General features: G+C 42.7%; 2 protein-coding genes across 3 annotated transcripts in view; both read left to right on the top strand.

Annotated features, from left to right (window-relative positions):
• The window catches only part of LOC111960427 (shootin-1), a 34,789-nt gene extending 27,278 nt beyond the window's left edge, over positions 1 to 7,511 (top strand). For both annotated transcript variants that reach the window (XM_023982420.2, XM_023982419.1), the window contains exons 5-17: positions 1 to 160; positions 386 to 483; positions 572 to 653; positions 761 to 855; positions 3,486 to 3,632; positions 4,469 to 4,622; positions 4,966 to 5,125; positions 5,396 to 5,454; positions 5,819 to 5,916; positions 6,036 to 6,065; positions 6,158 to 6,211; positions 6,411 to 6,591; positions 6,884 to 7,511. In XM_023982420.2, coding sequence (XP_023838188.1) covers positions 1 to 160; positions 386 to 483; positions 572 to 653; positions 761 to 855; positions 3,486 to 3,632; positions 4,469 to 4,622; positions 4,966 to 5,125; positions 5,396 to 5,454; positions 5,819 to 5,916; positions 6,036 to 6,065; positions 6,158 to 6,211; positions 6,411 to 6,591; positions 6,884 to 7,035 — 1,470 coding nt within the window. In that variant the 3' untranslated portion in view covers positions 7,036 to 7,511. The remainder of the gene's footprint in view (positions 161 to 385; positions 484 to 571; positions 654 to 760; positions 856 to 3,485; positions 3,633 to 4,468; positions 4,623 to 4,965; positions 5,126 to 5,395; positions 5,455 to 5,818; positions 5,917 to 6,035; positions 6,066 to 6,157; positions 6,212 to 6,410; positions 6,592 to 6,883) is intronic.
• Positions 7,512 to 13,710: 6,199 nt separating this feature from the next.
• LOC111960322 (protein TEX261) lies at positions 13,711 to 44,336 on the top strand. The gene is made up of 6 exons (XM_023982287.2): positions 13,711 to 13,903; positions 23,194 to 23,273; positions 23,615 to 23,769; positions 24,159 to 24,225; positions 24,814 to 24,916; positions 43,130 to 44,336. Exons 1-6 carry the CDS (start codon positions 13,834 to 13,836, stop codon positions 43,243 to 43,245), a joined length of 591 nt encoding a protein of 196 aa, XP_023838055.1. The 5' UTR covers positions 13,711 to 13,833; the 3' UTR covers positions 43,246 to 44,336.
• The last annotated feature ends 27,753 nt before the right edge of the window (positions 44,337 to 72,089 follow it).

The following is a 72,089-nucleotide window of genomic DNA, read 5'->3' as shown; positions in this document are numbered from 1 at the left end:
GTGACCAAAGACAACAAGGTTCTGAAGAGGAGGAGCCAGGCTCTGCTGCCATTCATCCCAGAGCTTCCTGAAAACCTGGAGGCTGACCTTGGGGTCGATCCCGACCCTGATGGGGACAGCGGGGAGGATGCCGTGCTGCAAGGACAGGCCCAGATAAGAGGTACAGAGACTTACACAATAACCACACGGAACTCATACGGTGTCCTTTATGAACATGAGTGACAGATAAAAGTTATAGAATTGAGATTTGAGAGGATTGTTTTTGTACTTTTACTCGACCGATCGGGAAAATGTTATTAAGATACCTGCTCATCTTCCTGTCTCTCTCCTTCCCTCTCTTTCATCTCTCCTTTTGTTCCATCCTTCCCCCCCCCGTCCTGGCCAGAACTGCAGGCCTCGGTGGACCAGCTGCTGGGGGAGAAGCTGCGGCTGTGTGAGCAGGTGGAGGCCCTGAGGGCAGAGCAGATCCAGCTCAAAGAACAGGTATCTAGCACTGACGGACAGACTCTAGACGTGTGTGTACTGCGTTTGAGTATTTATGGTCTCCTACTCTTCTACATGTCCTATTCAGCTGGCCCTAGAGATTGATGAGAGAGAGGCCATACTGAAGAAACTGTCCAAACAGAACAAGACCATGAATAAGATGAAGAGAGGCGAGACCCCACTCTGACACATATCAGTGTTCCTCATAATATACACTCTATTCACCTCATACCAATGTCATATTCAATGTTTTACATGTGTGTGTGCATGTCCACAGTGTCCCAGCTTGTGACAGAGGAGTTCACAGAGGTTAGTCAGAAACTGGAGCTGGAGGAGGGCCTCAGACAGCACGCAGAAGTTTTCGCCCACCAGGTACACAACGCTGTGTGTGTTTGGTTGTGTACAAGTGATCCCTTCGCCCACTTCGCGGCTTCACTTCATCGGCGGATTGCGCTATTTCGCGAGATTTTCATAATGCATTTTTTTTTTTTTTTTTGGTGCATTGTGCTCTGGGCATTCTGATTTCGCTAAAAACTCACTCCGCCTTCTTGTATCAAAAATGCTACGAATTGGTGCTATCATTTTGTCGTCTCGTGCAGTTTATGTGTACGTAACATAAAACAGCTTGGCAATTTACATTCAAGTTGGCGCAAATTATCTTGTAATTTCGAAATCTCCTAACCCATAATACGCCATCGCAACGGCGGCAGTCAGGTGTGCAGCCGGCCCCAGTCTGAAGAGCAGTGAAACGGCCTACACGTGAGTCACTGTATTTGTATACATGTAATAGTTGCTAATTGAAAAAAAACAAAAAGTTTTCTATTCGCGGATTTACTTATCGCGGAGTCATTTTCGCCAACGTAACCCCCGCGATAAACGAGGGATATGTATATGCATGCGTTCGTAGGTGTTGTACATACAGTATGTGTGTGTTTATGTTTCTGAAAGTGTGTGTGTGTGTGTGTGGTGTGTGTGTGTGTGTGTGTGTGTGTGTGTGTGTGTGTGTGTGTGTGTGTGTGTGTTGTGTGTGTGTGTGTGTGTGTGTGTGTGTGTGTGTGTGCGTGCATTCGTCGGTGTTGTACATGTGTGTGTTTATGTTTCTGAAAGTGTGTGTGCTGCTCAAAGTAGAGGAGAGGTTGACTGCATCACTATATGTCTTTGTGAGAGGTATTGACAAGTTGTAAGCACTGAGCTGTCTGTCCAAACAACTAGCACACAGCTCATACCCCACAAKACTTCTTCACAGTCCCCAAGTCCAGAACACAGGCTAGGAGACGCACAGTACTATATACAGTAGAGCCATGACTACATGGAACTCTATTCCACATCAAGTAACTCAGTCAAGCAGTCAWATCGGGAAAAAAACAGATACAGCTACACCTTAAAGAACAACGTGGACTGTGAATAGACGCACACGTACTCTACACACAGGTACATTGTAATATTGTTGTATGGTGGTATTATACATGTTGTATTGTATATAGATTTGTAGTGGCATAATAATGTTATATGATGTACATTTTGTGTGTGCGTAATGTAAGTGCCTTAATGTGTTTGGACCCCAAGAAGAGTAGCTGCTGCCTTGGTAACAGCTAATGGGGACCCCTAATAAATACAAATACACAATTCCTAGGTGGCAGGGAAGGGTATTCACCCCTCTCTCTAGGTCGTAACACAAGGAGACAAGGAGCAGCAGTGGCTTCGACCAGGGCCCTGGGGCAGTTCTAGTGAATGGAGGAGTATTGGACAGGAGGGGGGGTGGTACTTCTTCACTTCCTCATTCAGACAGGGGCCATATTGTGGGACAGGAGAGGGTTGGGGAGAGAGGGGATCCCCATTCATTCTGCATTCATACCAAGAGGACAAATCGGGCAGTGAAAGACAAAGAGGCGTGAGAAGGGAGGGACGGGCAGGCTGATGATCACTTTGTAAAAGGAGAAATGCACACACTCACACACAGCTCCCGATTTCCCAGCTGGTCATGTTGTAACAAAGGTGGCGGTAGAAAATTAGCGTCTCAGAGGACAACAAAAGTAGCCTCCCCTCTCAGAGCACCCTCTGCTTCATAATTAGCACCCATCACGGCGGCAGTTTGAGAATGGGGACTATAGCTTTAAACACATCCCCGTCTTTAGCTTGACACTTTACATTGAATACGGTCAATTGTCGCCTTTGTGTGCACTGTTCGCTATTTACCAGATGGGCACATAATGGGACGCCTCGCATGGGTCCTTACCTGTGAAAAGGACCCCTACTGTTCTGACACAACCACACAACTCAGCCTCCTTTACTCTCAATGCTCTGCAAAGGCTCCTCTGTTTGATGCTGCTCCTGTGTGTGTGTGTACGTGTTGTGTGGACACCAGCAGCCCTTGGCTTGTCAAACATTAGCGTTTCCTAATTGATGCCCTGGCTGTGTGAAAATGCCTTGTGCTATGGGGACTTTAGAGTGCTTACACCAGGGTAATTTGGACTAAATGTAATGATGTGTAGCCTAACACACAGATGGCTGCTTTCACTACACCCTCGCTGTGTTTGAACTTATGGAAGCCAGAAGTGAAAGTGACTCACTGACTTTTCAGTTCCTAAACTCTCTTCCTGACTGTGACCCTTTTGTTAAAGCTAGTTTCACTATATATGTGACCATTCCCAGCTCTATATTACAGGTTTATAGAGATTCGCATGCATGAGCCTCCACACATTCAATGCATTTATGATAGTCACTGAAGTTATCAAATAGATTTGCTCCATTATCAGCAATGGATGAATAGCTTTTTTAAGGGGAGCTTACCATAACGGTTGTATAATATCAATTATAAACCAGTTGGTTTGAGCCTTGAATGCTGATTGGCTAAAATGGTGGTATATCAGACCGTATACCATGGGTATGAAAAACCATTTATTTTTACTCTTCTAATTATGTTGTTCCGATATTATTGATTGATTGAGTTGTTGATGGATTGATGTATTAATTTGTGGATTGATTGATTGACTGACTGGCAGGTGTTGGTGAAGCAGAAGCAAACCCAGAGACAGAGCATGGTGCAGCAGCAGAGTTCAGAGACAAGTATGCAGCTCCAACAGGCTCTGGAACAGGTGGCCCACATCAACAGTACCTTACAGGACATACAGCTCTACTACCAAAACCAGGTAGGGAGGGGGAGGTGTGTGTGAGAGAGAGTGACAAACAGAGAGAGAGTGAGTAAGAGAATAGTCGTCTCTCCCTAATAGACGGGTTAGTTGACAACGTTCTGAAAACAATGAGCGCGCGCGTCTATGGGCAGAAGTCAGTGTGTTGTGATTCTGGATGGTCAAATAGTTAGCAACAATGATAAGAAGCTACCATGTAGGGAATCGTTTCAGCTCGTTGTATCTTGTTATTGATACAATTTTGTTTTGAGCTGTTTTGACTTTGTCACGTCTATGCTAATATGGCTAGAATTTGCTAGCTAGCTAACCAATAACTGTAACAATGTATTTGAGAGACAACAAGTGCTCATTGTGCCAATGTATTTATGTTTTCAATAAATATGCTGGCCTATGTTGACTCTAATGCTTCCCACGGCTGTGTCAGTTCTTGATACAAACTGGTGCGCCTGGTACCTACTACCATACCCCGTTCAAAAGGCACTTCAATCTTTTGTCTTGCCCACCTGAATGGCCCACATACACAATCCACGTCTGAAGGCTTAAAAATCCTTTAAACAGTCTCCTCCCCTGATTGACGTGGATTTAACAAGTGACATCAATAAGGGATCATAGCTTTCGCCTGGTCAGTCTTTGTCATGGAAAGAGCAGGTGTTTTTAATGTTTTGTACACTCAGCTAACCCCACTTGGTTTGCTCCACAGCTGCGCATGCATCGGTTTTGTTGCTAAACAACCCGCCCGTCTAGAAGTTCGATTTAAATGTGGAAGTCTAATTTCGAGCGTATATTATGTCTCTCCTGTCTGTATCTATCCATATCTGTGTATATGACTATCACAGGTGAAGCAGACCCAGTGTGCTCTGGAGGAGAGCAGTGTTCTGTCTGAGCTGCAGATTGTCAGAGGCCAGCTGGAGAGCAGTGAGAAGGAGAGGAGGACCATGGAGACCCAGCTAAGGGAGGCGCAGATCACTGCCGCCCACCTCCAGGGAGAAGGTAGCTATCACATCTGCGATTTAATGGCTGCGTTTACACAGACAGCCCAATTCTGATCTGTCAAAAGACCAATTGGTGGAACAATTCTGAGAATTGGACTGCCTGTGTAAACGCAGCCTTACATATATATTTTGGGCTAAAATCTTAAGTCTAGATAATACGTGCTCATAGTGATCATAGTACCCTGATGTAAAATCAGTATAAATAATAATTTACTTTTTAATTGTTCTCTCTGGAGTTGAATATTTCTTTGCCCTATTTTCACTCTTCAAACAAATGCTGTTTTTAAAATAATAAAATATGACACACTGTTGTGGTTGGTGGTACTTTGTCTTCCTTTTAGTGAAACATCTCCAGGATAGGCTGAAAGACACAGAGAAAGACCAGGTTTCCAAAGCTGACCAACCAGTGGAGGACAACTCAACCACTGCTCCTCCTCCTCCTCCTCCTCCTCCTCCTCCTCCTCCTCCCCTGCCCCCAACTCCCCCCAGCACTGTTGTTGAGTAGGTTCTATACTATATCGTTCTCTATTCAAATATAAATACATGACTACATAATCACTATATTAGCGGTATCCATAATCACTATATTACCAGTTAGAGATAGAGGTATCCTATTCCAAACAATTTAAACTTATTGGCAACTTTACATTGAAAATGTGAGCTTTTTGACCTTTGTTAAATAAAAGTGATGGTGGTACCCAGAGGTAAGGCAGAATCTGGTAAATGTTAGTGAAAACTCCTTCTGTTCTACTTCCTGTTATTCCGGTCTAGTCAACTTGTCGTCCTGCGCAACAAGAGGAAGGAGTCAGTCAACAACACTGATAAGAATAGTGAGTGTTCTTACCGTGGTATGAATACACATGACTTACTAATTTATTCTATTTATTTAACCTTTATTTATTCAGGGAATCCCAATCGAGACCAGAGTCTTTATGTCCAATGCTGCCGTGTCACTTCAATCAACAATCCAGCATAAACAGATGAAATTACATACAGAGTAGAAATGATTACACGACTGATGCATTCTATGACTACTATTAAAATATACAGACAGTATGTGCTCAGGATATTCAAGGTTTCAACGTTTAGCAGGTCAACAAACAAAGACCCTAGTTCTGATATGAAAGTTTTATATTTGAACACACTACAGCTCAGGTTGAGTCTACTCACTGTGTTGTCTTCTCTCTCCACCAGAGCCAGATCCTTCTGTGGACATGAAGACCCGAGCGGTGGATGAGATGATGGAGAGGATAAAGAAAGGCATCGTCCTGAGACCCACCCTGAGACCACAGGTAAGGCGAGCTAGTGCATGTATCAATTGATTTATCAATCAATCAGTCATGCTATCTATCTACTTGTTAGAGAGACAATTACAGTGGTCCAACATCTGACTGCTTCTCTCCTATCTCAGCCTGGATCAGAAGATGACAGTGCCTGGAGGGTGAGAATTTTCACGCCTTTCCTATTATAATAGTGTTATAAAGATTATCTAGTATTAAAATGCTAATCCTGTATTAATTTATCAAATCACAGGACCATAGGAGTGAGAAGAGAAAGTCAGCCGTGCTGGATCTAAAAGGAATGCTGGTAAGATCAATACGAAATGTTTAAAATGACGCATTTGCTGTTCTACTAGTGAGTCTATAGGTCGATGAGATTAATATTGTACTATGGAGGCTTTGAGAAGTCAAACCCTGCTTGGTTTACTGTACTTTCTATTCTTTTCATTGACATGATTGGTTTACCCTCCTCACCTATCCTGATTGGTTGACCTATCCTATCCCAGGATACCATGAAACGCCCAGGCCACAGGAGGGCGGGGTCACGGAAGAGGATAAGCCGAAACATAGGGGAGGCGGAGCTACATCTGGTGCTACTGAGGAGGAGGCGGGCCATGGGGGATGGACAGGACACCCCCGGCCCCTCCCCAACCCCCTCCCCAGCCCCTCCCATCACCAAAATCCAAGGTGCAGCATCTCCATCCTTTGTTTTGGGGAATAGGGGACAGTCAGTCAGTTTCTTTTTTAAAGTTTTGCAGGGGTCCTCTCTGGTTCTTTTGCTCACTTGGACTAAATTGATGGTATTACATTGAAAGATGGTCTGGTGTTTAATGGCGCGAACAAGAAGAGGAAGATTGAAAGAGATGATAACAAACGAGGGGCCAGGAGGACACATCATTAACCCACATAGTGATATCTTTCACTTACCTACAGTATTATTTTAGCATACTTTTAATGTACCATATGTCGTGCCCCCCAGGTCCCCAGTCGGGTGGCCCAGCAGCAGGTGCCCTTCTCTTCACAGGAGATCGTGGCAGCACCCCCGTGCTCAGGAGGCTCCAGCAGAACAGAGAGAAGAGGAACTCTCGTATCAGAGCATCAGAACTGATCATCTGCCAGGAGGAGATCTGATACTTGGGAAAGGGATGATTAGTGTTAGGATACTGTCCCACAGTGTTTCCCAAACCTCTCCTGGAGTACCCCCAGCCAGTCAACTGATTTGATGTATTCCAAGCACAGCTGACGTAAATGTCATCTTACCTTTAATCATCAAACCCCTCATTAGTTAAATCAGCTGGTTAGTTTTGGAATACATCAAATGTGTGGACTGGCTAGGGGTACTGAAGGAGAGGTTTTGGGAACACTGTTGTAACACAATCATATTGATGCACTGTATATTTTAATGTATAGATTTATATGGTTAGTGCTGAGCGATTAGGGCTTTTTGAGGTCAGTTTGGTTTCTAAAAAAATAATCACATTTTCAATTTCGGTTTAGCATTAAAACATTTTTTTTACAATAAATGAATAATGTTGGTTGAATGCTGTAACAAAACAGAATAAATCAAATGATGGTAGTAACGTCCCATTACTATCACTTATAAGGCTCTAATCTCATTTATTCACATTACTTTAAATTAAAAATGTGTTATGTTTATTACATACTCGTTTTCAGTATGAGTGGCTTTGCTTTTATGGGTTCAAAGGATCCAAGGATTAACACAGTGGACTACATACACCGAGTGTACAAAACATTAGGAATACCTTCCAATAATGGGGTAACGGTTCAAGATTAACATATGGCATTAATTGGCATTGCTTCTGACTCATTCCAATTAATTTTGTAGCCTGACAAACTAGAATATGATGCAATACAATTAAATAATCGTTTTTTCCTCCTCCATGGACAACACTAATTTCTGGATCTGTTCTTATCACTGTCACAAGAGGCTCTAAAACTATGGCAAATAGGCGAGGGGAAAGTGAGCAGCCCTGCCTTGTGCCTCTAGAAAGACTAAAAAAAGGAGACATAATTCCATTCATAAGTACTGTTGCTTTAGGATTGGAATAAAGAACCCCTATCCATGTATAAAAGCACATTTTCATAGGCTAGAGTGGGCTTTTCTCTTAAGAACCCTATCAAATGCCTTCTCAGAATCTAAGGAGACAGCAGCGGTAGGAACCATATTTGAGCAGTTTAATCACATGAGGTTTAAGAGCCTCATATTAGTAGTTGAGGTCCTGTTCTTAATAAATCCTACTTGGTCACTATGATTTTAGGAAGTGTTCTCTCTAAGCATATCTCAAGGGTCTTAGTAAGAATCTTACAATCCACATTGAGGCTGTTAGCTCAGGTTCCCAGGCTCTGTCGTCTCTCTATCTGTTATAGTACAGTCTAGATCCTCTACCTGGCTATCTGGTAATCGACGTAATTCCATACCAGACAAAAAAAGTATCCATATCTATGGGACTCGCTGAACAGGAGGATGTATATAAGTCTTCATAAAAATGTTGAAACACACATCTTTGGATGAGGTCACCATCTTATCACCCTTCTTAATCGTTGGGATTAAGTTAGAAGTGTTCTGCATTTTTTGTTGTCTTGATTGTAACCTGCCTGTCTTCTCACCTCCCTTATAAAAACTGTTTCTAAGCCTAAACAATGCAAATTCTGCCTTTTTGTTATACATTTCGTGCAACTGAAATTTCAGCTTGTAGGCAGTTTGAAATGTGCTATCTGTGAAATGTCTTGCCAAATCCCTTTCTAAGACATATATCTCAGTTTCTAATCTTTTTACTGCTTCAGTCCCTTCTCTCTTATTTTTAGACGTATGTGCTATTATTTTCCCTCTAATATACAGTGCATTCGGAAAGTATTCAGACCCTTTCACTTTTTCCACATTTTACTACGTTATAGCCTTATTCTGGATGAAATGTTTTTTTCCCCTTATCAATCGACACACAATAACTCATAATGACAAAGCAAAAACAGGTTATAATTTTTTTTCAAATTTACAATTTAAAAAACCCTGAAATATCACATTTACATAAGTATTCAAACCCTTTAATCATTACTTTGTTGAAGCACCTTTGGCAGCGATTACAGCCTCGAGTCTTCTTGGGTATGCCACTACAAGCTTGGCACACCTTTATTTGGGGAGTTTATCTCATTCTTCTCTGCAGATCCTCCAGCTCTGTCAGATTGGATAGGGAGCGTCGCTGCACAGCTATTTTCAGGTCTCTCCAGAGATGTTCGATCAGGTTCAAGTCCGGGCTCTGGCTGGGCCACTCAAGGACATTCAGGGACGTGTCCTGTTGGAAGGTGAACCTTCGCCCCAGTCTGAGGTCCTGAGTGCTCTGGAGCAGGTTTTCATCAAGGATCTCTCTGTACTTTGCTCCGTTCATCTTTCCCTTGATCCTGACTAGTCTCCCACTCTTTGCCGCTGAAAAACATCCTCACAGGTTTCCATCTGGCCACTTTACCATAAGGCCTGATTGGTGGAGTGCTGCAGTGATAGTTGTTCTTCTGGAAGGTTCTCCCATCTCCACGGAGGAAATCTGAAGCTCTATCAGAGGTACCATCGGGCTCTTGGCCACCTCCCTGACCAAGGCCCTTCTCTCCCGATTGCTTAGTTTGGCCGGGCGGACAACTCTAGGAAGAGTCTTGGTGGTTCCAAAATTCTTCCATTTAAAAATGATGGATGCCACTGTGTTCTTGGGGACCTTTTTTTGGTAGCCTTCCCCAGATCTTTGCATCGACACAATCCTGTCTCGGCGCTCTACAGACAATTCCTTCGACCTCATGGCTTGGTTTTTGCTCTGACATGCACTGTCAACTGTKGGACCTTATATAGACATGTGTGTGCCTTTCCAAATAATGTCCAATCAATTGAATTTACCAGAGGTGGACTCCAATCAAGTTGTAGAAATATCTCAAGGATAATCGATGGAAACAGGATGCACTTGAGCTCAATTTCGAGTCTCATAGCAAAGCGTCTGAATACTTATGTAAATGTAATATTTCTGTTTTTTCTTTTTTCTAAATTGACAAACATTTCTAAAAACCTGTTTTCGCATTGTCATTATGGAGTATTGTATGTAGATTGATGAGGCAAATGTTTATTTAATCCATCTTAGAATAAGGCTGTAACATAACAAAATGTGGGGAAAAGTCAAGGGGTCTGAATACTTTCCGAATGCACTGTATGCTTTAGAGGTTTCCCATACTGTGGAAATCCTTTCAGTTGAGCCTATGTTAATTTCAAAAAAGGATCTAAGATCATCTGCAAGTGATTGTCTAAAAATCTCATCTTGAATAGCATGGTGTTGAATCTGAATCTACCCTTCCTCACAGTTAATATCAATATGTGACTACTATAGCATGATCTGTGGGGGTGATGGGTCTAATCTTGCAATCAATCACATTATTAACAATGAAATTAGATCAAGTATAAATCTATTCTGGAGTGTGTCTTATGACAGTGGGAGAAAAACGTATATTCTCTATCATCTGGATGGACTAATCTCCATATGTCTGTAAGGCCAATATCTTCTGCTATTGCAAATCTATCCTTTCGTGTGGAGTTACCTATAGATGTACTTCTATCATATTGTCCATGACCTTCCGTATTTCCCAGTTTAACGTTGACCTCATGAAAAACAAATCAGGATCCTCCTTGTTGGGAGCATAGATGTTGCATAACACTACCTTAATCCCATTTATAAGAGCCTCAATGCAGATAAACCTGCCAAAACTCATCAGTGTTGCTTCAACATTACAAAATTAAGTATTTTGCTTGTCAGAATAATCCCCCCATTTTGTTTGGAATTAAATGAGCTACGATAAACTTCAGCAACCCAGCCTCCTCTAAATTCCAGTGCCTCTGTATCTGTTAAATGTGACTCCTGTATGAACACAATATCCGCCTTAAATATATCCCCCCAAAAATACACTTCACTTGGTTACCACAACCATTTATGTTCCAAGAGATGATGTTTACATAACATTAGCCATATTTGCTCATAGTGATTATAGCCTGTGAGTGGTTATAGCCTGTGAGCGTGAAGTGTCCCATTTAACACGTGGCAACTATAATGAACATCATTATAACATTTCACAATATATGCTCCTGCTGTACAATGAAACAGTGTAAATAAACATAGAAAACCAACCCCAAGATAAAACAAAGCAACTAGGAATGTAACGTTGCTTCTCGATGAGTCAATTATCACAGAACTGTCTTTGATGCTGCAGAAGATAAGTTATAGTCTCAACTCAAAAATCCTTATGGTCTGTGTAGCGCTCAAAAGGCTAAATTGGCAAATCTCCCAGAGTCCCGCAAACACATTGGCTACCTTCATTTGTATTGTAAACGGCATATATTCAACATGTATTTTACCTTGTCCCGTCTTCTTTATCTAGGCTAAACACCTTGCTCTCGCAAGAATTCTCTTTCCCTTCCAAGTAAAGAGCAGGGTCGCTGGGAATGGCAGTGTGTGCCTGACGTTCTTCTTGTGTAGTTGTTTCTTCGCCATTGCAAACTTCTTCCTCTTCATTGCCAGTTGATGGGGGGGTCGGGAGGACTTGCTGTTTATTTGCTAGTTGATGTGGCCTTCTGTGAATACCTTGTGTAAGGCTTGAACACGTTTTTAGCGTGTGTCGACATTCCAATAACGCCACTTTAGCGAGATGTTTCAAAATGTGAATGATCCATATATTAAACTGTACTTCAAGTCAATATATTAAGACAAACATTTAAGTGTATGCCGTTGAATTTCAATATTTACAATACCAGTCAAAAGTTTGGACACACCTACTCTTTCAATGGCTTTTCTTTATTTTTATCTAGGCAAAGTGTGGCTACTTTGAAGAATCTCAAATATAAAATATATTTTGATTTGTTTAACACTTTTTTGGTTACTACATGATTCCATATGTGTTATTTCGTAGTTTTGATGTCTTCACTATTATTCTACAATGTAGAAAATAGTAAAAATAAAGAGAAACCCTGGAATGAGTAGGTGTGACCAAACTTTTGACTGGTACTGTACATGCAGGTATTAGGTGCTCTATAAAGTGCTGCCACCTTTTTCGGCAGTCCCATGTCAATCCAGTAAAAATTATTCAAGCTCTGTCAAGATTGTTGTTGATCATTGCTAGACAGCCATTTCCAAGTCTTGCCATAGATGTACTAGTTGATTAATGTCCAAACTGTAACTAGGCCACTCAGAAACATTCAATGTCATCTTGGCAAGCAACTCAGTGTATATTTGGCCTTGTGTTTTAAGTTATTGTTCTGCTGAAAGGTGCATTTGACTCCCAGTGTCTGTTGGAAAGCAGACTGAACCATGTTTTCCTCTAGGATTTTGCCTGCGCTTAGCTTTATTCCATTTATTTTTAKCCTAAATAACTCCCTAGTCCTTGCCAATGACAGACATACTCATAACATGATGCAGCCACCACCCTGCTTGCAAACAGGATGCATATTTTTTATTCTGTACAGGCTTCCTTCCTCTCTGGCAACTGAGTTAGGAAGGACACCTGTATCTTAGCAGTGACTGGGTGCATTGATATACCATATAAGGGGAATTGATAACTTCACTATGCCTAAAGGGATTTTCAGTGTCTGCTACCAATAGGTGCCCTTCTTTGCGAAGCATTCGAAAACCTCCCTGGTCTTTGTGCTTGAAATGCACTTCTCATCTGAGATACCTTACAGATAATTGTATGTGTGGGGTACAGAGATGAGGTAGTCATTCAAAAATCATGTTAACCACTATTATTGCACACAGAGTGCATGCAACTTATATGACTTTTTAAGGAAATGTGTACTCCTGTTCTTACAGTATTTAGGCTTGCCTTAACAAAGGAGTTGAATACTTGACTCAAGACTTTTAATTTTTCATTATTTTCCCCCAAAAAATTCTGAAAAAAATGATACTTTAACATTATGGGGTATTGTGTGTAGATCAGTGAAACAAAATTGCAATTGAATACATTTTAAGTCACCCTATAAGACAACAAAATGTGGAAAAAGTCAAAGGGTGTTAATACTTTCTGGAGGCACTGTAGCAGTGAATGAAAACTACACATACCATCACCAAATTATTTGTACTGTTTCTTTTAAAAGTGTGGAAATACATTTTCTCGTATTCTGCACTCTGGACTTCCTTATAGCTGGACATCAAGCCCCTTAGTTAGCTCACACAACAGAGGAACTTCATATACTTGGGTTGCTGAGGTGTTGTCGAGCTAAGAGCGCACAGGTGATTTTAACGGTCCTCCAGCTTTTGAAAACGTCCGAAATGGTGGCTGGATGCATGGCACCTTTTGAGTTCACACCTCCACACCCCCCTGCTCTTTGTTAAAAGCACTGAATGGGATAACTGTCACACTTCGACTCTGACACCATTTTAGTGTCTGCTGTGTGCAGTTCACTCATTATTTATTTATTTAATTTAGCTACTTTACTAGGTCTGCTTTTCACTTTCAACATACACGTTTTAAAGGTGTTGGTTTAAAAAAAATGCTGCTACCCCCCTTTGTGTAGGTGTGTGTGTGTGATGAAATTAAAATAAATAAAATAGCCCTATTATTCTACTATATTTCTACTACTGTCTCACTACTATTATTTCATAAATTACAGCATGCATGGAAAACCAACAGGTAATTGCAGCACATTCACTTCTGATAACAATGTATTTGATTAATTTATCTATCTCAGTCCCTCTCTGTGGGAAGCATAGCGGCACAAAAAGTTGCTGCAATTCCTCCTCCGAACAGAACTGGCGCTGTACCCTCAGCGGCACACTGGATCCTTGAGGGGTGGAACTTTGACCATCCATCAGTTAGCTAAATTATTTCCAAGCGTAGCACCCACTGTCACTTTTGTTTTTTCATATGTATGTGTTTTATTTTACATGAAACGAGATGTGGTTTATTTATTTACTAAGTTGGCTGTCGTTGGTGATACAAATATCTTTCGTCACACTAGCAATTGGTGAGTTTACTTGTAACGTTACGTGTTGAAGTTGTTAGCTTCGCCACATTGCCTTTATTTTCCCACCCGCCTTGTATTGATACCTGTCACTTTGACCTCGGCTCGGAGTGACAAACAATCGACAATGTAGCGGAAGAAAATGTATTCAACTGACTTGCTAGGATAATATTAACCTTGTAGCTAGCAATGCACACAGTGTGGCAAATTCCCATAGCTAGCTTGCTATCAAGCTAAAAGCCAACTCAATCAGGTAACTAGCTAACGTTAGCTATGGTACATGTTCAAGAGAGTTTAAGCGAATCGACTAATAGTTTTCACGTGAAACGTTAGTAACCAATCATTTGACATTAATGCCAACAAGTCGTTGCCTATGTAACATTAACCACTCATCTCGTCTTGCCTCAACCGTTTCATCCACCCTGCAACTTGTGAAAAAGCTAACTAGCTATTGTTAGCTTACTACCGAAATAGCTAACACCTGTACATTGTCATTGGGCCAGTTCGTTTTGCAAGGGCCGGTGCCCCGGGTGGGTGGAGATTACTTTAAAGACTAATGGATTAGTCTAAGATTTGAAACTCCGCCGACCTGGGGCACTGGGCCATGTAAAACAAACTAGTGCTAGTGGCCCCTGTTGTTGTTATGCAAGTGGCTAATTGTATTAGCTAACTATCTTTTACCACTGTTTACAAAAGTACGCAAAGTACTGTACCGTTACTGTATAGCCAATGAACTTAACAGAAAATCAATAGCTGGAGAGGAATATCTAGCACGCAACTGTTGCCCTGTCCTGTCCACGTTGGCACTTTCAGAAACTCATGATGTCATCTCACCTGGCAACGTTTAACCTCTGCCAGCTCGAGCATGCGTACCTGTGGAGGATGGGTTGCAACATTCCATTGCGTCTTGGGCCGAGTCATCAATGATTTATCTACTCAATAAAAAAAGCACATGCCGCCTATATCTCCACCAAATAAATTATAGACTACTGTACAATAAACTAAGGGAGATGCCTGGTTTATGCCCTTAAAAAAAGTCTAATACGCTATTAGGCTTAGCTTTGCAGATGGCTTTATACATTATTTCCCCCCTTGCGCTACATAAATGTGCGTCTGTAAGCATAGATGATAATACTAGTTTCAAAGTGATAGTCAGTGAACCTTGTTTTGTTACATAGGCATAAAAAAGATCCCCTAAAATCCAATCTTGTTTGACAGTTAATACGTATTATGACACTGTCTATTTAGCAACTCATCAGCATTAACTTAATATTTACTAATAACTAGTAAATTAAGATAGTCCATGTGGATGTAATGCTCTTTTTTGGTGGTCTCTGGTACATTCTAATAATGCCTTCGTTACATCTGAAATCCACAGCGATATTATTGAATACTTAGGGTATTTACCTCCCAGATTGGACAAATGTGTTCTGGAATTGGGTTACAATCTAAATTACTGAAAATGTATGAATTCAGAAAGAGAACATTCAACTTTTATTTTTTTTACATTTAACCTGTCTTCTCTTGAGATAAAATAATTTTACTGCAAGATATGAATAGACACAATTGTTTCTTCTTCAAATTATGTATTTTATTATCTTGAAAGAATACACTACCAGTCAAAAGAACAAACTATCAAATAACACATGGAATCATGTAGTAACCACACTCTTGGCACACTCTTGGCATTCTCTCAACCAGCTTCATTAGGTAGTTACCTGGAATGCATTTCAGTTAACAGGTGTGCCTTAAAAGTTAATTTGTGGAATTTCTTTCCTTCATAATGCGTTTGATGCAATCAGTTGTGTTGTGACACGGTCTGACAACAATTTTTAACGCCTTCCTCTGACACCGCCTGGTATAGCGGTCCTGGATGGCAGGAAGCTTGGCCCTAGTGATGTACTGGGCCGTTCGCACTACCCTCTGTAGTGCCTTGCGGTCGGAGGCCGAGCAGTTGCCATACCAGGCAGTGATGCAACCAGTCAGGATGTTCTCGATGGTGCAGCTGTAGAACCTTTTGAGGATCTGAGGACCCATGCGAAATCTTTTCAGTCTCCAGAGGGGTAATAGGTTTTGTAGTGCCCTTTTCAAGACTGTCTTGGTGTGCTTGAACCATGATACTTTGTTGGTGATGTGGACACCAAGGAACTTGAAGCTCTCAACCTGCTCTACTACAGCCCCGTCGATCAGAATGGGTGCTTGCTCGGTCATCTTTTTCCTGTCGTCCACAATCATCTCCTTTCTCTTGATCACGTTGAGGGAGAGGTTGTTGTCCTGTTACCACATGGCCAGGTCTCGGTCTATAGGGAGGAGGTCATTCTCATCGTTGTCTGTGATCAGGCTTTCCACTGTTGTGTCATCAGCAAACTTAATGATGGGGTTGGAGTCGTGCCTGCCCATGCAGTCATGAGTGAACAGGGAGTACAGGAGGGGACTGTTGAGGATCAGTGTTGAGGATCAGCATGGCGGATGTGTTATTACCTACCCTTACCACCTGGGGGCGGCCCGTCTGAAAGTCCAGCATCCAGTTGCAGAGAGAGGTGTTTAGTCCCAGGGTCCTTAGCATAGTGATGAGCTTTGAGGGCACAATGGTGTTGAACGCTGAGCTGTAGTCAATGAATAGCATTCTCACATAGGTGTTCCTTTTTTCCAGGTGGGAAAGGGCAGTGTGGAGTGCAATAGAGATTGCATCATCTGTGGATCTGTTGGGGCGGTATGCAAATTGGAGTGGGTCTASGGTCACTAGGATAATGGTGTTGTGGGCCATGACCAGCCTTTCAAATCACTTCGTGGCTACAGACGTGAGTGTTACGGGTCGGTAGTCATTTAGGCAGGTTACCTTAGTGTTCTTAGGCACAGGGACTATGGTGGTCTGCTTGAAACATGATGGTATTACAGACTCAGACAGGGAGAGGTTGAAAATGTCAGTGAAGACACTTGCCAGTTGGTCAGCGTATGCTCGGAGTACATGTTTAAAGGTCTTACAAACAAACATTGGCTGCGGAGAGCGTGATCACAGAGTCATCCGGAACAGCTGGTGCTCTCATGCATGTTTCAGTGTTACTTGGCTTGAAGCGAGCCTAGAAGTAAATTAGCTTGTCTGGTAGGCTCGGGTCACTGGGCAGCTCCTGGCTGTGCTTCCAGGTTAGTGTCCTGCGCCTTGAAAGTGGTAGCTCTACTCTTTTAGCTCAATGCGGATGTTGCCTGTAATCCTTGGCTTCAGGTTGGGGTATGTACGTACAGTCAATGTAGGGACGATGTCATTGATGCACTTATTGATGAAGCCAATGACTGATGTGGTGTTCTCCTCAATGCCATCAGAAGAATCCTGGAACATATTGCAGTTTGTGCTAGCAAAACAGTCCTGTAGCTTAGCATCTTCTTCATCTGACCACTTTTTTTATTGACAGAGTCACTGGCGCTTCCAGCTTTATTTTTTGCTTGTAAGCAGGAATCAAGAGGATAGAATTATGGTCAGATTTTCCAAATGGAGGGAGAGCTTTGCATGCTTGCGTCTTTGTGTGTGGAGTAAAGGTGGTCTGGAGTTTTTTTTCCCACTGGTTGCACATTTAACATGCTGGTAGAAATGAGGTTAAACAGATTTAAGTTTCCCTGCATTAAAGTCCCCTGCCACTAGGAGCGCCGCCTCTGGATGAGCGTTTTCCTGTTTGTTTATGGCCGTATATAGCTCATTGAGTGTGGCCTTAGTGCCAGCATTGGTTTGTGGTGGTAAATAGGCGGCTACGAAGAATATAGATGAAAACTCTTGGTAAATAGTGTGGTCTACAGCTTATCATGAGATACTCTACCTCAGGCGACCTCGAGACTTACTTTGATATCGTGCACCAGCTGTTGTTTACAAATATACATAGCCCGGCACCCCTTGTCTTACCAGAGGCTACTGTTCTGTCCTGCCGATACAGTGTATAGCCCGCCAGCTGTATTTTATTCATGTGGTTGTTCAGCCACGACTCGGTGAAACATAAGATATTAGTTTAACATCTTTTGGCACATGAACCGCTAGCGGGACACCTACGACAACATCCGGTGAAATTGCAGAGCGCGAAATTCAAAATACAAAAATCGTAATATTAAACATGAATGAAAATACAATTGTCATACATCATTTAAAAGCTTATCTTCTTGTTAATCCAACCGCGTTGTCACATTTCAAAATGCTTTACGGCGAAAGCATACCGTGCGATTATCTGAGGACAGCGCCCCACACCAAAATACTTTTTCCACCAGCACAGGCGTCACAAAATCACAAATAGCGAATAAATAAATCACTTACCTTTGAAGAACTTCCTGTGTTTGCATTCCCAAGGGTCCCATCTACACAATGAATGGTCGTTTTGTTTGATAAAGTCCTTCTTTATATCCCAAAAATGTCTGTTTAGTTGTCGCGCTTGATTCAGTAATCCACTCGTTCAACATGCATACAAACGAATCCAAACAATTACCGAAACGATGTTTCTAATTAATCCTCAGGTATTCTAATATCTAAATAAATGATCATATTTAAGACGGAGAATAGTATGTTCAACAACATGCACCAACAAGACTACATATCTAATGAGAGACACCTTGGAGTTTTTCCAATTACTTGCTTATTTTAAAAAGAAAACAAGCCCGAAACCCTTTCTAAAGACTGTTGACATCTAGTGAAAGCCATAGGAACTGCAATCTGGGTCCTATCTATTTGTATATCCCATAGGCAAGCATTGAAATGACCTGTGACCTAAAAAAAAAAAAAGAGAAATTCTGGATGGGTTTTCGCCTGCCATATCAGTTCTGTTATACTCACATACATTATTTTAACAGTTTTAGAAACGTCATAGTTTTTTCTATCCAATGCTACCAAGTATGTGCATATCCTAGCTTTTGGGCCTGAGTAACAGGCAGTTTACTTTGGGCACGTCAGTCATCCGACATTCCGGGCAATAACCAGTATGCTAATGAAGTTAATGGCCTGTTGGTAGGATATACGTGCTTGTAGTTCGTCTATTTTATTATCCAATGATTGTACGTTGGCTAATAGGACCGATGGTAAAGGCAAATTACCCACTCGCCGCTGGATCCGTACAAGGCATCCCGACCTTCGTCCTCTGTCTCTATCTCTTTCTCCGGCGAATGACGGGGATGAGGGCCTTGTCTGGAGTAAATCCCTCTCGTCCGACTCGTTAAAGAAAAAACATTTCTTTCAATACGAGGTGAGTAATCGCTGTCCTGATTTCTAGAAGCTCTTTTCGGTCATAAGAGACGGTGGCAGAAACATTATGTACAAAATAAGTTACAAATAACGCAAGAAAACACACAATAGCACAATTCGTTAGGAGACCGTAAAACAGCAGCCATTCTCTCTGGCGCCATCATAGGCTATGATTACTAAGACATGAAGGTCAGTCAATACGGAAAATGTCAAGTTTCTTCAAGTGCAGTTGCAAAAACCATCAAGCGCTATGATGGAACTGGCTCTCATGAGGACCGCCACAGGAAAGTAAGACCCAGAGTTACCTCTGCTGCAGAGGATAAGTTCATTAGAGTTACCAGCCTCAGAAATTGCAGCCCAAATAAATGCTTCAGAGTTCAAGTAACAGACATCTCAACATCAACTGTTCAGAGGAGACTGTGTGAATCAAGCCTTCATGGTTGAATTGCTGCAATGAAACCACTACTAAAGGACACCAATAAGAAGAAGAGACTTGCTTGGGCCAAGAAATACGAGCAATGGACATTAGACCGGTGAACATTTGTCCTTTGGTCTGGAGTCCAAATTGGAGATTTTTGGTTCCAACCGCTGTGAGACACAGTGTGGGTGAACGGATGATCTCCACATGTGTATTTCCCACCGTGAAGCATGGAGGAGGAGGTGTTGTGGTGGTGCTTTGCTGGTGACACTGTCTGATTTATTTAGAATTCAAGGCGCACTTAACCAGCATGGCTACTGCAGCGATACGCCATCCCATCTGGTTTGCGCTTAGTGGGACTATCATTTGTTTTTCAACAGGACAATGACCCAACACACCTCCAGTCTGTGTAAGGGCTATTTGACTAAGAAGGAGAGTGATGGAGTGCTCCATCAGATGACCTGGCCTCCACAATCCCCCGACCTCAACCAAATTGAGATGGTTTGGGATGAGTCGGACCGCAGAGTGAAGGAAAAGCAGCCAACAAGTGCTCAGCATATATGGGAACTCTTTCAAAACTGTTGGAAAAGCATTCCAGGTGATGCTGGTTGAAAGAATGCCAAGAGTGTGCAAAGCTGTCATCAAGGCAAAGGGTGTCTATTTGGAGAATTTGAAATATAAAATATATTTTGATTTGTTTAACACTTTTTTGGTTACTACATGATTCCATATGTGTTATTTCATAGTTTGATGTCTTCACTATTATTCTACAATGTTGAAAATAGTAAAATTAAGAAAAACCCTTGAATGAGAAGGTGTTCTAAAACTTTTGACCGGTAGTGTACATTTTAAAGGTTCAATTTAAAATCAAACGAATTGTGTGATGGGCACTTTTTCAAATGGAAAAGTGTGTATCTAAAATTAAGAGAACAGATGCTCAAKAAAGTGCTTGGTCCATATGTGTTCAGAGAAGAGAGAGAACGACATCAGTTCAATTAGTGAAATCATTTTAATAGTTAAAAAAAACAAAAAAACTTTGTGAATTGCAGTATGTCATTTATAAAAGAAAATACGTGTTTAACAACTGACCCATATATTTCTTCTTTAAGGCTTCAAGCTTCCTTTTAAGAGGCATTTTCTCAGATTGAAGAATGACGCAGGTGTTAATCATGGGCTTTGCTACACAGAAAGCAGCATTTGACCACTCCATTGTCAACACTTTGATTAAATCAGTAGACCTAGATCCATGTCTTTGAAAATATCATATCAGTATCATTAGCTTTTAAAACAATTCAGTCTRTTTTCTTTTATCAAGTTTTGGACCAGAGTGAGTCTGTCTCTCCACTAGCCTACCTATTGTTCCTGCAGTGAAGAGGATTCACCATCTTCATCGAATGTTTTCATAATTTATCTGCAGATAATCGCCAAAAAGCCTACAAGTATGCAAATTAGGGAAGCAAATGAAAGGCTTTCTTACAGGTGCGATTCGGTAGGCTGCTGACGAGTCACTCACTTTTAACGCCACTGTCTGGCAAGTCCTGATAGACTTCATATCGAAAATACAAATGAGATCTTTAGTTTACTTGTCCCGATGTGATACCATGGACATATAACTACGTTGTATGATTTATGAATGGCAAGGATATGACATTGACTTTATTCAGTCAGTTTGACACCATTTATAAACTAGTCAAGCTTGCTGATCTTCTGTAAATAAGAATTTGTTCTTAACTGACTTGCCTAGTTAAAGRTTAAATAAAGAAAAAATTACTGTTCATCAATCAAATCAAATGAAGACTTAGCTCTCTCAAACTCATCTCCCATATGTATTTTTATTTTCTTTTAATTTCACCTTTATTTAACTAGGCAAGTCAGTTAAGAACATCTTATTTACAATGACTGCCAAACCTGGACGACGCTGGGCCAAATTGTGCGCTGCCCTATGGGACTCCCAATCACAGCCGGATGTGAAACAGCCTGGATTTGAACCAGGGACTGCAGCGACGYYTCTTGCACTGAGATGCAGTGCCTTAGGGCTCCCGAATGGTGCAGCGGTCTATGTAGGGTTTTCAGCCATTACATTCGCCCACATTTGGTTCTGTGTAAACTACAATTGACACTGTTTTTAACGTCAATTATCATCGCTCTCTAAACGGTTTTGGAAACATATACTGATATGCCCTTTGTCTTTCATGTCAGTGAAAAATAATCTTTCAAATAAAATATACAATTATTGTAGCAGTTTTGCACAGATCCTGTGTGCCTCCAGCTGACCAACTGCTCTTCCTCCTCAGCTCACACACAGGTGTTCGGAGCACGCTAGATAGCTAATTGGCGCAGGTGATGGCCTATGTCTACTGTCTGTCTTCTGTAAACGAGCGTTGTAACATGGAGATATGGCCATGTGTGAGCACTAACCCTATAAAAGGTGTATCAATGTACCTTTTTGGATTWTGAAAATTATAGCTTGCTGATTTGAATACGTTCCTTATTTTTCCAAAACATTACCGCAAGTGATGCATGTACATTTTTTGTTCAATCGTCGGGGCTCTTAACAAAACTTCCCCTGTCAGAAGATACTATCGTCAGTATGCACCAAAGTAGTTAGGGGGCTATGCCCCGGCACTTCCAATGTGCCAGAAAACAATAGGCTAAGTGGATTTTGACTCGTCGTTTCCACAATATATGGGACGTGCAAATTGACTCGCATGGATTATGGAGGAGCATCATGTTTTCCTCCCTCCGTGTGAAGATATTTGACTGCAACCAAAGCGTTCACAACACATACACCCAGGTACCGGGAGGTGGGACAGACGGCAAACTGTCAAACCAGCAGTGTTTCCCGGTCATTGCTCACTTTGACTGACAGGCACCTGTCCTATAAATAGATCACTTGAAGATGAATATCGTTCATTCTAGTTGGAGGGCTCGGCAGACTTTTTTTTTCTGGCCTGAGAATTGAAAAGTAGCTTAGTTAATATTAAGTGGAAAAGGTACCCGACTGAAAATGAGTGTGTAACCGGCTGTATAGCCGACAGCCGGCGCTAGTGGAAAACTCTGGTCTGTGTGTAGAAGGGCGGACGAGTGGGCGAGTGCCTTGCCTTGCGTGATGAGATGCAGTGTCCTCCTGTGTGCTTGCCTGGGGTGTATCTGTCACCAGCTTCTCTTTGACCTAAATGTTTTGACTTGTTATAGTGCCGTTGCCTCAAGTAGCCTCTTCTGGAAGCATGTTAGCAAATGTCTGCTTCTATCTAGGCTACCTTCAGTTTTTCAGGGGTTATTTTGGGTTGTGTGTGTTATTCCTCAATTGATCTCATCTCTCGTACGTTACAGTGCAGTCTATAGACGGGTTAGCTGACAACGTCACCAAAATGATGCGCACTATTGAAATGGGGCAGAAGTCCGTGAGTTGCGATTCTGAGCGGTCAGATAGCTAGCAACCAGCAAGTGCTCATTGTGCAAATGTATTTATGTTTTCAATAAACATCGGAGACTTAATGTAGTTCATGTTGACAGTCAAAGCCCACCCCGTCTGTTTTACCTCATAGTTGCGCACGTGGGGGTTTTGTTACTAAACAACCAACCYGTCTATGGACAAGCTGGTAATGCATTTGGCTTGTTCTTGTTATTTATTAGTATGTCTCTCCTCCTCCTCCCCCCCAGCTGCTGGCCTGTATTATTTGGCAGAACTAATAGAAGAATACACAGTTGCCACTAGTCGAATAATAAAGTACATGATACTGGTGAGTAGTGTCTCTTGACTGATATCAAATCGATCACAATGCAAATGTTTTCCTCAAGTAGCACTTGTATTTAGAATGTCATGGAAATGGACCTCTCTGACCACCCAATCTCTCTCCCTCCATTCCCTCATTTAATAGGGGCTAGGAGTTTTTCCTGGTCACCACTTTACCCGACCAGGAGAAACTCCAAACCCTAGTTATAGCCTATAAGGTCCTGGGTTTTTCAAGATCATGTGATCAGGGAAAACCCCTGGCCCTTATGTCCTGTAACCTTGACTCCCAGTCCAGATGTTTTGAAGTGCTAGCAGCTAACCGTTGCTCTGTGCATGCATCCTCTCTAGTTCTCCACAGGCGTGCTGTCGGGGCTGTACCTGTTTGAAGGCTTCCCATGGCTGATGATGGGCTGTGGTCTTTTCACCAACCTGGTGTACTTTGGCCTCCTGCAGACCTTCCCTTACATACTGCTGAGCTCACCTAACTTCATCCTCTCCTGTGGTGAGCATCAGAGACAGGCAGCTGCAGAGGCAGAAACCAGTGTGTTGTGGGGATAGCTTCTCTATGTATAGACGTCTATGTACAATATGCTGGGACAGTAGTGTTTACCTGATCACGCAATCTGATACATGTTCAGGAGTTTTAACATCTGTCTCTCTCTGCCTGTCTCTCTCTCTCTCTCTCTCTCTCTCTTCTGCCTGTCTCTCTCTCCTCTGTCTCTCTCTCTCTCTGCCTTCTCTCTGCCTGTCTTCTGCTTGTCTGTCTCTCTTCTCTCTCTGTCTCTCTCTCTCTCTGCCCTCTCTCTCTCTCTCTCTGCCTCTCTCTCTCACTCTCTCTCTCTTCGCTGCCTGTCTCTCTCTCACTCTGCCTGTCTCTCTCTCGCTCACAGTAAATTGGTTGGTGTGACCACTACATGGCCTTCCAGTACTTTGCAGCAGAGTATTACCCCTTCTCAGAGGTAAGCTTAGGTCACACGCTAAGGTAAGCCTAATCTGTGTTGATCACTCCTGAGCTCCAATGAGCAAAGAATTGCAGGGTACATATTCATTTATTCACTTAGCACATGACACAATGGAAGGGAGATGGCTCATACCTCACCAAGGGAAAGATGGTTGCTATGAAATAGAAAGCTCTGATTAGTTGGTCGGCCAGTCAATCAAGAAACCAAATTATTTTACAAACAGTCAATATAACACTACTAGGACCTGAAGTTAGGAGCTGATCATGACAAACTCTCAGCCCTAGTTGTTAGCTCTAAGGCCCAGAATTTTACCTGGTTAGGAAGAAATCCTGGTCTTGCCTTGTACCCATGTGTCTCCTCCGTCCTCACCCGCCATGTCACTTCACCCTCCATGTCTCCTCACCCTCCATGTCTCCTCACCCGCCATGTCTCTTCACCCTCCATGTCTCTTCACCCTCCATGTCTCTTCACCCTCCATGTCTCTTCACCCTCCATGTCTCCTCACCCTCCATGTCTCCTCACCCTCCGTCTCCTCACCCTCCATGTCTCCTCTCCTCACCTCTACCTCTTCTTCTATCCCTGAAGGTCCTTGCGTACTTCACCATCTGTCTGTGGATTATCCCCTTCTCGTTCTTCGTGTCACTCTCTGCTGGGGAGAACGTGCTTCCATCCACCATGCAGCAAGGAGGTGAGCTCTATGATACTGTTCACCTTGTGGGTGGACGAACCAGGTCGTCTTAATACTGTTCACCTTATGGTTGGACCAACCAGGTTGTCGTAATCAATCAAATATATTTATAAAGCCCTTTTTACATCAGCCGATGTCACAAAGTGCTATACAGAAACCAGCCCAAAACCCCAAACAGCAAGCAATGCACCTGTAGAAGCACGGTGGCTAGGAAAAACTCCCTAGAAAAGCAGGAACCTAGGAAGAAACCTAGAGAGGAACCAGGCTCTGAGGGGTGACCAGTCCTCTTCTGGCTGTGCCGGGATGAGATTATAACAGTACATGGCCAAAATGTTCAAACGTTCATAGATGACCAGCAGGGTCAGATAATAATAATCACAGTGGTTGTAGAGGGTGCAACAGGTCAGCGCCTCAGGAGTAAATGTCAGTTGGCTTTTCATAGCCAATCATTCAGAGTTCGAGACAGCTGGTGGGGTGGAGAGAGAGTCGAAAACAGCAGGTCCGAGACAAGGTAGCATGTCCGGTGAACAGGTCAGGGTTCCATAGCCGCAGGCAGAACAGTTGAAACTGGAGCAGCAGCAAGACCAATTGGACTGGGGACAGCAAGGAGTCATCAGGCCAGGTAGTCCCGAGGCATGGTCCTAGGGCTCAGGTCCTCCGAGAGGAGAGAGAATTAGTGGGAGCATACTTAAATTCTCACAGGTCACCGGATAAGACAGGAGAAGTACTCCAGATAACAGACTGACCCTAGCCCCCCGACACAAACTATTGGAGTATAATTACTGGAGGCTGAGACAGGAGGGATCGGGAGACACTGTGGCCCCGTCCGATGATACCCCCGGACAGGGCCAACCAAGCAGGATATAACCCCACGCACTTTGCCAAAGCACAGCCCCCACACCACTAGAGAGATAAATATTCAACCACCAACTTACTACCCAGAGACAAGGCCGAGTATAGCACACAAAGATTTCCCCCACGGCATAAACCCGAGGGGGGCACCAACCCGGACAGGAAGATAACTTCAGAGACTCAAGTGACGCACCCCTCCTAGGGACTGCATGGAAGAGCACCAGTAAGCCAGTGATTCAGCCCCCGTAATAGGGTTAGAGGTAGAGAATTCCAGTGGAGAAAGGGGAACCGGCCAGACAGAGACAGCAAGGTTGGTTCGTAGCTCTAGTGCTTTTCCTTTCACCTTCACACCCCTGGGCCAGACTACACTCATAGGACCTACTGAAGAGATGAGTCTTCAATAAAGACTTAAAGGTCGAGACCGAGTCTGCGTCTCTGACATGGATAGGCAGACCATTCCATAAAAATGGAGCTCTATAGGAGAAAACCCTGCCTCCAGCTGTTTTCTTAGAAATTCTAGGGACAATTAGGAGGCCTGCGTCTTGTGACCATAGCGTATGTGTAGGTAAGTACGGCAGGACCAAATCAGAAAGATGGCTAGGAGCAAGCCCATGTAATGCTTGGTAGGTTAGCAGTAAAACCTTGAAATCATCCTTAGCCTTAACAGGAAGCCAGTTGTAGTGAGGCTAGCACTGGAGTAATATGATCACATTCTTTGGTTTTAGTCAAGATTCTAGGAGCCGTGTTTAGCACTAACTGAAGTTTATTTAGTGCTTTATCCGGGTAGCTGGAAGGTAGAGCATTGCAGTAGTCTAATCTAGAAGTGACAAAAGCATGGGTGAATGTTTCTGCATTTTTGGACAGAAAGTTTTAAGATTTTTTGCAATGTTTCAAGCTGTCCTTGAAATAGTCTTGATATGTTCGTCAAAAGAGAGATCAGGGTCCAGAGTAACGCCGAGGTCCTTTACAGTTTTATTTGAGATGACTGTACAACCATCAATATTAATTGTCAGATCCAACAGAAGATCCCTTTGTTTCTTGGGACCTAAAACTAGCATCTCTGTTTTGTCCGAGTTTAAAATATAAAATGTGCGCCATCCACTTCCTTATGTCTGAAACACAGGCAATTTTGGGGCTTCACCATGTTTCATTGAAATGTACAGCTGTGTATCGTCCGCATAGCAGTGAAAGTTAACATTATGGTTCCGAATGACATTACCAAGAGGTAAAATATATATATAGTGAAAACAATAGTGGTCCTAAAACGGAACCTTGAGGAACACCGAAATGTAGTTGATTTGTCAGAGGACAAACCATCCAGAGACACTGATATCTTTCCGACAGATAAGATCTAAACCAGGCCAGAATTTGGGTTTCCTATCTCTCCAAGAGAATGTGGTGATTGATGGTATCAAAAGCAGCACTAAGGTCTAGGAGCACGAGGACAGATGCAGAGCCTTGGTCATTAAAATGATGCAGAGCCTTGACGCCATTAAAAGGTCATTTACCACTTTCGAGTGCAGTCTCAATGCTATGATGGGGTCTAATACCAGACTGAAACGATTCATTTACATTGTTTGTCTTCAGGAAGGCAGTGAGTTGCTGCGCAACAGCTTTTTCTAAAATCTTTAAGAGGAATGGGAGATTTGATATAGGCTGATTTGTTATATATATATATATTTTTTAAATTATTATTATTATTTATTTTTATTATTATTATTATTTTTAAATATATTTTCTGGGTCAAGGTTTTGCTTTTTCATTAGAGGCTTTATTACTGCCACTTTTAGTGAGTTTGGTACACATCCGCTGGATAGGGAGCCATTTATGTTCAGCATAGGAGGGCCAAGCACAGGAAGCAGCTCTTTCAGTAGTTTAGTTGGAATAGGGTCCAGTATGCAGCTTGAAGGTTTAGAGGCCATGACTATTTTCATGAATGTGTCAAGAGATATAGGATTAAAAAACTTGAGTGTCTCCCTTGATCCTAGGTCCTGGCAGTGTTGTGCAGATTCAGGACAGCTGAGCTTTGGAGGAATACGCAGATTTAAAGAGAAGTCTGTAATTTGCTGTCTAATGATCATGATCTTTTCGTCAAAGAAGTTCATGAATTTATCACTGCTGAAGTGAAAGCCATCCTCTCAGGGAATGCTGCTTTTTACTTAGCTTTGCGACAGTATCAAAAATACATTTTGTATTGTTCTTATTCTCAATTAAGTTGGAAAAATAGGATGATCGAGCAGCGGTGAGGGCTCTTCGAGACTGTATTGTACTGTCTTTCCAAGCTAATCGGAAGTCTTCCAGTTTGGTGTAGCGCCATTTCCATTCCAATTTTCTCGAAGCTTGCTTCAGGGCTCGGGTATTTTCTGTATACCAGGGAGCTAGTTTCTTATGACAAATGTTTTTTGTTTTTAGGGGTGCGACTGCATCTAGGGTATTACGTAAGGTTAAATTAAGTTCCTCAGTTAGGTGGTTAACCAATTGTTGTACTCTGACGTCCTTGGGTAGATGGAGGGAGTCTGGAAGGGCATCTAGGAATCTTTTGGTTGTACGAGAATTTATAGCACGGCTTTTGATGATCCTTGGTTGGGGTCTGAGCAGATTATTTGTTGCGATTGCAAACATAATAAAATGGTGGTCCGATACTCCAGGAYTATGAGGAAAAACATTAAGATCCACAAYATTTATTCCAYGGGACAAAACTAGGTCCAGAGTATGACACGGCAGTGAGTAGGTCCAGAGACATGTTGGACAAAACATGTCGATGATGGCTCCGAAAGCCTTTTGGAGTGGGTCTGGACTTTTCCATGTGAATATTAAAGTCACCAAAAATGTGAATATTATCTGCCATGACTACAAGGTCTGATAGGAATTCAGGGAACTCGGTGAGGAACGCTGTATACGGCCCAGTAGGCCTATAAACAGTAGCTATAAAAAGTGATTGAGTAGGCTGCATAGATTTCATGACTTGAAGCTCAAAAGACAAACGCAGTCATATTTTTTTTGTAAATTGGAATTTGCTGTCGTAAATGTTAGCAACACCTCCGCCTTTGTGTGATGCGAAGGGGATATGGTCACTACTGTAATCAGGAGGAGAGGCCTCATTTAACACACTTGTATTATCATCTACATTTATGATGAGTATTTCTGTTGAATAGATGTGGCTATGCACTATCACTGGATGTTTTTGGAACTAGTGAACGTAACACGCCAATGTAAACTCAGATTTTTTTAGATGAACTTTATCAAACAAAACATACATGTATTGTGTAACATGAAGTCCTATGAGTGTCATCTGATGAAGATCATCAAAGGTTAGTGATTCATTTTATCTCTATTTGTGCTTTTTGTGACTGCTATCTTTGGCTGGAAAAATGCCTGTGCTTATTCTGTGGCTTGGTGGTGACCTAACATAATCGTTTGTGGTGCTTTCGCTGAGAAGCATATTTGAAATCGGACACTTTGGTGGGATTAACAACAAGATTACCTTTAAAATGRTATAAGACACATGTATGTCTGAGGAATGTTAATTATAAGATTTCTGTTGTTTTGAATTTGGCGGCCTGCACTTTCACTGGCTGTTGTCATATCATCCCGTTACCGGGATTGCAGCCATAAGAAGTTTTAATACTGTTCACCTTATGGTTGGACCAACAAGGTCGTCTTAAATTTTTGTACTAGCCCAGTACCAATGTAGCCTGGTTGCCATCCTTGTTCAACTCTTACATTCCGCTCCTGCCATTTGCCAAAGAGACTGGCCTTTCGGCAATCTTCAAAGATGAACATTCTTTAATTAATGATCTTGAGCAGGATTTGATCCTGATTCGATAACACTCACAGCTATCATCCATTCACAATGTTTTTGCAAATTAGACTGATAGGAAAATATTAACTTTATTCATACATTTGATTGGAAACATTCTAACGTTGGGCATTCTGATGTTATATATTTCATTATAACTTTGGGTTTAGGGAGAACAGAGGATTCCCGTTTCTTGCATTTTTACCACCAGCCAATGTGATCGCAAAGATTTGTATTTTTTTCTTGTTCAAAATAAATTACCAAGCTATATTGCTACTTCTGGGACACGCATTGGGCTAGGCTACTGGTTCAACAGCTATAAGAGGAATACAGAGAGGATGGAAGAGGGAGAGGCCAGTAGAGATGCCAACGGAGATGTGTGAATTGCGCTAGAAGGGAACAGTGAAGACGGGAGTGTAAATTAGAAGTTAATTCCTAGGCTGGGCTAATTAATCCACCATTTGTATGCTAGCATAWACATTAGGCCTAGCCTACTAGGGTGAATTTAGGTCACCACCTGTACCATGCAAGCCAGAGCACATTTTTTTGCRTCTGACACATTTTGTGCCAATGAATTGAAGTTAGACATTGTTGAATAAAATGTGCAATTAAGTCTACACTAACTTTTTCCACTAGTGGCACTGGTGCTACAAACTTTTTAATTTGGTTTCACTAGCTCATTTTTATTTTATTTAACCTTTTTAACTAGGCAAGTCAGTTGAGAACAAATTCCTATTTACAATGACGGCCTATGCTGGTCAAACCCTAACCCGGACGACGCTGGGCCAATTGTGCGCTGCCCTATGGGACTCCCCATCACGGCCGGTTGGGATACAGCCTGGAATCGAACCAGGGTCTGTAGTGATGACTCTAGCACTGAGATGCAGTGCCTTAGACCGTTGCATGATTTACATTTTAAATAATTAATTAAGACCAGGCCTGTCTAATAATGTGCCTGCAGTCCACATAAAACCAGGCTAATAATTACTAGCCATCTCTTAAATTAGCATGCCCTTCTGTTTATAAATTGATTTGGACTTTTAAAATAAAGTGCAAAATTACCTTTCCATCTACCCGAAGACAGTTATTTTGTATTTTATTAGGATTGCCATTAGCTGTTGCAAAAGCAGCAGCTACTCTTCCTGGGGTCCACACAAAACATGAAACAATACAGAAAATGAATAGACAAGAACAGTAGCATGTGATTTTCATTAGCRTCGCTAATGGKTACACAAAGTGGTAGACATATAGGGCTTACTCGCACCGCACACAGCAGGGCTCGACATTCAAATATATTTGCCAGTGCCAACTGAAAGCTACAGGCCGGAATAAATAAAAAAAATACTGTCAAGGTCCAGATCTGACAGGAAAGCGAATGATCCGTGCATAATTTCAGTAACAGGTGATTTTCTTTCATTTGCGAGCTGAGCAACTAGCCTGTACAGGGTTGATACAGACATTGGCAAGTCAAAATAAAGGACTTTTTCAAGCACTTAGTTGTAATTTTCAAGGATCTACATTTTTATATTTAATTGTTGTAACAGCCTATAGGTAAAAATATATAATAACCTCAAAATGTATGCAACAAATATGCATTACCACTTTAAAAATGAATATCTTTTTAATAGGCCTACCCAATGGAATTATACATTGACATTTATGGACCAACATTTCTAAAAACATGTTTTAATTTTTGTAATTATGAGGTATTGTGTGTAGCTCTGTGAAGGGGGGGGGGAATCAATGGAATCCATTCTGAATTCAGGCTGTAACACAAGAAAATGTGGAATAAGTCAAGCGGTATGAATACTTTCTGAAGGCACTGTATGTGTGCAGCGCGCGTGTGATAAATAATCGACATAACAAACAAACGGCTCCGGGAATCAATCCGTTTTTTWAAATCAATTGTATAGCCTAGATTAAAAATAGCATTATTACAATAATTTTTCACTGGCACAAGCGCGCCACTGACGGGGATGATCGACTGGCCCGGAGGGTTTCCAAAACCGGGCAGCCCTGTATGTCGAGCCCTGACACACAGAAGGGCATTCCCGTGCCGTTGTTGCCTCTTTATAAAGTTGGCTTATTTTTGGTCAATTGCACATTACTGTTTGAATAAATTATGATAATAAAACAAATTAAGCTAATTGTCTAACCCCAAAATAACGTGACCAGGTAAGAAAAGTTCACTGGCACCCTTTTGATCAATTAAAAGAAATGTGTGTTGCACTACCAAGTCAAACAGTCACAAATTTGGTCGTAGTATCGAACCCTTTTATAGTGCCGAAGCCTATTTAATGAAACACTGGCTGTTGGTGTAGGCAACGGATAGCAAAGCAGGGAATCCCCAGTTCCCCACTGATCTCCTTTTTGAAAATGGCAAGTTMATTTTCTCATCCATAAACGCATATCAAGTGCAAGTACGCTGGAGGGCCTTTTCAGGAGGGAAGTCTACTGTGGATAGCTAAAATAATGATTATGATCACGTTCTCTCAATTGTTATATTTGGCCTATGGGGACACCTATACATTTGGCAGCCACGCACGAGTGACCAGTGTAGCCTTTTATCGTCTACAGTCGTGGCCAAAAGTTTTTTAGAATGACACAAATATACATTTTCATAAAGTCTGCTGCCTCAGTTTGTATGATGGCAATTTGCATATACTCCAGAATGTTATGAAGAGTGATCAGATGAATTGCAATTAATTACAAAGTCCCTCTTTGCCATGCAAATGAACTGAATCCCCCAAAAATATTTCCACTGCATTTCATTTCAGCCTTGCCACAAAAGGACCAGCTGACATGTCAGTGATTCTCTCGTTAACACAGATGTGAGTGTTGACGAGAACARGGCTGGAGATCACTCTGTCATGCTGATTGAGTTCGAATAACAGACTGGAAGCTTCAAAAGGAGGGTGGTGCTTGGAATCATTGTTCTTCCTCTGTCAATCATGGTTACCTGCAAGGAAACACGTGCTGTCATCATTGCTTTGCACAAAAAGGGCTTCACAGGCAAGGATATTGCTGCCAGTAAGATTGCACCTAAATCGACCATTTATCGGATCATCAAGAACTTCAAGGAGAGTGGTTCAATTGTTGTGAAGAAGGCTTCAGGGCGCCCAAGAAAGTCCAGCAAGGACCAGGACCATCCCCTAAAGTTGATTCAGCTGCGGGATCGGGGCACCACCAGTACAGAGCTTGCTCAGGAATGGCAGCAGGCAGGTGTGAGTGCATCTGCACGCACAGTAAGGCGAAGAYTGTTGGAGGATGGCCTGGTGTCAAGAAGAGCAGCAAAGAAGCCACTTCTCTCCAGGAAAAACATCAGGGACAGACTGATTTTCTGCAAAAGGTACATGGATTGGACTGCTGAGGACTGGGGTAAAGTCATTTTCTCTGATGAATCCCCTTTCCAATTGTTTGGGGCATTTGGCAATAAGCTTGTCCGGAGAAGACAAGATGAGCACTACCATGAGTCCTGTGTCATGCCAACAGTAAAGCATCCTGAGACCATTCATGTGTGGGGTTGCTTCTCAGCCAAGGGAGTGGGCTCACTCACAATTTTGCCTAAGAACACAGCCATCAACACAGCCATTGATTGATGGGTCCATTTAGGGTGTGTGTGCGAGTTCGCTAATTCTTTCTAAGCCTATGTCCATTCAGAAGGTTTCCTAAAATAGCCTGTCTGGACTCCATCTCTTAAGAGAGAAGGGACTAATAATAGAAGAGAAATGAGCATCATAAAACTAAAAGTCAGCAAGTCATGATGACCAGCATACAGTGTATTCAACCCCCTTGACTTTTTTCACATCTTGTTACGTTACAGCCTTATTCTAAAATTGATTAAATGTTTTTCTCCCCCTCATCAATCTACACACAATGCCACATAATGACAAAGCAAAAACAGGTATTTAGAAATGTTTGTTAAAAAAAATTGGAAAATGACATTTACATAAGTATTCAGACTCTTTACTCAGTACTTTGTTGAAGCACCTTTGGTAGCGATTACAGTCTCGAGTCTTCTTGGCACAGCATGGCAGACATGTATTTGGGGAGTTTCTCCCATTCCTCTTGGCATATCCTCTCAAGCTCTGTCAGGTTGGATGGGGAGCGTTGCTGCACAGCTATTTTCAGATCACTCCAGAGATGTTCGATCGGGTTCAAGTCAAATCAAAATCAAATCAAATGTTATTTGTCACATACACATGGTTAGCAGATGTTAATGCAAGTGTAGCAAAATGCTTCCGACAGTGCGGTAATATCTAACAAGTAATCTAACATTCACAACAACTACCTTATATACACAAATGTAAGGGATGGAATAAGAATATGTCCATATAAATATATGGATGAGCGATGGCCGTGTGGCGTAGGCAAGATGCAAAAGATGGTATGAAATACAGTATATACATATGAGATGAGTAATGTAGGATATGTATACATTATTAAAGTGCCATTATTTAATGACTTAAATGTAAATGTAAAGTGACTAGTGATACCTTTTATTAAATCAATTTATTAAAGTGGCCAGTGATTTGCGTCATAATGTTGGCAGCAGCCTCTATGTTAGTGATGGCTATTTAACAGTCTGATTGCCTTGAGATGGAAGCTGTTTTTCAGTCTCTCGGTCCCAGCTTTGTTTCACCTGTTCTGACCTCGCCTTCTAGATGATAGCGGGGTGAACAGGCAGTGGCTCGGGTGGCTGTTGTCCTTGATGATCTTTTTGGCCTTCCTGTGACATCGGGTGCTGTAGGTGTCCTGGAGGGCAAGTTGTTTGCCCCCGGTGATGCGTTGTGCAGACTGCACTACCCTCTGGAGAGCCTTGCGGTTGAGGGCGGTGCAGTTGCCGTACCAGGCGGTGATACAGCCCGACAGGATGCTCTCGATTGTGCATCTGTAAAAGTTTGTCAGGGTTTTGGGTGACAAGCCAAATTTCTTCAGCCTCCTGAGGTTGAAGAGGCGCTGTTGCGCCTTCTTCACCACGCTGTCTGTGTGGGTGGACCATTTCAGTTTGTCCTTGATGTGTACACCGAGGAACTTAAACCTTTCCACCTTCTCCACTATTGTCCCGTCGATGTGGATAGGGGGGTGCTCCCTCTGCTGTTTCTTGAAGTCCACAATCATCTTCTTTGTTTTGTTGATTGAGTTGAGTTTATTTTATTTTTACAGGGACAGTGCACATTAATCAACGTTTCAGTAAAAGTGCCGGTTTTAGCCAGCCGGCTCATTTTCAACCGCAGTCCCTGGGCAGGTTATTAAAAACAATTACAATATAGACAATCATTGAGCAGTAAGCACATGCAGAGCAACATAGGACAAGCAAGACGTAGCATACAGAAATAGCAACATAGGACAAGCAAGACGTAGCATACAGACAGAGCAACATAGAACAAGCAAGACGTAGCATACAGACAGAGCAACATAGGACAAGCAAGACGTAGCATACAGACAGAGCAACATAGGACAAGCAAGACGTAGCATACAGACAGAGCAACATAGGACAAGCAAGACGTAGCATACAGACAGAGCAACATAGAACAAAAAGCAGCAAGACAAAATTCATAAAAGCAACTAAGTGTTTCCACACCTCACAAGCTACAGACAACATGGAAAGCGGCAATACACAGCTAGGGATTATGTTCACAAATCTGATTGACCTTTAGCCATGTCTTCATGCATTTTGTGAAAGTGTGATATGTGGTGCAGCTATGTGTGTCTGATGGCAGTGTATTCCAGACATGGGAAGCTCTCACAGAAAAAGCGGATTTACTAAAGGTGCTTTTCCTTAAGGGAACTATACAGTCACCTGTCATTGCAGACCTTGTGGATCTGCTGCCATATGTTTGGGTTTTCTGTTTAACAAAAATACTGAGTGGAGGGGGAGCCAGGCCATTTAGGATCTTGAATACAAGACATACGTCGGTGTATTGCACAAGATTTTCCCAACACAGGAGCCCATGCTTTCTGAGGATGTAACGGTGATGATGGCTATTGGGCTTCCTATCAAGCACTTTGAGAGTCTGTTTGTAGACAAGACTGAATAGGTTTTAATGTTGTACAGCAAGTTTGGGCCCAACTAGTCAAGCAGTATGTTAAGTGGGGGAGTATCATAGATTTGAAGTACAGTTTTGCTACCTCTGTAGTCAAGCAATTTCGTATAAATCGGAAATTAGCTAGGTTGAATTTGGTTATTTGAATGACCTTTTTCACATGCTTTTTAAAAGAGAGTTTGGAATCAAGTATGATGCCAAGGTACTTAAAATCAGATACCACCTGGAGCTTCTCCCCTGACACGTAGATATCTGGCTCAGTAGCATCTGTTGCCCTCTTTGTGAAGAACATGCAAACAGTTTTTTTTCACATTGAGATGCAAACACGAGTCACTGAGCCACTTTGTAACCTGGACCATTACAGTAGTGAGTTCTTGTGCAGCTTGTTATTTGCTCTTTGCATGCACATATATCACTGTATCATCTGCATACATTTGAACTTCAGACTGTTAGTGGAATTAAATAATTCCTCTAATGTACTCATTAATTAAATTCAATCTGTCTATTTATAAGAATTTGTAAGATACTTATTAACATAAAATAGACAGGATACAGTCTTATTAAAATTAGATGATAGTATTTATTCTCGGRGCACGCTACCATTTGATCATAAACAACAGGTTTATATACAAGATATGATGTCACAGGTTACAGAATAAGTCTCCTTGTCCTGACAAATAGAAAACAGGTTCAAAAGTTCATTCCAACTTCCCAGCGCACACACATGACACACAATATAATCTATTCTCCTGAAGSCTCACTATAATTTATTACCACTTTAGCAGACAACTCAAGATAATGRAAGACCTAAAAAGTKACCCACAGCCTTATCTAAACATCTCAGGGCTAAGTTGGGTCAGTTCAACCATAGTTTAACGACTCTTTCTGCTTATTTTATAATCCACAACACAAATCTCTTTTCACCAGGCGTGCAGAGTTCAATTAGTTATAGTTTTATCTAAAGCTAGAAATTGTTTTCATTATTTATTAACAAAATTCCTAACAAGACCCAGGACAGACAGAGGGCAGATCATTAATGTACAGGCTGAACAGGAGTTGCCCCAGTATTGACCCTTGGGGCACGCCCACATCATAGYTAAGAGTGGGCRACAGCTCATTGCTCACTCTGACACACTGAGTTCTGCCTTCAAGGTATGTTTTCATCCATCTCAAGGCATCGGGGGAAAAGTTGAACTTGGACAATTTTGTGATGAGAATCTCATGGTTAACAGTATCAAAAGCCTTCCTTAGGTCCAGAAACACAGCCCCAACAACGCCCCCTTTGTCCATCTTGGACTTCACATTTTCCAGAAGAAAGCAGTTGGCCGTTTCTGTGGAGTGTTTCGCTCTGAAGCCAAACTGCATGGAGTGTAATGTGAAGGGGCTGTTGTTGAGGTGGGCAATCAGTTATTCTGCTACACACTTTTCAACAACATTTGACACCACAGGTAGTATACTAATGGGCCTGTAGTTACTCACGTCAGCAGGGTCACCTGGGGGTCGCCTGATTTAAAGATGGCTGTTTTTATGGCCGACTTCCAATAGATGTGTTGGTGACCTTAGTAATGGGGCCAATGAGGGACTCTTTGTAGTTTTTAAGAAAGGTAGAGTCCAGCCCAAACACATATTTGGCTTTATAGTTCTTTAGTGAGCTAATCACCTTGTTCACCTTTGACTCAGAACCTCCCTTATGATGAAGACAGGTTGAGCGTCATTCACTAGCACTGAGCCCAAGAAACCAGTGGAGGGGTTCTGTGTCAGTACCCTGACAGAGTCAATAAAGTAGGAATTGAAGGCTATTGCTATTTCGACTGCATCCTGTGTTAGATTGTTATTCACCATGATTTCTAGTCTTTTTGCAGTGTTACTATGGTCTTTCCCTGTTAACTTTTTTAGATTCTCCCAGATCAATTTAGAATTTCCCTTTGCTTCACCAATTAAGTTAATAAAAAAGTTTGCCTTGGCCTGTCTGATTTCTTTCATCACCTTATTTCTCAACATGGTAAACCCACGTCTGTCATGCTCCAATTTGGATCTTAGGGCTATTTTTAGAGCATAATCTTATTCTTTCATCAATTTCCAGATTTCTCCATTTAGTCAAGGAAGTGTGCTCTTGGCCAGGTTTGGATTTGATTTTCTTTAGGAAACCATTTATTGTAGTTTGGATTGTGGATAGAAAAACCTGACTATCAGCTTCCACATCTGTATAGGACAAGAGATCATTCCAGTTAATTCCCTTAATTGCGTTTTCAAAATAGTTGAATTCGCTCTTAGGTATTCTTAGTTGATCCGGCTTTCTAACAGTAGAGAGGTTAAACCTGCTCTTAGACAGCTTTCTGGCTATAAGTGTCAGATTATGATCAGATAGCCCAGTAACCATATTGAATGATTTAGTCACTCTCTCTGGTTTATTACTGAACACCAAATCAATCAGTGTTTTAGAGCAACAAGTCACCCTGGTTGGCCCTTTAACCCCTCTTGGGCACGTGAGACGGTAGCGTCCCACCACTTCAACAACCTGTGAAACTGCTTGGCGCCAAATTCAAATACAGAAATACTCATTATAAAAATTCAGAAAACAAAACATATTTTACATAGGTTTAAAGATTAACTTCTTGTGAATCCAACCACGGTGTCAGATTTAAAAAATGCTTTACGGCGAAAGCATACATTACGATTATGAGAACATAGCCCACAAGACAAATCATTACAAACAGKAGCCAGCCAGATAGAACAGTTACACAATTTAGAAATAGAGATAAAATTAATCCCTTACCTTTAATGATATTCATATGGTTGCACTCAGCAGACTTTCATTTACTCAATAAATGTTCCTCTTGTTCGATAAAGTCTCTTTTATACCCAAAAACCTCCGCTTTGTTCGCGTTTTCTTCAGTAATCCACAGGCTGAAACGCAGTCAAACCAGGAAGCCAAAAAAATCCAAATTGTATTCGTAAAGTTCATAGAAACATGTCAAACGATGTTTATATTCAAACCTCAGGTTGTTTTTAGCCTAAATAATCGATACTATTTCAACCGGACAATAACGTTGTCAATATAAAATGTAAACAAGAAACGCACTCTCTCTGTCTTGCGCAGGAAAAAGCTCTGTGAAATTTTAGGGTCCACTCATTCAGACTGCTCTTACTTCCTCATTTTTCAGAATACAAGACTGAAACACTTTCTAAAGACTGTTGACATCTAGTGGAAGGCATAGAAACTGCAAGTTGAGTCCTAAGTCAAGGGATACTGTAATGGGATTGAATAGAAAACTACAAACCAAAAGAAAAACTACTTCCTGAATGGATTTTTCTCAGGTTTTCGCCTGCCAAAGCAGTGCTGTTAAACTCACAGACACTATTTTAACAGTTTTGGAAACTTTAGAGTGTTTTCTATCCACATCTACCAGTTATATGCATGTCATATCTTCTGGGCCCAAGRAACATACCGTTTAATTTGGGCATGCATTTCATCCAAAATTCCGAATGCTGCCCCCTACCCTAGAGAAGTTAACTAGCTGTGTAAGGTCAAAGGTATTAGTAATCCGTTTGAGTGTTTTCCTACAAGACTTGTCTGCATAATTAATATTAAAATCTCCCATTAAGATGACCTCTTTCCCAAAATCAAATTCCCTAAGCATGTTATTAAACTGATCAAATAACACTTTTGGTGGAAGGTGGCCTATACATTCCAATAAGGGTAAAAGACATTTGAGTGAGAGGTTGTTTTCCTGACACCACTCTCCGAGTGCCCTCACCTCCTGTCTGTAGACTGTCTCGTCGTTGTTGGTAATCAAGCCCACTAATGTTGTGTCGTCTGCAAACTTGATGATTGAGTTGAAGGCGTGCATGGCCACGCAGTCATGGGTGAACAGGGAGTACAGGAGGGGGCTGAGAACGCACCCCTGTTGGGGCCCCAGTGTTGAGGATCAGCGAAGTGGAGGTGTTGTTTCCCACCTTCACCACCTGGGGGCGGCCCGTCAGGAAGTCCAGGACCCAATTGCACAGGGTGGGTTTGAGACCCAGGGTCTTAAGCTTAATGATGAGCTTGGAGGGTACTATGTTGTTGAATGCTGAGCTGTAGTCAATGAACAGCATTCTTACATAGGTATTCCTCCRATCCAGATGGGATAGGGCAGTGTGCAGCAGAGGTCGACCGATTTTATGATTTTTCAACACCAAAACCGATTATCGGAGGACCAAAAAAAGCCGATACCGTTTAATCGGACGATTTTTAAATGTTTTATATATATATTTGTAATAATGACCATTACAACAATACTGAATGAACAATGAACACTTTTTTATTTTAACTTAATATAATACATCAATAAAATAAATGTTGTCTCAAATAAATAATGAAACATGTTCAATTTGGTTTAAATAATGCAAAAATAAAGTGTTGGAGAAGAAAGTAAAAGTGCAATATGTGCCATGTAAAAAAGCTAACGTTTATGTTCCTTGCTCAGAACATGAGAACATATGAAAGCTGGTGGTTCCTTTTAACATGAGTATTCAGTATGCCTACCACCGCTCAGTCAGACTGCTCTATCAAATCATAGACTTAATTCGAATATAATAACACACAAATGCGAGCCTTAGGTCATTAATATGGTCAAATCCAGAAACTATCATTTCGAATACAAAACGTTTATTCTTTCAGTGAAATACGGAACCGTTCCGTATTTTATCTAAACGGTGGCATCCATAAGTCTAAATATTGCTGTTAYATTGCACAACCTTCAATGTTATGTCATAATTACGTAAAATTCTAGCAAAATAGTTTGCAACGAGCCAGGTGGCCCAAACTGTTGCATATACCCTGACTCTGCGTGCAATGAACGCAAGAGAAGTGACACAATTTTCCTAGTTTAATATTGCCTGCTAACATGAATTTCTTTTAACTAAATATGCAGGTTTAAAAAAAAAAAATACTTTTGTGTATTGATTTTAAGAAAGGCATTGATGTTTATGGTTAGGTACATTCGTGCAACGATTGTGCGTTTTTTCGCAAATGCGCTTTTGTTAAATCATCCATCGTTTGGTGAAGTTGGCTGTCCTTTGTTAGGAAGAAATAGTCTTCACACAGTTCGCAACGAGCCAGGCGGCCCAAACTGCTGCATATACCCTGACTCTGTTGCATAGAGCGCAAGAGAAGTGACACAATTGCCCTAGTTAAAAGAAATTCATGTTAGCAGGCAATATTAACAAAATATGCAGGTTTAAAAAGATATACTTGTGTATTGATTTTAAGAAAGGCATTGATGTTTATGGTTAGGTACACATTGGTGCAATGGCAGTGCTTTTTTGTGTGAATGTGCTTGTTAAATCACCCGTTTGGCAAAGTAGGCTGTGATTCAATGATAAATTAACAGGCATCGCATCGATTATATGCAACACAGGACAAGCTAGATAACTAGTAATATCATCAACCATGTGTAGTTAACTAGTGATTATGTTGAGATTGATTGTTTTTTATAAGATACATTTAATGCTAGCTAGCCCCTTACCTTGGCTCCTTGCTGCACTCGCATAACAGGTAGTCAGCCTGCCACGCAGTCTCCTCGTGGAGTGCAATGTAATCGGCCATGATCGGTGTCCAAAAATGCCGATTACGATTGTTATGAAAGCTTGAAATCAGTCCTAATTAATCGGCCATTCCGATTAATCGGTCGACCTCTAGTGTGCAGTGTGATGGTGATTGCATCGTCTGTGGACCTGTTGGGGCGGTATGCAAACTGAAGTGGGTCTAGGGTGGCAGGTAAGGTGGAGGTGATATGATCCTTGACTAGTCTCTCAAAGCACTTCATGATGACAGAAGTGAGTGCTACGGGGCGATAGTCATTTAGTTCAGTTATCTTTGCCTTTGGTATAGGAACAATGGTGGCCATCTTGAAGCATGTGGGGACAGCAGACTGGGATAGGGAGCTCTGGCTGGGCCACTCAAGGACATTGAGACTTGTCCCGAAGCCACTCCTGCGTTGTCTTGGCTGTGTGTTTAGGGTCGTAGTCCTGTTGGAAGGTGAACCTTTGCCCTAGTCTGTGGTCCTGAGCACAAGGATCTCTCTGTACTTTGCTCCGTTCATCTTTGCCTCGATCCTTACTAGACTCCCAGTCCCTGACGCTGAAAAACATCCCCACAGCATGATGCTGCCACCACCATGCTTCACCTTAGGGATGGTGCCAGGCTTCCTCCAGACGTGACGCTTGGTATTCAGGCCAAAGAGTTCAATCTTGGTTTCATCAGACCAGAGAATCTTGTTTCTCATGGTCTGAGAGTCTTTAGGTGCCTTTAGGAGTGGCGTCCRTCTGGCCACTCTATCATTAAAGTCCTGATTGGTGTAGTGGTCCAGAGATGGTTGTCATTCTGGGAGGTTCTCCACAGCTCTGTCAGAGTGCCCATTGGGTTCTTGGTCACCTCCATTACCAAGGCCCTTCTCCCCCGATTGCTCAGTTTGGCCAGGCGGTCAGCTCTAAGAAGAGTCTTGGTGGTTCCAAACTTCTTCCATTTAAGAATGATGGATGCCACTGTGTTCTTGGGGACCTTCAATGCTGCAGACATTTTTTGGTACCCTTCCCCAGATCTGTGCCTCGACACAATCCAGTCTCGGAGCTCTACAGACAATTCCTTCAACCTCATGGCTTGTTTTTTGCTCTGACATTCTGTAAGACCTTATATAGACAGGTGTATTCCTTTCCAAATCATGTTCAATAAATTGATTTTACCACAGGTGGACTCTAATGAAGTTGTAGAATGGAAACAGGATGCACCTGAGCTCAATTTCGAGTCTCATAGCAAAGGGTTTGAATACTTATGTCAATGTGATATTTCAATTTTTTTATGCGGTATTGTCTGTAGATTGCTGAGGAAAAAATACTATTTAATCTGTTTTAGAGTAAGGCTGTAACAAAATGTGGAAAAAGTCAAAGGGGTCTGAATACTTTCCGAAGGCACTATGTTGCGAGGAACGGCGACAGATGAGTTTCTTTCCTCATTCATGGCATGCAACAGAAGCAAACCGTATTTGAATTGAACCTTGTAGGTTAATATTTTCTTTATCATTATTACACTCATTATGGAGTCCTCTCTAGCCACTTTGAACAACATGATCTTGCATTGACACTTCTCACAAGCACTTCATAACGGAAGTTTTTATTGTTGTTCTTAACTTTCTAACTCTATTGCGCCAAATTTGTGCGCATCCCATATTCCATAATGGTATCATGGAAAATATGAATGTTGTTTCCAAATACCAATCAGTACCTGCACCTTAAATCCAGTTGCATATTGAACATTGAGATTGCCGAAATGCCAGTCTCTTTGGCAAATGACAGGAGTGGAATGACTAAAAAGACTGGTTCCCGGACTAGCACCAACACACCTGATTCAACAAATCATCAAGCCCTGGATTAGTTGATTCAGGTGTGCCAGGATTGAAAGATATTGTCATTTTCACAAAGTGAATTGATGGTCAGTTATTAATGACCTTTTTTATTTTTTCTCACCCTCTCTAGATGACGTGGTCTCAAATTATTTCACCAAGGGCAAGAGGGGCAAGAGGTCTGGAATCCTGCTCATCTTCTCATTCCTCAAGGAGGCGGTGTTGCCTAGTCGACAGAAGATGTACTGATGCTCTACCTGGGGGTTTGGGGGGGGGAGTACGACGATGATAGATTTGGGAAGGGACTAAAGGAGAGGTGGCTGAGGAGGAGGGAAGAAAAGGAGGAGGAGGAGGAAGGAGAGTGCATCGTAGCAGAGCTGATGAGAGCTCCCACTATTACTACGGACTAGCAGCAGTGCGTTTTACAGGACTTGTACATCTCTCTTACTCTCTTCTGTGTCCGAAATGGCATCCTATTCCCTATATAGTACACTATATAGGGAATAGGGTATCCATGTCGGTCTGTGATGACGACTGCCAACGAACAACTGAAGGCTTCTCCCTCCCTCTCTGGCTCCTGTTCTCCAGCTACAGTAAAAGCCTCTGTAGGCTCTACTGCAACACTCTTCTGTTCTGTTTTATAAAGGTTTGTTAAGGAAACTACGTGCTGGTGTGAGTCGTCTGGGCCGTATTCATTAGTGCAAAACGGAAACGAGCGTTTCTTATTGGACAAGTTCATGTTGTTCCCTCTCTGTTTATAGTCAGTTTTCTTCTGTTTGGTGCCCAATGAATAACAGCTACGTGGAGAAGTCCGGTTGGAMGGGAGAATGAGAGCACGGTTGGCGTAAAACGAGGCCAGATAGGATCTCTTGAATGAGTCCAAATGGCACCCTATTTCCTACATAGTGCACTACTTTTGGCCTGAGTCCCATGGCCTTGGTCAAAAGTAGTACACTATWTAGGGAATAGGGTACCATTTGGGACGCAGACCTTGTGTTGTGTGCTGGGCCGTTAACTCCCTACTAGTATGGGGTCGCCTATAACCCAATGTTTGTACGTGGACCCATAGGAATGAATTTTTTKGTTTCTTCACTGTTCCCCATTCATTGACTCCATCGTTATAAAATTACTAATTCTCTTGAACTGTTTCAAAGAAGACAAAAAGCTTAAATAATATAAGTGATTTTTTTGGGGGGGGATATCAATTGATAAAAAAAACTGAWCAAACAAACATTCCCACAAATACTTGTGCAATGATTTCTGTATGCCTGTTATGGCTGAATCTGGGTGTGTTTAGAGAGAGGAACTGATAACGTGATTATTAAAGAGGCAGTACATGGTGTGAGACTCATCACTGATTGGTTGTATGGAAGATGCATGGTATAAGACTGATTAGCTGTGAGGCAGGTACAGTGCCTTCAGAAAATATTCACACCCCTTTTTACACATTTTGTCGTTTTGCAGCCTGAATTTAAAATGGGTTAAATAGAGATTTGGAATGAGCTTTTGAGACATTTAAATAAAATGAAAGCTGAAATAAGTATTCAACCCCTATGTTATGGCAAACCTAAATAAGTTCAGGACTAAAAGTGTGCTTAACCAATCACACAAGTTGCATGGACTCACTCTGTGTGCAAAAATAGTATTTAACAATATTTTTGAATGAGTACCTCATCTCTACCCCACACATACAATTATCTGTAAGGTCTGTCAGTTGAGCAGTGACTTTTACACCCAGTCACTACAACGATACATGCGTCCTTCCTAACTCAATTACCGGAGAGGAAACCTCTCAGGGATTTCACCATTAGGCCAATGGTGACTTTAAGACGGTTACAGAGTTTAATGGCTGTGATAGAAAACTGAGGAAGGAACGACAACATTGTAGTCCTCAATACTAACCTAATTGACAGAGTGGAAAGGAAGCCTGTACAGAATACAAATATTCCAAAACGTGCATCCTGTTTGCAATAAGGCACTAAAGTATAACTGCAAAAAATGTGGCAAAGCGTTATGTTTGGGGCAAATACAACACATCACTGAGTACCACTTCATATTTTCAAGCATGATGGTGGCTGCATAATGTTACGGTTATGCTTGTCATCGGCAAGGACTAGGGAGTTTTTTGGGATAAATACAGCTAAGCACAAGCAAAATCCTAGAAGAAAACCTGGTTCAGTCTGCTTTCACTGGGAGACTAATTCACCTTTCAGCAGGACAATAACCTAAAACACAAGGCCACATATACTCTGGAGTTACATACCAAGATGACATTGAATGTTCCTGAGTGGCCTAGTTACAGTTTTGACTTAAATCTGCTTGAAAATCTATGGCAAGACTTAGAAATGGCTGTCTAGCAATGATCAACAACCAACTTGACAACTTGAAGAATTAAAAAAATAATATGRTACAATCCAGGTGTGCAAAGCTCTTAGAGACTTACCCAAAAAGACCCACAGCTGTATTCGTTGCCAAAGRTGATTCTAACATGTATTGACTCAGGGGTGTGAATACTCATGTAAATTAGATATTTCTGTATTTCATTTTCAATAAATTAGCCGAAATACCTCAAAACATTTTCACTTTGTCATTATGGGGTATTTTGTGTAAATTGTTGAGATAATTGATTAAATCCATTTTGAATTCAGGCTGTAACAACAAAATATGGAATAAGTCAAGGGGTATGAATACTTTCTGAAAGCACTGTACATGGTTTGAGACTCAATATGTGATTGTCTGGGTCGAATGTTCAGCACTTTGCAGATGAATGGCATTGCCGAGTCGTGTTCAGAAGGTATGCATTGGGAAACGCGTTGAAGCAGAAAACGAGAAAGGAGCGTTCTTATTGGACTACTGAACTGAACACTACCCCTGCTACCACAAGGCACTGAGCATTGTGTGCTTACTGTCTGTGTATGAGCTTCTTTGGCTAGCAGCAGTAACAGAGGGGTGAAAGGTCAAGCAGAGGTCAGAATATGCCATCTCCGGGGTGTGAAGTGCTTCTCAGGAACTGTGTGTGTGTGTGTGTGTGTGAGGACAACCACAGCTCCCCCTCCACCCCCTACCTTCTCTTGACAAGCTCTCACCTGGAGACCCAGTCTAGACCCTGAGGGAGTTTCATCAAGAGACCAGACCTCCGTTTGTGACAGGTGACCCAGGTCACTGCGATCTCACCCCTCTGTCACCCTGCACCGCTCCCTTACCCTCACACAGGAGACTGAGGAGCTCCGAAAAGTGACTGGAGACTGGTAAACTCAGAGCTGTAGTTCCACTCATGCATAGCCTGTGTGACATGGGGGAACGAGTTATCACACTTACAATGACACAATGACACAACAGCACTTCATAGGGATAACAGTGTGTGGTGTAGAGAGATACTGGAACATTGTYTTTAGGGAGCCCGGAATGAAAGGTCTCCTGTATTCAACAACATACATATTCATAAACAACCTATTGGTACCCTTTGTTAGCTCTGGAAGTCCTTGTACTGMCTTACATAATCTTTATGGCAATTCTATTGAACAAAGAATCTGCAGCAGAGTTTCCCAAACTCGGTCCTCAGGACCCCAAGGGGTACATATGTTTTTTTGCCCTAACACTACACAGCTGATTCAAATGATCAAAGTTTGATGATTCATTTATTATTTGAATCAGCTGTGTAGTGTTAGGGCAAAAAAACATATGTACCCCTTGGGGTCCTGAGGACCGAGTTTGGGAAACGCTGGTTTACAGTATTAATGCCACCAGTAATGTGTCTCAAATATCACACCCTTGAATAAAACTCATGATATGTTCATTCGAAAAATATGTTAACCCGATTTCCTGTGATGTTTTGTGACATAAGTGTCTCTCCATTATAGTAGTGTAAGACTGGCAGGAAGTGGATCTCTCAACCCATCAAGGTAAAGGTTATCTTCAACGACAGATCTAGGATCAGATTACCCATCCTAACTTTAACCAATAAAGGGATGAAAGAGWTCTGACTCCATATCAGTGATTAGGGGTAATTTCTACCTCTTCCTTCTCCTTCCAGTCAGTAGTGGCCAGGCTTCAGCTCCTCGGCCATTTGCATGGCCACCTCTATCCTGAAGGACCTTCCAGTGCAGGGAGGGGACTGACTGGGGGACCCGTCCCACTTGGTAGTGTACTGGGGATGTCCATCCCCATGGGCCCTGTAGAGGGTGACGTGGCACCTCAGGTCGGGCTCCGGAGGGGACCTCAGGCTGGATGCTCAGACGTACCCCCGGGCGGGGCCCCTGAACGTTGCCCGCAGGGGACCTTGGTCCCATGGCTTTGTGGCCCCTCGTCTATGGAGAGGCACTGGCCAGGAGCTTGGTTCCATGTGGCCGTAGGCTCAGAGGAGCGGGAGGCCCTTCTTATCGGCCCACGCTGTGACCTTCTCTTCTATCAGCTCCTGTCTCGCCACCTGAGCTAGGTCACCACAGAAACCAAGAGACATGAAGGAGAGAGAGGTAATAATCTTTAGRGAAAAAGTATTTCCTTTTTTATTATTTTCAAGAGAGGACTTTTGAACATTGTTGACGATGTTAGATCTATGCAAATCATAATATTAGTAATATCTGTAAAATATGTAAGAGAGTATTAGTTATAGTAACAGTAATAATAACTATGCATAGTGTTTCCCACACCTTCTCTATGCTCTCGGCCCTCCTGTGCATGTTGAGCAGATACTGCTGAAGGTTCTGCAGCACCCTGCGTCTCTCCATCTCTCTCTAATTCTCTTTCTACCACATAGAGTCCTTGAGATAGCTGGTGGCAAACAGCCAATCACACTGTATGTCACTTCACTACAAAACTACAGCAGAGCAGATTTGGATTAAGACATAAGCAGCATCTACTAATGAGCGTCTCTCTGACGTGGCTGTACTACCTGGTAAGTACACGACTACTACCACACCCAACAAGCACACACACACATCTCTCTCTCTTTCTGTCTCACACACACCTCTCTTTCTGTCTCTCACACACACACCTCTTTCTGTCTCACACACACCTCTCTTTCTGTCTCATACACACCTCTCTGTTTCTGTCTCACACACACACACCTCTGTTTCTGTCTCACACACACAGCTCTCTTTCTGTCTTACACCACACACACACCTTTCTGTTTCTGTCTCCACACACACACAGCTCCTCTGTTTCTGTCTCACACACACACCTCTCTGTTTCTGTCTCACACACACCTCTCCATTTCTGTCTCACACACACATCTCTCTGTTTCTGTTCTCATACACATCTCTCTGTTTCTGTCTCACACACACCTCTCTGTTTCTGTCTCACGCACACTCTCTGTTTCTGTCTCACACACACACACCTCTCTTTCTGTCTCTCACACACCCTCCGTTTCTGTCTCACACACAAACCTCTCTGTTTCTGTCTCACACACACATCTCTCTGTTTCTGTCTCATACACACCTCTCTGTTTCTGTCTCATACACACCTCTCTCTTTCTGTCTCTTCACACACCTCTCCGTTTCTGTCCACACACAAACCTCTCTGTTTCTGTCTCATACACACCTCTCTGTTTCTGTCTCACACCACACCTCTCTGTTTCTGTCTCATACACAGCTCTCTGTTCTGTCTCACACACACCTCTCTGTTTCTGTCTCATACACAGCTCTCTGTTTCTGTCTCACACACACATCTCTCTGTTTCTGTCTCCACACACCTCTCCGTTTCTGTCTCACACACACACCTCTCTTGTTCTGTCTCATACACAGCTCTCTGTTTCTGTCTCATACACACCTCTCTGTTTCTGTCTCACACATCTCTCTGTTTCTGTCTCACACAACCCTCTCCGTTTCTGTCTCTCACACATCTCTCCGTTTCTGTCTCTCACACACACCTCTCCGTTTCTGTCTCACACACACAACTCTCTGTTTCTGTCTCACACACACCTCTCTTTCTGTCTCTCACACACACCTCTCTTTCTGTCTCTCACACACACAACTCTCTTTCTGTCTCTCACACACACCTCTTTTTCTGTCTCACACACACCTCTCTTTCTGTCTCTCACACACCTCTCTTTCTGTCTCACACACACACACCTCTCTGTTTCTGTCTCACACACACATCTCTTTTCTGTCTCACACACACCTCCCTGTTTCTGTCTCACACACACATCTCTCTGTTTCTGTCTCCACACACATCTCTCCGTTTCTGTCTCACAACCTCTCCGTTCTGTCTCCACACACACACCTCTCCATTTTCTGTCTCACACACACCTCTCCGTTTCTGTCTCACACACACCTCCGTTTCTGTCTCACACACATCTCTCTGTGTTTCTGTCTCACACACACACCTCTCTGTTTCTGTCTCACCACACCCTCTCTGTTTCGTCTTCACACACACACACCACATCTCTCTGTTCTGTTCTCACACACACACACCTCTCCGTTTTCTGTCTCACACCACACACATTCTCTCTGTTTCTGTCTCATACACACCTCTCTGTTTCTGTCTTCGACACCACACACACACACACACATCTCTCTGTTCTGTCTCATACACATCTCTCTGTTTCTGTCTCACACAACCTCTCTTTCTGTCTCTCAACACACCTCTGTTTCTGTCTCATACATATCTTATGTCTCTGTCTCATACACATCTCTCTGGTTCTGTCTCATACACAGCTTCTCTGTTTCTGTCTCACAACACAGCTCTCTGTTTCTGTCTCACACACAGCTCTCTGTTTTTCTCATACACAGCCTCTGTTCTGTTCTCATACACATCTCTCTGGTTCTGTCTCATACACACCTCTCTGTTTCTGTCTCACACACACACCTCTTCTGTTTCTGTCTCACACACACTCTCTGTTTTTCTCATACACAGCTCTCTGTTTCTTGTCTCATACACAGTCTCTGTTCTGTCTCAACACACCTCTCGTTTTCTGTCTATCACACACACACCTCTCTGTTTCTGTCTCACACACACAGCTCTCTGTTTCTGTCTCACAACACACAGCTCTCTGTTTCTGTCTCAACAAACATCTCCTGTTCTGTCTCATACAGAACATCTCTCTGTTTCTGTCTCATGATGGACCCATGTGGATGGGTCTGCAGCCCAGGGGGACGCTGGCGTCCCCACACTCAAGGCCCCCACACCGGCTAATTTTTTCCTTGAGGCAACCATTATTAGCCATATAGTTATAATTTTGTGCAACAACAAAAAAACAAGTTAGACAGGCCCACTGGGCAAAACATTGACCAGCCATTCTGGAATTTTCTGGAAATGCCAGACGGCCAGTCCGCCCCTACACAGYACAGCCACAGATAACATGTTAGAATACATGAACATCAACAARTAGCTAGATCTCCAAGAGATGGAGTTATTGAATTGACATTGAGTGAAGCCGCCGACAGTGCTTTATGCTCACCTGTTTTTMGAGCGTTGGAGCAGCGACCGCTTCAGGCTGAGGTGGAGCCCGTCACGGTCCCCCGAGGTGGCTGTCTGGAACACACCGCTGTCCAGCGGAGCCTTCACTACCCACTGCACCAGCACCGTCCCACCACCTACCCCGGCTTATTGGAGGTGCATATTATCCAGTCAATAACAGCAGTTACAGTCCAGGAACATGTTGAGAATGGTAATAATAACAAAACACGTCGTCTGTTATTGTTTTTAGAAATATGGTTTGATAGTCTGAAATAAACTAGTTTGCCCAGACTCTTAGCCTTGCTCTTGGGCGGTGCGCCACCGCTTCATGTTCCGAAACAGGTTTTGAGCTGTGCTGAATGTGTGCCGTCTCAGTGTGCTCTAACTTCTGATCAAGTGCAGGCACACATCACAGTGTTACAGCCGGTTGAATTCATAGCCACAAAGTAGTCTAGCCAATTAGGATACAACTTTACCACGCAGTCACCATCTAGCTCATCTGATGCGTTTGTTGGTGTGCTCCGTGGTTGCTATGGTAACTCTCCACATTGTGCCTCTCTTTTTATGCAACAACCCAACAACCCAACACCCCAACAACGAACATAAAGGCAGAGAGATGTGATATCAACGTGTTGAGTCCTATCTGGAATGCATTTGATTTGAACACCTACTTTAACTTGTACATGGAAAAGAGTTTCAGAGTGCAAGAGGAATGACTTTCAYGGTCAATTCCTTTCTCATCTTTGGCGCGCAATGTAAAGACACGTTCGATAAAGCCTATAATCACAGTCCATTGTGGAAGGCAAATAAATGATGTCCATTTTACTGCAGTTGAATGACAAGCCTGGTGTGTGTATAGAGGCGCGGTGAAGAACCCCCTGGAGGGGGCAGCACTAATTTATGCTCTTTTTCCTTCTGTTATTGTTTCTCACGCACATACAACAGCCTACAGAAGACAGCTTGGTTTCATAACGGTTATGAAACATGTCTTGAAATGAACAAAAAGTCCAAAGCAAAGACACCTCTACAATTCTTAAAGTCATTATCAGTAACACATGCTGAAATTATAAAGCATTTTTYCTATCAAAGTGATGGTAATTTCCACACCAATTTCCCCATCAATGTGGCAATCGTTCTACAGCATATTTTTTTTGACATGATACACAAATCTGGCACTTTGCCCCACATGGCATTTGTCTAATTACTTGCCTAATTAACAACATTGATTTACATCCTGGCCAATCTAATCTAAGGCCCCTTTGGCCGTTGTTGGGCAGGACGGAGTGTGACTGCTGTCATGACACTGGGGAATGGATACTTCCATAGAACCAATGGGTTCCTATAGCTCAGGTCAAAGCCCTGGGCAGAGGCATTGACTGCCTCGGCCGGATCCCGTGTGTGTGTGTGTTTGTGTTGACATGGACAGTGCATCAGCCTGAGTGTTCAGAGCAAAGTGTGAAGCGGTTCGATTGGAGGCCTGCTTCACTGGAACCAGCTGAGTACGTGACCAGAGAGAGCAGTGCCTGTGTGTGTGGTGATATTCTCTATGTCCCTGTGGGTCTATGTGATCAATGCTCTCATCAATGGGTTATCCTAGTCTGACCATTGATTATTGAATGAGTGTACAGTGTACCCTGCCTGAACCCATGAGAGATGGTTGCAGGGCCAGATTAAGAAATCATAGGCCCCGGGGATTAGATTTTTTTTATAGCCCCAGCAGCAGCAGGCTGTCTACACTCGTTGAAAGGGTTTAGGTAAAAAAAAGGATAAAATATATACGACATATATAATATATTCAGTATATATTGTCTTTAATATAATTTGTTTGAATTCCCAGGGGCTTCAGCCACGTTAAGCCATTCAGAAGAAAGACCCCCTCCCTCCCTCACCATCTCATGCTTGGACAGGAGAGGCCATACTGTATGGAATTCGGATACCCGTTCTAGGAATTCTCACAATTCTATTCCTATAGTAGAATCCACATTCTATTCCTATTGTAGAATCAACATTCTATTCCTATAGTAGAATCCACATTATATTCCTATAGTAGAATCCACATTCTATTCCTATAGTAGAATCCACATTCTATTCCTATGGTAGAATCCACATTCTATTCCTATGGTAGAATCCACATTCTATTCCTATAGTAGAATCCACATTCTATTCCTATATTAGAATCCACATTCTATTCCTATAGTAGAATCCACATTCTAATCAGATGCTTGAGTGGTGTGTGTTTGTTAAGTATGGTTTCTGCTCATGACATGATAACATAGAGCCTAATTTATAGGTAAAAGCTGGGCCTTAGCCTTAGTATGTATTCAATCTGAGAGAGAGAGAGAGAGAGAGAGAGAGAGAGTGACAGGACAAAATAAAAACCCTCCAACCCAAAAAGGCCTGTGGTGTTGATGGTATCCTTAATGAAATGATCAAATATACAGACAACAAATTCCAATTGGCTATACTAAAACTCTTTAACATCGTCCTTAGCTCTGGCATCTTCCCCAATATTTGGAACCAAGGACTGATCACCCCAATCCACAAAAGTGGAGACAAATTTGACCCCAATAACTACCGTGGAATATGCGTCAACAGTAACCTTGGGGAAATCCTCTGCATTATCATTAACAGCAGACTCGTACATTTCCTCAATGAAAACAATGTACTGAGCAAATGTCAAATTGGCTTTTTTACAAACATTACCGTACAACAGACCATGTATTCACCCTACACACCCTAATTGACAAACCAAACAAACCAAAAACAAAGGCAAAGTCTTCCATGCTTGTTGATTTCAAAAAAGCCTTCGACTCAATTTGGCATGAGGGTCTGCTATACAAATTGATGGAAAGTGGTGTTGGGGGTAAAACATACACATTATAAAATCCATGTACACAAACAACAAGTGTGCGGTTAAAATTGGCAAAAACACACACATTTCTTCACACAGGGTCGTGGGGTGAGACAGTGATGCAGCTTAAGCCCCACCCTCTTCAACATATATATCAACGAATTGGCGCGGGCACTAGAACGTCTGCAGCACCCGGTCTCACCCTACTAGAATCCGAAGTCAAATGTCTACTGTTTGCTGATGATCTGGTCTTCTGTCACCAACCAAGGAGGGCCTACAGCAGCACCTAGATCTTCTGCACAGATTCTGTCAGACCTGGGCCCTGACAGTAAATCTCAGTAAGACCAAAATAATGGTGTTCCAAAAAAGGTCCAGTCACCAGGACCACAAATTCATCTAGACACCGTGCCCTAGAAGCCCAACAAAAACTATACAGACCTCGGCCTAAACATCAGCACCACAGGTAACTTCCACAAAGCTGTGAACGATCTGAGAGACAAGGCAAGAGGCCTTCTATGCCAATCAAAAGGAACATAAATTTTCAACATACCAATAGGATCTGGCTAAAAATACTTGAATCAGTCATAGAGCCCATTGCCTTTATGGTTGTGGAGGTCTGGGGTCCGCTCAACAACCAAGATTTCACAAAATGGGACAAACACCAAATTGAGACTCTGCATGCAGAATTCTGCAAAAATATCCTCCGTGTACAACGTAGAACACCAAATAATGCATGCAGAGCAGAATTAGGCCGATACCCACTAATTATCAAACCAGAAAAGTGCCGTTAAATTCTACAACACCTAAAAGGAAGCGATTCCCAAACCTTCCATAACAAAAGCCATCACCTACAGAGAGATGAACTGGAGAAGAGTCCCCTAAGCAAGCTGGTCCTAGGCTCTGTTCACAAACAACAAACAACCACCACAGAGCCCGAGGACAACAGCCACAATTAGCCCAACCAATCATGAGAAAACAAAAAGATAATTACTTGACACATTGGAAAGAATTAACAAGAAACAGAGCAAACCTAGAATGCTATTTGGCCCTAAACAGAGAGTACAGTGGCAGAATACCGTGACCACTTGACTGACCAAACTTAAGGAAGTTTGACTATGTACAGACTCATGAGCATAGCCTTGCTATTGAGAAAGGCCGCCGTAGGCAGACAATGGGCTCTCAAGAGAAGACATGCTATGCACACTGCCCGCAAAATGATGTGGACTGAGCTGCACTTCCTAACTCTGCCCAATGTAGGACCAGTATTAGAGAGACATATTCCCTCAGATACCAGATCACAAAGAATTGAAAACAATCTCAATGTTTGATAAACTGCCCATATATACTGGGAAATTCCACAGTGTCATCACACGCACAAGATTTGTGACCTTTGCCAAGAAAAGGGAACCAGTGAAGAACAACACATTGGTAAAAAATACCTATTTAGCTTATTTATTTAACTTGTTGTGCTTAACGATTTGTACATTGTTACACACTGTATATATTAATATCAACATTGTAATGTCTTTAATTGTTTTGAAACTTCTGTAATGTGTATTTTATGGTTATTTGTATTGTTTATTTCACTTTGTAAATATCTACCTCACTTGCTTTGACACTGTTTCCCATGCCATAAGCCCCTTGAATTGAATTGAATTGAGAGAGAGAGAGACGAGAGAAGAGAGAGAGAGAAGAGAGAGAGACCAAAAGGGCATCACAGCACTTCTATTTGAATGAGCCACCTCGTGAGGATCCTCATGCCTGGGGGCCTCTGAGATATGTGTGTAAGTGCGCTGATGCCCTTGCTCCTCTCTCTCCTCTTTCTCTCCCTCCCCCTTCGTTCTCTTATCTCTACCGCCCTTCTCTAGTGCTCTCTTTTATCCCCCTTCCCCTTTTCCTCCCCCCCTCTCCATCCATCCCTTCTGTCTCTATGCCCCCCTCTCTTTCTCTCTCTCTCTCTCTGTGTGTCTCTATGCTCTCTCTATCTCTACACTCCTCTCTCTATCACTCTCTCTCACTTCTACCCAATTTCTCTCTCTCTCTCTCTCTCTCTGTCCCTCCCTCTCTCTCTCTGCTCAGCCAGGCGGCAGTGCGTTAATGCATCATGGCACATTCTGCAGCTCGCGCTTTAAGCATTGACCGCACCACGACCTCCCTCAGCTTACACTCACGCACTGTCACTGTATGAGAAAGGGCAGGGGCATGGGGCAAGGGGCAAGGGGGGTGAGGCAGGGTGAAGAGGGGTTAGGGTGGAGCAGAGGAGGGAAGGGGGAGGGAGGGGTGAGAGAAGGAAGAGAGGGGACAGTACACAGGTCAGAGGATGACAGGGTGGAGGGTGATGAGAGGAGAGAGAGGGCGTGAAGGGAGGGGAGTGATGGCAGAGAGTGGAGGGAGGGGCAATGGAGAGAAGGTGAGAGAGTGGTGTGAGGGGAGTGAGAAAGGGGAGGGGAGGGATGGCAGGAAGAGGCAGGGGACACTATCTAAGACAGCGCCAGTGAGACAAATGAAGGATCACGAATGGAGATATGGAGAATAAAGTCAACGTGTGATGTGATGCGATGGGATGGCTTGTGTAACATTGTAGTCTTACAGCGCTTGTGTAACCATGTATTTATATGAGTGTTGAACATTACATTAGTTAGATGAGCTAAAGACATGGAATATAATGGATGCTATTTTGGATGAATTTACTGCAGATCAACTGTAGAGTTGGTAGTGGAATTCTATATTTTCTAAGAAAAAAGATTTGGACTACTGGACCAAAACATATGTTGAACCATTGATGATCAAACGTCTCATCCAACTGAGATGCACTGTATTTGTTTCTCAGTGAGTAGTGTGTATAGTATACATAGTGAGTAGTATGTTTTTACAGTATGAGTGGTGTGTATACTATAGTACACACTGTGAGCCGTCATAGAAAAGAAAAGCGGAGGCCTCTGCTGTGGTCCCATGAGATGCATCTTTAATGCAGTGTCTCTCTCAGCCCTCATAGGATAAACAGCTCATCTGTTGGGCCCTGCTTCCTGTGGAGATCCTGCCATCACACTCCCATCTCCTCCCTTCTCCTCTCTTCTCTCTTCTTCTCCATTCTCCTCTCTTCTCCTCCACTCTCTTCTCTTCTCATCCCTTCTCCTCTCCTCTCTTCTCCCTTCTCCCTGCCTGCTGGTAGCTCATCCTCCTCTCGTGTGCGCTTCCCTTTCTCGCTGCTTTCTCCTCCTTGGTTTGTGTGTGTGTGTGTTCTCTCTTCCTTCTCCTCTGTTCTTTCCCTGTCTTCTGCTGTTTTCTCGTCCCTTTCTGTGGGTGTGGGCCTCCTGCTGCCTTCCTTCCTCTGTGTTTGTGTGTGTGCGTGTTCTGCCCTCTCCCTTCCTCTCCTCTCCTCTCTCTCCTTTCCTTCTCCTCTCCTGCTCCTCTCCCCTCCTCTCCTCTTCCTCTTCCTTCCTCTCCTCTTCCTCTCCTTCCTCTTCCTTCCTCTCCTCTCCTCTCCTCTCCTCTTCCCTCCTCCCTCCCTTCCCCTCCCCTCCTCTCCCTCCTCTCCTCTCCTCTCCTCTCCTCTCCTCCCTCTCCTCTCCTCCCCTCCTCCCTCTCCCTCCTTCCTCTCCTCTCCTCTCCTCTCCCTCTCCTCTCTCTTCTCTCCTTCCTCTCCTCTCTCCTCTCCTCTCGTCCCCTCCCTCCCTCCCTCCCCCTCTCCTCCTCTCTCCTCTCCTCTCCTCTCATCTCCTCTCCCCTCTCTCCTCTCCTCTCCTCTCCTCTCCTCTCTCTCTCTCTCTTTCCATTCTATTGTTTTGCTGTTTTCTCTCTCTCCTCATCCTTTCTTTAGCCTGCCTCAATTGTTCCAGAAGAGGAGGAGTGATAAATAAGATATAGCTGCAGGGAGAAGCAGATTTAAAGAGAATGGCAGCTGGCGCTGGGTTGATGAAGATTTATGGAGTAAATGAGACGAGTTGATAATATGGATGAAAGAGGGAGGGTGAGAGAGAGTGACATGCCAGTCCCTGGCCCCCGCAGTCGACCACAGTGTGTGTGTGTGTGTGTGTGTGTGTGTTGTGTGTGTGTGTGTGTTGTGTGTTGTGTGTGTGTGTGTGTGGTGTGTGTGTGTGGTGTGTGTGTTGTGTGTGTGTTGTTGTGTGTGTGTGTGTGTGTGTGTGTTGTGTATTGTATTGTATATCAGTGGGTCCCTTGCCCTCAGGTGAGTGGTATGCACATGTTGGAGGAGTGGCTAGTGACTCATCTGCCGATCGTCCTACAGGTTGACTGGGCAACCTGCAACACACACACCACACACACACCACACACACACACCACACACACACACACACACACAACACAACACACACACACACACACACACACACACACACACACACACACACACACACAGACCAAGACAGACAGACAGACAGACAGACAGCCAGACAGACACAGACACGACACCACTGCAGCCTCTCTGTGCCAGGGGGGGACAGGGGTGAGGCACATTAACAGGACAGCGAACAGTACACCCAGCAATGCTAACCTTTAACCAGGCCCAACATTTCCAATTCAATTCAAAGCTTTATTGTCCCTGCAGGCAGAGTCATTCATTGTGCAGTCAGGAGCATAAAAATCCACACAGAATAAATCCAATCTGCACTGTAGCGTAAACTACAGGCTGTCTTCCATCTCGTCTCAACCCTTTACTTCTCTCCTTACCCAGACACCTCAGTAGTTTTTTGTGTAATGTCAATCTGACATGGCTTGTCCTGTGCAACAGCTTTTTGATTGTTGATGTCCGCGGTTCTTTATGAGCACTGGCATTGTCATGACAATTCCCGAGGTGATTTGTGTCATGTGTGACAGGGCAGGTGCGAGAGAGAGACAGGCAAGTTAAAACTGGCTCATGGCAGAACTGTCGCTTGCCATTTATTTGGTGGGGGATTCGTTGTGTTGTACAAGAGAGTCATGTCTCTCTCCTCTCTCTCTGTCTCTCTCTCTCTTTCTCTCTCCTTCTCTGTCTCTCTCTGTCTCTCCTCTCTCTCTTTCTCTCTCCTCTCTCTCTCTCCTCTCTCTTGTGTCCTATTGTGATATGATATCAAGGCTGATATGCTCGAAGGCTGTTCTGTCAATCTGCTGTACTGTAGTTCTAGTATGACATCGTGAATGATGTCGTTTGATGATGACATCAAACGATACTCTAGTCTTATTAGTCGACTTCACATGTACATTTGTAGATCGAGGAAGTTAGGTTACACCACTTTGAGCAGGGCCAGACCCAGAACTGTCCTCTGGCTTATAAAGACAGTTGGAGATGTCTGTATGCGTGCGTGCATGCGTGTCTGTCTATGTGTGCACGTGCAAATGTGTGTGTGAACACAGACACCATGATCCTGCTGAATAGTGTGTGGATGGATGCAAAACATACGTGTATCCATATAGTGGGATTACCAATATGGTGGACGRTGGCATCAGAGTCTCTCATTGGCCAATAAATAGCATCAGCAATCTAGTGTTTATATACATCATTGATTGTATCCATATAATGGGTTGTACACTGTAGGAGCCCGTTTGTGCTAATTTAATGTGTTGTGTAAATATTGTCTGTCTAGGGATGTTTTCACTTGTTCTGTTACACTAGAGGCAAAATAGCTCTCACATGGGGTTATAGGTCCCATGTATATACTGTACGGGAGAGGAGAGAGAATTATGTAAACACATGGAAGTGATAGAGTCAACATGATGCTGTGAATGGCAGACCTGGGGTCAGTCATTTCAAAAGCTTTAGCTGTGCTTGATTGAGCCTGTTGCCATGGGATCAATATACATTCCCGAAAGTGCAAACCCCCCCACCTGGCAGTCCAGGCAGGGTAAAATAAAACACTCAAAACCACAGGATGGGTGGGGTGGGGTGGAGAGGGTCCCCCCAAAGAGTGCGTCTGTCTGGGGGGATTGACTGTTGAGCCTGAGGGGTTGGAACATGGAGAGGAGCCAAGAACAACTACATACCAGCTGGGTTTTGTCTCCAGACACGATGGACTAAAAGGCTGGCAGCTCTGCGTGTGTGTGTGTGTGTGTGTGTGTGTGTGACTGTGTGTGTGTGTGTTGTGTGTGCTGGTTGTGTGTTGTGGTGTGTGTGTGTGTGTGTGTGTGTGTGTGTGTGTGTGTCTCCAGAGTATACAGCCACCTCAGTCACCTAATTAGCCACTTTAATAATTCAGTGTGGCGGCATCTCTCCTTCTCTTCTCTTTTCATCCCAGGATTTGGGTGTGGGAGTGTTTGGATCTTGAGAGACAACTTTAAAAGGATGTCTTGGTGTACAAATCGATTCATTTTCAATGCTGATTTTTCAGTTCTTGAATTGAAACTGAACTGAATCAAATTGGAATCAACCCTTGAACAAAGCATTACAGGAGCTGGAGTCTGGTGTGTCTGTGCCCCTCTAAATCCCCCCTCTCTCTTTTCCCCGCTGTACTTTCAAACAAACAACAAATATGACAAGGGATCGGGTCTTTGATTTCCTTGAAATGTTGTATTTGATAAAAATGTTGAAATGTGATGACAGTTGGATCAATGCATTACTCTGTCTCCTTATATTTACATTTACATTTAAGTCATTTAGCAGACGCTCTTATCCAGAGCGACTTACAAATTGGAAAGTTCATACATATTCATCCTGGTCCCCCCGTGGGGAATGAACCCACAACCCTGGCATTGCAAGCGCCATGCTCTACCAACTGAGCCACTGAACTCCCCCCCTAAAACAACGCTGAGGACTCCTACTCTATTCTTCCCTAAAAACCTTTAAAAGGAGAGCTTGAATCAGTCAGATGACAGCTATGTTTAAAGGTCACAGGGATCTGTGACTGATGCAGGCGTGTCCCCTTATGAGTCATCCTAACCCGGCTGGTGTGTCCCTTAACCCTCCCGGTAGGGGCAGGGTGCCTCAGAGAGACGTGAGATTGTAATTGAATGTGGCACATAAGGGGGGGGGGGGCGCTTCTGTACTAATCTGTATGGTTGCCATCATCCCATTATCTGGCAACCAGACACTGCATCCAGAATCTGGCAACCGAGCTAAATATACAATACTAGCCCTGACACAGCTGTAACCTCCGTAGACGTCATAGTAATGGAGGCTATACAACCATATCAGGGTTGATCTCATATACACTCTTACACATACATGTGTGGTAGATGTATTCTGTGTCAGATATACATATATACTCATGTTGAAAATATTCATACACACACTGTGCATTGGTGTGTAAGATAAACATGCACACAGAGACATATGGTGATAGACCATATATATGCACAGACATACTTTTGCAAGTTCACATATGGGCTCATGTCTGTGTGTGTGTGTGTGTGTGTGTGTGTGTGTGTGTGTGTGTGTGTGTGTGTGTGTGTGTGTGTGTGTGTGTGTGTGTGTGTGTGTGTGTGTGTGTGTGTGTGTGTGTGTGTGTGTGTGTGTGTGTGTGTGTGTGTGTGTGTGTTGTGTGTTGTGTGTGGTGTGTGTGGTGTGTGTGTGGTGTGTGTGTGTGTGTGTGTGTGGTGTGTGTGTGTGTGTGCTGTGTGTGTTGTGTGTGTGTGTGTGTGTGTGTGTGTGTGTGTGTCTACCCCCAAGAGAAGGACATTTTACCAGTAACTAAGCATGCCCTGTACACTGACTGTCAGGTAATGGCTCTTCAGTCTACTGAGAGGTGCTAATCTGAGAAACATGAGGCAAGTGTGAAAACATTCTGAGGTTTACAAGACTAGCTCTTTAAAAACACATAAGAGTCTAAGCCCTGTCTAAGCCAGGGGATGGGGGAGGTTCTACTAAGCTATATGGAATTGTTTTATGAAGGTCATGTAGATCATTTTGCTATTTGATTTTGAATTTCAAGACCCCTTGAAGTATCAAAAACAATATAGAGTAAGTTTGTTCTGAAGTGGCTGTCCTATATCTGACAGATATAATATCATGAAACATGTTTTTTTAAATGTATTTAATCCTTACTTTTTGGCACTAAACAGTCTCCATATATACTTCCATAAATTTTTGCTACTGGTACCGGGGCACCTTCAGACGAGTCTTGTGAGGCATGTCCTAGAGCAAAACAACATGAGTCTCACCTTTCCACAGAGGTTTCATATTAGTGTGTAGCCCAAACTGTTCAGACRCTACAGACAAATTGGCAGATCGGCTGTAATGACGATTCCCAAGATGCTTGTGGGCGTCCTAGAGCAAAACAACCAACATGTACATGTTCATGAGAGTCTCATCTTTCCGTTTGGATGCTACAGAAGAATTTGCGAGAAGGCCGATTTTCATGATGTCTCATGGTCTGTCAAACACCCTAGCTCTGTCACCTTTCACTGCAGATGCAGAAGTGCGACATAGGAGGACAAAGTGGCTCATCTCTCTCCTCTCATCCCTTCTTTTCCCTCCTCCTGACTCACCCCTTTCCCTCTAATTTTCTCCCTTCTCCACCTACCTTCTCTCCTCTCCCCCCCACCCCTCCTCATATCACCATATGCTAGGGACAGTATAATATTGCAAGGAACTTTTTTGTATGTTTATGCTTTTGCTGTGTGAGCTTATTCTAGCTGTAGTCTGTGTGACAGTACCTGTGACTGAGTGTTGGCTTGACCTCTAATCGGTGGCGACATCAAGGTTCTTATTAGCTGTCAGATGACTGGGTTTGAAGACCCCCCCTCCCCCATTAGCCAGCTGGATAAATCTTGGGGGAACCTCTATTTCACACTCTCTCTCGCTATCTCACACACATCCCTATTTCTTTCTATTTTACGGTAGAAAACATTTCACTTTCCTCTGCTATTAAATTCCTTTTGCTTTTGACTCGTGTTATTTGGTTTAAAGGACCAGTGCAGTCAAAAACATATATTTCCACACTGAGGTTGGGATAATACTGTGAAATTGTGAAAATTCTGATAATGCCATTTTAGTGTTCATGCTGACCAGATCAGATGCGTTGCGTGAGCGTTGCAAAACTAAATTTACACATACAGTGGGGAGAACAAGTGTTTGATACACTGCCGATTTTGCAGGTTTTCCTACTTACAAAGCATGTAGAGGTCTGTCATTTTTATCATAGGTACACTTCAACTGTGAGAGACGGAATCGAAGATAAAAATCCAGAAAATCACATTGTATGATTTTTAAGTGATTAATTTGCATTTTATTGCATGACATAAGTATTTGATACATCAGAAAAGCAGAACTTAATATTTGGTACAGAAACCTTTGTTTGCAATTACAGAGATCATACGTTTCCTGTAGTTCTTGACCAGGTTTGCACACACTGCAGCMGGGATTTTGGCCCACTCCTCCATACAGACCTTCTCCAGATCCTTCAGGTTTCGGGGCTGTCGCTGGGCAATACGGACTTTCAGCTCCCTCCAAAGATTTTCTATTGGGTTCAGGTCTGGAGACTGGCTAGGCCACTCCAGGACCTTGAGATGCTTCTTAYGGAGCCACTCCTTAGTTGCCCTGGCTGTGTGTTTCGGGTCGTTGTCATGCTGGAAGACCCAGACACGACCCATCTTCAATGCTCTTACTGAGGGAAGGAGGTTGTTGGCCAAGATCTCGCGATACATGGCCCCATCCATCCTCCCCTCAATACGGTGCAGTCGTCCTGTCCCCTTTGCAGAAAAGAATCGCCAAAGAATTATGTTTCCACCTCCATGCTTCACGGTTGGGATGGTGTTCTTGGGGTTGTACTCATCCTTCTTCTTCCTCCAAACACGGCGAGTGGAGTTTAGACCAAAAAGCTCTATTTTTGTCTCATCAGACCACATGACCTTCTCCCATTCCTCCTCTGGATCATCCAGATGGTCATTGGCAAACTTCAGACGGGCCTGGACATGCGCTGGCTTGAGCAGGGGGACCTTGCATGCGCTGCAGGATTTTAATCCATGACGGCGTAGTGTGTTACTAATGGTTTTCTTTGAGACTGTGGTCCCAGCTCTCTTCAGGTCATTGACCAGGTCCTGCCGTGTAGTTCTGGGCTGATCCCTCACCTTCCTCATTATCATTGCTGCCCCACGAGGTGAGATCTTGCATGGAGCCCCAGACCGAGGGTGATTGACCGTCATCTTGAACTTCTTCCATTTTCTAATAATTGCGCCAACAGTTGTTGCCTTCTCACCAAGCTGCTTGCCTATTGTCCTGTAGCCCATCCCAGCCTTGTGCAGGTCTACAATTGGATCCCTGATGTCCTTACACAGCTCTCTGGTCTTGGCCATTGTGGAGAGGTTGGAGTCTGTTTGATTGAGTGTGTGGACAGGTGTCTTTTATACAGGTAACGAGTTCAAACAGGTGCAGTTAATACAGGTAATGAGTGGAGAACAGGAGGGCTTCTTAAAGAAAAACTAACAGGTCTGTGAGAGACAGAATTCTTACTGGTTGGTAGGTGATCAAATACTTATGTCATGCAATAAAATGCAAATTAATTACTTAAAAATCATACAATGTGATTTTCTGGATTYTTGTTTTAGATTCTGTCTCTCACAGTTGAAGTGTACCTATGATAAAAAATTACAGACCTCTACATGCTTTGTAAGTAGGAAAACCTGCAAAATCGGCAGTGTATCAAATACTTGTTCTCCCCACTGTACATGTTATTCAAACCTTGCTCCACACTGCTCTCTTGAACTTAGTTCTATTTGTGATGCTCAACGCGCTGCAAGTCCTGCCTCTCCCATTTCCTGATTGGTTTTTAGGAGCATATACCCACGTGGGTGATTGAAAGAAGAACTGAGGTCCACACTCCGGTCGGTTGTGTCATTTCAGGTAAAATAACAACCCAATGTTTATATCCCAGGACAAATTAGCTAGCAACAGCAAGCTAGTTAGCTAAATTGCCATGAATGTTTAATACTTTTCGACCTGTCCCCAAATTAATATAATTGGTTCAGAGTTTGTTTTGATATTGCAACCTGTGTGTTCTGATCCCGTCTGGTTTGGGGGGACAAAATCAAGGAATTTCTCTTTGCTAAGAAGCAATTTTTGTTTATTTTTTACCATTTTAATTGAAAACAATCACAGTAAGGTACTTAATTATTACCCAGAAATTATTTGATATTTAGATACAAATGGTTGCATTGGACCTTTAAAGGATGCAAGTGAAGGGGACCTCTCTCTTTCTCCCTCTCTCTCTCATACCCGTCCCTCTTGCTTTCTGTTTTACGGCAGAAAACATCTATTACTTTTCCTTTTGCAATGATGAAGGACTTCTCTCCCGCCCTCCCTTTTGCTTTTGACTTGTAATAAAGCAGGGATGGGCAACTTTGATTGGGGTGGGGGCCACAAAAAAATATGAACTCATCATGACGGGCCACAGTTGTTGTTTTTTTGTTGGGGTGGGGGGTGAAATTGATCCAAGGACCTTCAAAAGGGGGCCGCCAGTTGCCCATCCCTGCTTTTAAGCGATGCTCCTCACCTCACACTCTCCATATTCCTCCCTCTCGTTTAATCTTTTATCTTCAAATTGCTCCCTTTGATTACTACCAATTAGTCAAGCAAATTTTCATTCAAGTAAAATATAGTTTTGTGTATTCAAATAATGTGTAACAAAGGTGAATCTTATGTAATCTATCCAACTTGATTAAGAAAGCGTTCAACCTCTCCATTGATGTGTTGTAACAGCCCCATTGTGTTAGTGGCAGAGTCTGACTGAATTGACTCTAGCTAATGGACTGAAGCTACATGTTGGGATGAAGCCATCCTGCAGTTTGCAAACTTTAGGTGGCAGGGTTCAGTGGAGCACTCATGTGCTCACACACGCACACGCTCACACACACACGGACGCACACACGCACGCACACACACATAGGCCTAGGGGCAAGTTATTGAAAGGATGAACAACAGAGAGTCAACAGTTCACCCCCGCCGCCTCCTCCTCTGTCCACTCCTCCCCCTCCTAAGCCCCAGCCTGGATTGCCAGCAGTGGAATTAATKAGCTGATGGCATACATAATTGGTTTAAAAGCACTTCAAGGCATTTTCTTAATGACAGTCGGCTGTATGTAACTCCTTCTGATGATCATGAATGTCGAACCAACTTTGTTCAGCTGCAGGCCTCTAACATTCAACCTGGGTTCAAATACTATTTGAAATGATTTCAAGTAATATATCTGTGCTTGATTGAGTTCATCTGGCTTAATGGACCAATAGAAAAGTCCCAAGTCTGTATATCCCAACGGCACTTTAGGCAGCCTATAGCAAAAGTATTTGAAAGATTTCAAATAGTAACTGAACCCACATCTGACACCATGGTGTATAAGCTGCTGTTGCCTGATGCAGGTCAAGCACACTATGGTTATGTCCCAAATGGCACCCTTTTCCCTATGTAGTGTGCTACTTTTGACCAGATCCATTTTAGAATCAGCCTTAATATTGTACATGGCCCTGCTCAAAGTAGTGCATTATGTAGTGGATAGGGTACCATTTCAGCCTATATATTCCATTGAAMCGGAAAATGCATTTCTGCCTCAGCCATTCTTACAGCATGATAGTAATCTGTCTCAGACCCAGTCTCTGCTCACTACTCCTGCAAGGTCCCTGTAGCTGTATCCAGACCTCTGAATTGTGGCTGAATATCTGCGACAGGGTTGAATATGGTGTATGGGGATGTTGGATAGTTTAGGTCCCAAACTGTTTTTTATTGTGCATACCATCTAAACAGGTGTATAGGCCACCCTGTGAACAGGTAACACATGCAGGCTATAGTGTGCTATCATATATATATTTCCTGACTTGTCCAATGAAACTGGACAGCCGTTGCATTGGCAGGCTATGTGCCAAGGATAACAGGGGCAGAGACAGCGTTATCATCCTGGCTACTAGTTCAGCCGATGCCATGATGAGAGATAATGTAGTAGACTGCTATTGTACTGCTTGCTTGCCAAAAGGACGCAGGCTGAGCAAATATTATTTCCCGAACCACTTCTTCCAGTTCCATCTCTGTGTCTGGTGTTCGAAGACCTAGGCCAGAGGACGTTCACTGAGTTGCCCGCCCGCGCTCTGTAACTTGAAGCGGGGAGGCTATTTGCTATGCATCCGCGCGCTAAGGAGACCTGACACCGCTGGCTGCATTTGCTGCTTCGCGCATATAGCGATCTTAAAACGCAGTGCTATTTTCGTTGATGTTAATTTGCTCCGTGTTAGGGCCTCGGTTCACAGCTCGGTCAGCCTTCCACGATACTATATTCCCGTTAGTTTCAGTAAAGGTTCTCCCGTCACATCACATTTAGGTCGAGGACTCCGTGAACTGTGAATGCACCGCGCGCAGGGACATGGGTTGTGCAAAGGTGCCTGCCTCGCATCGCGCCCTGGGTCCTTGGCTCCGTCGGATTCAAGTGATTCCCTCGTATTCTATTTAGAAACGTTCTCCTTTCTTGTCGAAAGGCTGTAGGGATGAATGTAAAACATAAAACAAACCAGCAGAATTAATTAGTTACCTAAATATAAATGTGAAAATAATAATAACCCAAATAAAATGGCATTATGTAGGCTAGTCAATTAACAGAAGTTTAGTCAAATTGCATCTAAAGGGATATTGTGATTAATCCAATATATTGTCACAAAGTATAGGACATAAATCTGTATGCATGCAACAAGACTATTCATCTCAGCACACTCATAAATCTAATTGATTGAAGTCTAAACTTATTTTATACATTTCAATAGCCTATATATATATATRTRTGTTTTTTAAACATTACAATAATAAAATACATGTTCTATTGTTATTATTCTTAAAATTACCTGGTTTTCTGCGGTTTTGTCCGCCCAACAGACTGCAAGTGTGATCAGCATGTACGTAGCGCGCCCGCACGTGGTTGATTGTCCGACCGCATTCTAGGAAGAACGTAGCCAGGCTGGAGTCTCGTGGCAGTCCTTCTTGAGTAGTGCGCAGGTTTCATCATTTCATTCTCCTTTCTATTTTCATCTGATGTAATAAATGATTCAAATGTATCCCTATCCTCGAATCATAATCAAACTAATGGAATCTAATCCATCTCAAAAGAAGCATGTAAAATACCTGGTAAATAAATATGTAGGCTATTGCATTTATTTCATAGGCTATGAAAACAGGATTTTATTGCAAATGAAATTGAATTGTACAGTATTGTATGAGCTAAATTAATTATACAATTATATTGCAGTTTTAACATTAGGCCTACAATTGTAGCATATTTCAAATTGTGTATAGGGAGAATATCGGTAGATTATCTCTTTCAACGGTTATTTAACCGATTTACTCAAGAGATTTTATAAAAATATTATTGTGCAGGCATTGTACTATTATATAGGCTACTATAATAACATATATACTCATTATTAAGAGGCCTATACCTTATCATTTGACTATCTAACAGGAAAAACTGCATCTGTTTATTTAGTAGCTAATAATTATTATAATTGCAAAACCACAATCCACTTCCCAAAGTGTAATCCTAAAATGTCAAGTAACACAAAATACAATTTTAWTTTATTTCCCTAACCTCTGTTTTTACAATAAAAAAATATTATTGAAATGGAATATTGAGATATTTTACAATTGTGATATGGAGCTAATATGGGCTAATTTTATATTATTTTAATGATAGTATAGTCTRTAATTGAATCTGTCTTTCTAATGAAGTAGTTTCCTCACATGAGTAGGCTAGAGTAACATAATATAGAATTACTGGACATACTTGGGTTCAGCCCAGCCTAGAGACAGAATGCGCATGGAGGAGAAATTATGTTTGGCCCCTAAAATTCCATGTCACCTTTCCACTTTAAACAGCCATGGCAGTTGTCCCAAAACGTTGAAACCGAGGCTACATGTTGTTACAACACAGCACAATAGTCATCCTAACCTCATGGAGGATTATATACTTCATAAACGCATATTGCCAAAATATTTAGGCCCGGGGAGGGCAAGTTTGCACATCGGTGCAAAGATGAAAACACATTTTAATGTTAGCTTCACTACATTGAACATTCATGGCGACAAGCATAGTCACTATTCATGCATCTGTCTCCTATTGTTATCAGACCTCGGTCTATGTGATGAATAACGAGGGCAACAGCACACATACATTCAAAAACACACACACACACAAACACACACGTTAATATATTGAATGTCTTCATTTTTCCTAGCATGGTGCAGGCAAAACAAATGCAGCATTTTATTCCAATAGGGAAGGCATAAACTCAACAACAGCACAAAGAGCGTTTAGAATGCAGACCCTGAAGTGCAGACTGTGAAGTGGATTCGCCTGCAGACATTAAACGTGTTTTGAAATGTTGTGAAAACAATAGTAGTAGACCAGGTTGGGATAACCCAAACATGGGTTAATTAAAACAGTGAGGGAAAAAAGTATTTGATCCCCTGCTGATTTTGTTCGTTGCCCACTGTACATTGAATATGATCAGTCTTGTAATTTTAAGGTAGGTTTATTTGAACAGTGAGAGACAGAATATCAACAAAAAAATCCAGAAAAACGCATGTCAACAAATTTTATAAATTGATTGCATTTTAATGAGGAAATAAGTATTTGACCCCTCTGCAAAACATGACTTATACTTGGCGCTAAAAAACCCTTGTTGGCATATGCGATCAACCAGAAGGTCAGATGTTTCTTGTAGTTGCCACCAGTTTGCGCACATCTCAGGAGGGATTTTGTCCCACTCCTCTTTTGCAGATCTTCTTCAAGTCATTAAGGTTTCGAGGCTGACGTTTGGCAACTCGAACCTTCAGCTCCCTCCACAGATTTTTCTTGGGATAAGGTCTGGAGACTCCTTAGGCCACTCCAGGACCTTAATGTGCTTTTTCTTGAGCCACTCCTTGTTGCCTTGCCGTGTGTTTGGTCTGTCATGCTGGAATACCCATCCACGACCCATTTTCAATACCCTGGCTAACGGAAGGAGTTTTCACCCAAGAGTTGACTACATGGCCCATCGCATCGTCCCTTTGATGCGGTGAAGTTTCCTGTCCCCTTAGCAGAAAAACACCCCCAAAGCATAATGTTCCACCTCCATGTTTGACGGTGGATGGTTTTCTGGGTCATGGCAGCCATCCTCCTCCTCCAAACACGACAAGTCTGATTTATGCCAAAAACTCCATTTTGGTCTCGTCTGACCACAACACGTTCACCCAGTTCCTCTGAATCATCAAGATGTTCATTGGCAAACTTCAGACGGCATGTATATGCTGCTTTCTGAGCACGGACCCTTGCAGGCGCTGCAGGATTCAGTCCTCTCACGCTAGTGTCGTTACAATGTTCTTGTGAGTATGGTCCCAGCTGCCTTGATATCATTGACAAGATCCTCCTGTGTATCTGGGCTATTCCTCACCATTCTCATGATCATTGCACTCCACGAGTGAGACTGCATGGAGCCCTAGGCCAAGGGAATTGACATCTTTTGTGTTCTTCCATTTGCAAAAATCCGCACCAACTGTTGTCACCTTCTCACCAAGCTGCCTTGCAATGTCTGTAGCCCATTCCAGCCTTGTGTAGAACTACAAATCTTGTCCCTGACATCCTTGGAGAGCTCTTTGTCTTGGCCATGTGGAGAGTTGGAATCTGATTGATTGATTGCTCTCGTGGACAGTGTCTTTTATACAGGTAAGAAACTGAGATTAGGAGCACTCCCTTAAAGAGTGTCTCCTAATCTCAGCTCGTTACCCGATGAAAGACACCTGGGAGCCAGAAATCTTTCTGATTGAGAGGGGTCAAATACTATTTCCCTCATTAAAATGCAAATCAATTTATAACATCTTTTGACATGCTTTTCTGATTTTTTGTTGTTATTCTGTCTCTCACTGTTCAAATAAACCTACCATAAAATTATAGACTGATCATTTCTTGTCATGGGCAAAACGTACAAAATCAGCAGGGATCAAATACTTTTTCCCTCACTGTATGTATTTTTTACTCTCAAGATTGGTTGACCTAGCAGCTGGGTCTTTTAATATAATCCTTGGGTATTTTCAGGAGGCGTGGCTTATTAGAGGCTGTCTTTCAGCTAGATATTATTTGCCACCCATGAGAGTAATGTCATTGTTTTCATCATATTACATTTACACATTCTTCTATAATATTATTTATTAAATATTATAATAAGTACACCATCTTGTTGCCTGATAAGGCATAGGCTTTTAGGGAACTCCTACACATCTGTAAGCCTCATTGAAGCTACAAAAATGTCAATCTTCAACATTAACATGATAAACTATACAACAGAACAGATGAACAGGAATGACATTTATTCTCATGGTGACTAAAAAAACTATCTGAAACCACCCCATATTAAACTACGCCTCCAGTCTTCTGATCTGACCAGCTGGGTCTTATCTTAAAACAACCCAGCACCAATAAACCAGCACCCATCATCAATAACCCAGCAGTTTTGAAAGAAAACAACCCAACTAAGTGACTCAATGCCTGCAACCCAGCACAGCAGGTGGGTCAACCAAACAACCCAGCACTTTTTAGAGTGTGCACGTTTTCAGTCAGAGCACATGATCTGCACCTGGGCTGGGACATGGGCTGAAAGATAGCTATGCTATGCATCTCTCACTCTCGCTCTCTCTCTCTCTCACTCTCTCACCAGACCAGCCCCTAGGCTAGGCAGCAGTCCCCATGGTAACATCAGCAAATGTCAAGTTCTCTCTCTCTCTCTTCATGTGATGTGATGTGAACTCTTGACCTCGCTGTTAAAATCCCCCAGTAATGGATCTGGTTTTATGAGTATATGACCATTCTCCTGGCCACAGCTTGGCACACCATATGTCACTGTGTCTATTTTACATTAGATCTCTTTCCAAGCAGGGACAGGATAATATAGACTATAGACATTTAGCTTACTAGCTTACTTCATAGACAGAAAACAATAATTTTATCCAACTGTGACTATGATATAGTATTCAAGCAGGCATAGAATTTTTGTCTAAGTAAGCTATAGAGAAAATAACCTACAGGCCATTGTAGTGTGTCGGTACACTCACTGTAGTTTGGAGAACATCTTCCTATAACTCTTAAATTGACTTGACTGGGATATAGCTCCGTTCTTCTCTGCACTAGATTCCTCTTCTGTTCACTGTGTGTATACACTCTTAGAAAAAAAGGTGCTATTTAGAACCTAAAKGAGTTCTTTGGCTGTCCCCATACAAGAACCCTTTGAAGAACCTATTTTGGTTCCAGTTAGAACCCTTTCCACAGAGGGTTCTASATGGAACCAAAAAGGGTTCTACCTGGAACCAAAAATGGTTATCCTATGGGGACAGCCGAAGAACCCCTTTGGAACCCTTTTTTCTAAGAGTGTAGTCCATTAGTCTGTTTTCACTGGGACTATGTGTTGTGAAATCACTAATGAAAATCCACTGTGGTGGAGGGAGCTAGGGGGTACTCACTGCCAAAAGCCATTTCTGCCCTGGCCGGCTGGAGCCCCAAGCTGCCAAGCCTCTTACTCTACTCTACTCTACTCCACTCCACTTTACTCTACTTTCTGCCAGGCTATAGGCTAGGCAATACAAGCCCTGCCACCGATACATCAAAACAAACACAACCAGAGCAGACACACTCAGATCCTTCTTCACGGCCTGGCCACCAATGAGATCCCTCCATCCCCCTTGCTCTCACTCCCTGTTAGCCTACTGTATTTGCCTCTGGTCCGTTTGCTCATTGCTGCTTTCTGCTCTCTCTCTCTCTCTCTCTTGTTCTCTCTCTCTCTCCCTCTCCGACTTCACCCAGTCCCAAGGTAAAGGAAGACTGGTCTCAGAAAATGTTGTATTATTCTGTATGTAAATACGAGACACATTTAGTATGATATGTTACGTTTCGTATGGTATGTATTAATTTGTGAATGT

The sequence above is a fragment of the Salvelinus sp. IW2-2015 genome, linkage group LG37 (assembly GCF_002910315.2).
Source record: "Salvelinus sp. IW2-2015 linkage group LG37, ASM291031v2, whole genome shotgun sequence".
In the NCBI taxonomy this organism is placed as follows: domain Eukaryota; kingdom Metazoa; phylum Chordata; class Actinopteri; order Salmoniformes; family Salmonidae; genus Salvelinus; species Salvelinus sp. IW2-2015.
Note: the sequence above shows the minus strand (reverse complement) of the source record. Positions and strands in the feature narration are given on the sequence as shown.

Excerpts from the sequence above, each read along its gene's own strand:
- LOC111960322 (XM_023982287.2), top strand. The coding sequence starts at position 13,834 with ATGTGGTTTATTTATTTACTAAGTTGGCTGTCGTTGGTGATACAAATA. Across the intron at positions 23,770-24,158 it reads AACTTCATCCTCTCCTGTGG|AATTGGTTGGTGTGACCACT; the intron begins TGAGCATCAGAG and ends TCGCTCACAGTA. Across the intron at positions 24,917-43,129 it reads ATCCACCATGCAGCAAGGAG|ATGACGTGGTCTCAAATTAT; the intron begins GTGAGCTCTATG and ends CACCCTCTCTAG.